General features: G+C 34.4%; 5 protein-coding genes across 6 annotated transcripts; all 5 read right to left on the reverse strand.

The window, feature by feature from the left end:
• Positions 1-10,287: 10,287 nt before the first annotated feature.
• LOC11419540 (zinc finger CCCH domain-containing protein 18) lies at positions 10,288-14,691 on the reverse strand. 2 transcript variants are annotated; one of them, XM_024778431.2, is made up of 7 exons: positions 14,345-14,691; positions 12,845-13,703; positions 12,587-12,739; positions 12,300-12,479; positions 11,855-12,102; positions 11,402-11,492; positions 10,288-11,148 (listed from the first exon to the last, which is right to left on the reverse strand). In XM_024778431.2, the coding sequence occupies exons 2-7, from the start codon at positions 13,687-13,689 to the stop codon at positions 11,079-11,081; spliced, it is 1,587 nt and encodes a 528-aa protein (XP_024634199.1). In that variant the 5' UTR covers positions 13,690-13,703; positions 14,345-14,691; the 3' UTR covers positions 10,288-11,078. The 2 variants fall into 2 exon arrangements, with proteins under 2 accessions (XP_024634199.1, XP_003600264.2); XM_003600216.4 differs by having other exon boundaries at positions 10,288-11,151; positions 14,345-14,690.
• Positions 14,692-23,417: 8,726 nt separating this feature from the next.
• Positions 23,418-28,233, reverse strand: LOC11444834 (disease resistance protein RPM1). Its single transcript, XM_003600218.4, has 2 exons — positions 24,296-28,233; positions 23,418-23,693 (listed from the first exon to the last, which is right to left on the reverse strand). Exon 1 carries the CDS (start codon positions 27,087-27,089, stop codon positions 24,303-24,305), a length of 2,787 nt encoding a protein of 928 aa, XP_003600266.1. The 5' UTR covers positions 27,090-28,233; the 3' UTR covers positions 23,418-23,693; positions 24,296-24,302.
• Positions 28,234-28,779: 546 nt separating this feature from the next.
• On the reverse strand, positions 28,780-37,316 carry LOC11444835 (disease resistance protein RPM1). The gene is made up of 2 exons (XM_003600219.4): positions 34,215-37,316; positions 28,780-29,039 (listed from the first exon to the last, which is right to left on the reverse strand). The coding sequence occupies exon 1, from the start codon at positions 36,991-36,993 to the stop codon at positions 34,228-34,230; it is 2,766 nt and encodes a 921-aa protein (XP_003600267.2). The 5' UTR covers positions 36,994-37,316; the 3' UTR covers positions 28,780-29,039; positions 34,215-34,227.
• Positions 37,317-42,535: 5,219 nt separating this feature from the next.
• Positions 42,536-44,640, reverse strand: LOC120579399 (uncharacterized). The gene is made up of 7 exons (XM_039831458.1): positions 44,599-44,640; positions 44,343-44,472; positions 44,074-44,228; positions 43,854-43,968; positions 43,553-43,756; positions 43,298-43,375; positions 42,536-43,175 (listed from the first exon to the last, which is right to left on the reverse strand). Exons 2-7 carry the CDS (start codon positions 44,469-44,471, stop codon positions 42,897-42,899), a joined length of 960 nt encoding a protein of 319 aa, XP_039687392.1. The 5' UTR covers position 44,472; positions 44,599-44,640; the 3' UTR covers positions 42,536-42,896.
• Positions 44,641-61,542: 16,902 nt separating this feature from the next.
• LOC120579567 (uncharacterized) lies at positions 61,543-64,595 on the reverse strand. Its single transcript, XM_039832000.1, has 5 exons — positions 64,303-64,595; positions 63,255-63,522; positions 63,061-63,157; positions 62,851-62,972; positions 61,543-61,760 (listed from the first exon to the last, which is right to left on the reverse strand). Exons 2-5 carry the CDS (start codon positions 63,430-63,432, stop codon positions 61,543-61,545), a joined length of 615 nt encoding a protein of 204 aa, XP_039687934.1. The 5' UTR covers positions 63,433-63,522; positions 64,303-64,595.
• Positions 64,596-72,089: the final 7,494 nt, after the last annotated feature.

Consider the following 72,089-nt stretch of genomic DNA (forward strand, 5'->3'; position numbering starts at 1 on the left):
TTTTGAGCCACTTAATCTTTCGTAATGGGCCGATTAGCCTTTTTAACCCAACACTTGTTCAAGCCCCATTCCCCCCCCCCGCTATATTAGGTTAAACTCTCGAGGCTATAAATAGGTCGTTCACAACCTAAAACAAGGATCTTCTAGCTGTTTTATACATTTTCAAATTTGCAAAACTCTTTAATGGAAGCTTAATTTTGTCGATAAATCCACCCATTATGTTTTATGTCGAGGTTCTAATTCAAATGTCAATTTCGTTTTATATGATTTAATATCTTTTCCTTTCGACTTTTGCAATGATCATTACAATTTATAATTTTTGTTATTGTTTGAACGCTTGTTTCGTTTCAAATTCATTCCTGTTAAATTGTAATTGTGGACCTGCTTAGGTTACTCGAATTGGTTTAGGTGTATAATGCTTCATTATATAATGGTTTAGGTGTTTTATTATTTATTGTGCTTCATAATCGTTGAAGATGTTAGCAAATGAGATATCTTTTCCAAGCAGAAGGGGTGAGATTTCACAAAACAATAATATCAAGCATATAATTCAATAATTATATTTAACAACACAAATAACTTCATATATTAGTAATAATAATTCTTCATGTAATAATTCTTAATAACTCAACCAACTTCTAATTATCATTTAACACATATTAACCAAATCGTAACAAACATAGATCATCACATTTATGCGTTGTCAAACTAAGGAACACAACAACAACTTTTATGTTGAACCCGAAGTCCAATTAATACGTCCTACTTATTAAAATTGCAAATGTCTGAATCATTGAAGGTGACTAAGGTTTTTGAGCCACTTAATCTTTCGTAATGGGCCGATTAGCCTTTTTAACCCAACACTTGTTCAAGCCCCATTCCCCCCCCCCGCTATATTAGGTTAAACTCTCGAGGCTATAAATAGGTCGTTCACAACCTAAAACAAGGATCTTCTAGCTGTTTTATACATTTTCAAATTTGCAAAACTCTTTAATGGAAGCTTAATTTTGTCGATAAATCCACCCATTATGTTTTATGTCGAGGTTCTAATTCAAATGTCAATTTCGTTTTATATGATTTAATATCTTTTCCTTTCGACTTTTGCAATGATCATTACAATTTATAATTTTTGTTATTGTTTGAACGCTTGTTTCGTTTCAAATTCATTCCTGTTAAATTGTAATTGTGGACCTGCTTAGGTTACTCGAATTGGTTTAGGTGTATAATGCTTCATTATATAATGGTTTAGGTGTTTTATTATTTATTGTGCTTCATAATCGTTGAAGATGTTAGCAAATGAGATATCTTTTCCAAGCAGAAGGGGTGAGATTTCACAAAACAATAATATCAAGCATATAATTCAATAATTATATTTAACAACACAAATAACTTCATCTATTAGTAATAATAATTCTTCATGTAATAATTCTTAATAACTCAACCAACTTCTAATTATCATTTAACACATATGAACCAAATCGTAACAAACATAGATCATCACATTTATGCGTTGTCAAACTAAGGAACACAACAACAACTTTTATGTTGAACCCGAAGTCCAATTAATACGTCCTACTTATTAAAATTGCAAATGTCTGAATCATTGAAGGTGACTAAGGTTTTTGAGCCACTTAATCTTTCGTAATGGGCCGATTAGCCTTTTTAACCCAACACTTGTTCAAGCCCCATTCCCCCCCCCCCGCTATATTAGGTTAAACTCTCGAGGCTATAAATAGGTCGTTCACAACCTAAAACAAGGATCTTCTAGCTGTTTTATACATTTTCAAATTTGCAAAACTCTTTAATGGAAGCTTAATTTTGTCGATAAATCCACCCATTATGTTTTATGTCGAGGTTCTAATTCAAATGTCAATTTCGTTTTATATGATTTAATATCTTTTCCTTTCGACTTTTGCAATGATCATTACAATTTATAATTTTTGTTATTGTTTGAACGCTTGTTTCGTTTCAAATTCATTCCTGTTAAATTGTAATTGTGGACCTGCTTAGGTTACTCGAATTGGTTTAGGTGTATAATGCTTCATTATATAATGGTTTAGGTGTTTTATTATTTATTGTGCTTCATAATCGTTGAAGATGTTAGCAAATGAGATATCTTTTCCAAGCAGAAGGGGTGAGATTTCACAAAACAATAATATCAAGCATATAATTCAATAATTATATTTAACAACACAAATAACTTCATCTATTAGTAATAATAATTCTTCATGTAATAATTCTTAATAACTCAACCAACTTCTAATTATCATTTAACACATATGAACCAAATCGTAACAAACATAGATCATCACATTTATGCGTTGTCAAACTAAGGAACACAACAACAACTTTTATGTTGAACCCGAAGTCCAATTAATACGTCCTACTTATTAAAATTGCAAATGTCTGAATCATTGAAGGTGACTAAGGTTTTTGAGCCACTTAATCTTTCGTAATGGGCCGATTAGCCTTTTTAACCCAACACTTGTTCAAGCCCCATTCCCCCCCCCCGCTATATTAGGTTAAACTCTCGAGGCTATAAATAGGTCGTTCACAACCTAAAACAAGGATCTTCTAGCTGTTTTATACATTTTCAAATTTGCAAAACTCTTTAATGGAAGCTTAATTTTGTCGATAAATCCACCCATTATGTTTTATGTCGAGGTTCTAATTCAAATGTCAATTTCGTTTTATATGATTTAATATCTTTTCCTTTCGACTTTTGCAATGATCATTACAATTTATAATTTTTGTTATTGTTTAAACGCTTGTTTCGTTTCAAATTCATTCCTGTTAAATTGTAATTGTGGACCTGCTTAGGTTACTCGAATTGGTTTAGGTGTATAATGCTTCATTATATAATGGTTTAGGTGTTTTATTATTTATTGTGCTTCATAATCGTTGAAGATGTTAGCAAATGAGATATCTTTTCCAAGCAGAAGGGGTGAGATTTCACAAAACAATAATATCAAGCATATAATTCAATAATTATATTTAACAACACAAATAACTTCATCTATTAGTAATAATAATTCTTCATGTAATAATTCTTAATAACTCAACCAACTTCTAATTATCATTTAACACATATTAACCAAATCGTAACAAACATAGATCATCACATCATAGTCATAGTTCATATATAGCATAACAACATCTTAATCCTAATTCATATACAACATAACAACATCATTAATTCATAATAATAATTATTCATCAAACATCTCATTATCAATTCATTAATAAAACACAACTTATCAATTTAACATAAACATCATCAAGTACACTTAACAACTCATAGATATCATCATGTAATCATCATCACTAATAACTTTAAAACAACACAATATAATCATCTCTTATTAATAGTAATAATTATCTACATCATAACATAAACATCTTCTTATAATAATATAACAACAACGTAACATGATATTCACTTAATAATAATAATAATAATTATATATACATCATCTCGTCATAAAATAATAATATAACAACAACATAGCATGATATTCATTTAATAATAATAATAATTATATATACATCATCTCGTCATAATATAATAATATAACAACAACATAGCATGATATTCACTTAATAATAATAATAATTATATATACATCATCTCGTCATAATATAATAATATAACAACAACATATTCATCTTCTTGTATTAATATAACAACAACGTATTCATCATCTTATGAAAATATAATCAACACATACTAACACCAAAATCAACATCATAAATCTTCAACATAAACATCTTAAACAATATCATCTTAAACATCATAGCATCTTTGATAAACAATTACCAAGTAATCACAACATTCGATCATCATCAATAACATAACATAATATTCACTTAATAATATTAATCATATATAGAACAACATATTCATCACTTAATAGTAACAATTATACACAACATCATAACAACTTAACAATATCATAATCATTATCTTAAACAACATAGCAACGTAACAATATCATAATCAATATCTTAAACAACGTAGCAACATAACAGTATCATAATCAACATGTTAAACAACATAGCAACATAACAATATCATAATCAATATCTTAAACAACGTAGCAACATAACAATATCATAATCAACATGTTAAACAACATAGCAATATTTTAGTCAACATCATATAATTCACATCGTATAATCTTCGTAGGTACTTCTTTAACAACACATGGGTAGAACACAACTCGACAAACTCATGGATGATAATTCATCGACAACTTAACAACTCATGGATGATAATTCATCAACAACGACCTTGACTCGACATATGCGACAATGCAACTTAGACACTTATATGCATGTGGTACCAATCGTCATCATAAGTATTAATATATTTTTATCGTGCGGAGGACAAAGCTCCCAAAACGTGCGGAGGACAAAGCTCCTAATCGTGGTGAGGACAAAGCTCAATGAAATGCTATGCATGGACTCTTAACAACAAAACACCGTAATCATCGTAATCAACATATCATCATGCATCCAATAATTTGGAGCTAAACGTCATCATTTCATAATATATATATAGACATCATGCACTTAGTTAAATAACAGCAGTAGCACAGTCAATTCACACAACAATAGAGAGATATCAATATATCAATTGCAATTCACAACATAACAATATTAATGTGAAGCATCAACAACTTAAACATCAAACATCTTCCACATAAGGCATATAAATATTTCACATAACCAACAACAGCAACATAGGCGACACATAAACATCTCAGGATATAACAATATCAAATGATAATCAACAACAACTCATGTAACTTAGTTAAATAACAATAGCAGCATAATCAGATTATATCAACAGCTTAATACCAATTCATTTTCAACAACTTCCTGATCATTCAATAATAATTCAAGTAATGCAATCAATCAATAAATCACATTATAAACACTTAGCATTTCAATATAGCTTCACAATTCACAATCATTATCTTTAATAGGTCACACTATGTACCTAAAGTTCATTTCTAACCAATCCAAACAACTCAAGTCTCACAATGCACTAAAAACACTCAATTCTGGAAGTGCTCGCGAGGCGAGAGCATCTGCTCGCCGTGGCGAGTACAAGCCAACTTTCCAACTAAGGTTGTTCTAGGTTCAATCTCGTTCTAAATCATTCTCTAATCAATAGTAGGCACCTAAAGGTACTCAAAGACATCTAAGGTTCAACTCAAAAGGTCAAAACACAAAATCTAACATGCTCTCTGCCTTAGCTCGCTATGGCGAGTAAGGTTGCTCGCAATGGCGAGCAATACCAAAACACTCGCGAGGCGAAGGGGAAGGCTCGCGTGGCGAGCGATGAAGATCATCACTCGCGAGGCGAGGATCATAGCTCGCCGTGGCGAGCGATGAATCTAAGCTCGGACATGATGCACTTTCTACACGAAAATCATCATCTAACAAGGTTATAAGCCTAATTTCAATTCCAGAATTCATCTAAATCATTATCTAAGGTCTAAGGACAGTTTCTACATCTTTTTAACAAGTTTCCACCGTTTAATCATCAATTCTATCAATTTGACCTAATTTCTGATTCTTCTTAAACTCATCCTAATTCATGTTAAACTTAACCATTGATTGACATACTTAATAGAATTGCAAAGTTAGTCTCACCCTTACCTTATAATCAAGAAATCGCAGCCCCTCTAGGTCTCTCCCTCTTCTCTTGGCTTTTCTCCCTTTTCTCCAAAAGCAGTCGTACGCACGTTATGTTTTTCTAAACTAGGTCTCTCCTATTTATATAAATCTTTAACCTACTTATTTTTCTCTTAAATCCAAATATTAATATTCTATCCCAATATATATATATATATATATATAAAATGTTTCTATAACAATAATAAATAACAATTATATCTCTATAACATATATATATTTCCATAACAAATCATTTATATTTCCATAGCAAATGACATATATTTCTACAACAAATCATGTATATATTTTTATAACAAATGACATATATTTCTACAACAAATCATACATATTTCTATAACAGATTATATATATTTCTACAACAAATCATACATATTTCTATGATAAATAACATTTATTTCTATAACAAATCACATTTATTTCTAAATCAAATAACATATATATATTTCTAAATCAAATACCATTTATATTTCTAAACCAAATAACATATATTCATTTTCTATATCAAATAACATTTATATTTCTAAACCAAATGACATATATTATATTCCTAAATCAAATAACATATATATTATACTAATAAATATCAACATATAACATAACAAAATATCACTCATCAAAATAAATCATATAAATCACACAAATCATATAAGTATATTCTAAACTCATTAAAATAATCAAATAATTAGATAGGGCGTTACAAATACCATAAGATTTTATTCATGATTGTCATGTTCCTTGAAGCCTAGAATGTGATAATTTCTTGCAACTTTAAACCCTTGGCATTCTTTGGAATTAATCATGGTTTATTTTGGTCCTTTTGAATCTGGCTTTGAGTCTTGAACTTATGTTTTGCTCGGAGTGCAAAAATTTAAGCGTGGAGGAATTTGATAAGTGCATTTTGTCACATCACATCCCTTATAGATTTGAATTTTGAAGTTTCAAAAACTTTTTGTATCTAATACATACTTTTAGCATGTTTCTACTTTCTAGGTCTGATTAGAGCGTTAATGTAACTTTTTGATTAATTTTTAGATTTAATGTGTAATGACCCTTGTTAATCGTGTAGGCCATAATTTTGGACGCGGTTATCAGATTGAAGTGTGCAAATATGCGTTGTCAAGCTAAGGAACACAACAACAACTTTTATGTTGAACCCGAAGTCCAATTAATACGTCCTACTTATTAAAATTGCAAATGTCTGAATCATTGAAGGTGACTAAGGTTTTTGAGCCACTTAATCTTTCGTAATGGGCCGATTAGCCTTTTTAACCCAACACTTGTTCAAGCCCCATTCCCCCCCCCCCCCCCCGCTATATTAGGTTAAACTCTCGAGGCTATAAATAGGTCGTTCACAACCTAAAACAAGGATCTTCTAGCTGTTTTATACATTTTCAAATTTGCAAAACTCTTTGATGGAAGCTTAATTTTGTCGATAAATCCACCCATTATGTTTTATGTCGAGGTTCTAATTCAAATGTCAATTTCGTTTTATATGATTTAATATCTTTTCCTTTCGACTTTTGCAATGATCATTACAATTTATAATTTTTGTTATTGTTTGAACGCTTGTTTCGTTTCAAATTCATTCCTGTTAAATTGTAATTGTGGACCTGCTTAGGTTACTCGAATTGATTTAGGTGTATAATGCTTCATTATATAATGGTTTAGGTGTTTTATTATTTATTGTGCTTCATAATCGTTGAAGATGTTAGCAAATGAGATATCTTTTCCAACTCTATGTCTTCATCATCATTCAACTCACTAACTCATGCCTGAAGAGGTAAAATATTAACTGTCTCCCCAAATCTTTACTTGTTAACCATTGAGAACAGTTCATCTAGCTCCAAGACTAAAGTATTTGGCCTCCATGAAATTTGTCCTAGGGTTGTATCTTCTCTTGAATACATTTGACATCAAGGAATTATCCCTTATAATTATTTTCTAGTATTGTTTGCCTAGTAAACCATTGTTGAAATCAATGAATCATCTAAATCCCAACCCACATTTATTCTTTGTTTATCCTAGCTAACCTAATGAACTTTCTTATTTTTCTTAGAAGCTCCCCATTAGAGTTTGACCTATTGGGAAAAATCCAAGTCCCACATCGGATAGACAAGACTCTTGAGAAGAGTTTATAAAGAGGAGGCAATCCTCACCTTACAAGTCGGTTTTGTAAGGATGAGTTAGGCCCCCAATTTCAACACGACTAACATTGCCTCGATTTCTTTACATCATCCCTCACGGACACTGATGATGTAGTTAGGAATAACTTGGGTTACAAGTTTGATGTGTCTCATTATCGTCTATCGATAGATACTTCTCTTTCCACCCTATGTTTCCCATCGCTTAAAGCCCTCCATCTTCCCTTTAAAAAATTAGAGGTTGAAAATGTTTTTCATCCCTAGATGTATAAATTTTGATTTTATTAGTCCATAAAAATAAAAAAGAGACCAATTTATGATGAAGATATCTTTACATTATGTCCATATTTTTTTTAGTGATCTATTATGTCCATATTATTATGCTTAAGAAGTGTAAAAAATAAAAGTTAAAATCATGTTTAACAAGGATAAAAAATAAAACGAAAAAAAATTGTGATTAGGGTGAAGACATCCCATTTTTATTTTTAGGATCTAATAATAAAATTCGTTATATTTTTAAAAACAAAAAACATATTTAACTCTTTTCTTTAAAAGGGTATTTCAATATGCGAAAAGGTTACTTCAATGTCTAAGTATCAACAAGGACTAACAATGGTGATATTCAAAGATGACCTCCTAGTAAACAAGGACTTCTAAAAAGTCCATCAGAAGATTTAATTCAAGAAAATTAATCGAAACCACCAAAGAATGCTAAAGTTCCAAAGTTGAAGAGAGACAATTGTCAAAAACACATGGTGCATGTTTGACATTATGGTGGGTTTCTTAGAATAATCATGGTCAACCACTATTATACCAAACATGCATCTATTGATAATCATGTATGAGGTATTTTTTGTTCGTTTTTTTGTAGGTTTTTCTATTTGAGGTAATCTTATTTGAGATACTATTAAATACCAAATATATAATCTCCCTCAATCAAAATTTGAATCCTAATTCACCATGTTATGAAAGTCTAGCTCCTTATGCGAAATCTAACCAAATAGTACCATATATGAAGTATTAATTTCGCTGTTATACTAAAAATGTAAGCTAGGACCTAAATAATATGCTTGTCATAGCCCAAACAGGCTTGGAGACTTTTGAAAGGCTAAATTCAAATTCATGTTTAGGCTTCGGAATGAATCCTCTTATATGAAAACACGTTAATCTAAAATGCGATCTCTCACCATTTAAACTTATCATATCTAAATATTTTATGCATTTTTCTCTCATTTTAAATGGTGAAAAAAGATTACACTTTATTCTTTCGTATGAAAATTACACATGAGGGAAGTTACTCTCCTATCTCTCCCTTTCACCGTCTCTGACAGAGAGATTTGATGTAGAGGATGCATTATTCAATGCAGTCAAATTACAAGTACAATATATTAATCTAATAAAAGAAACTATAGTCTCTCCTCAATATAAAAAATTATGGCTAAAATGCACTTTTGACCCCCTATATTTGGCTCCATAGCAATTTTGGTCTTCTATTAAAAAAAATCACTTTCCAGCCCCCTAACTTCACCCCTTTTTGCAATTCATAAGCCCCCTATAATTTTGACCCGGTCAAAGGCCACTTGTTAATTAAATTTAAATGGAAAAAATGATAGGAATAATTAATAGCCTTAGGATTAAATTAGTGGTCAAGATTATTAACATTCTTGGTAAAATGAAGCGTTTTGAATAGTTACACCAAGTGCTCGACGAAATGTCGCAAAGAAAAGAATTTATCAATGAAGAAACATTTTCCATTTTACCATTGGTCTCATGAAACAAAGAATGAAGAATGAAGGAGGGTGTGAGAGAGTTGCTGATGTTGTTCTTCCGGAGAACGTAAGAGAAAATGAATGGAGGAGGGAAAATTAGCTAAGAGAGGGAGCATGTGAATACTTTTAATCTTGACCACTAATTTTTAATCATAAGGCTATTAATTATTTCTAATTTCTTTTTTTGTTATTTTAAATTACAAGTGGCCTTTGACCGGATCAAAATTAGGGGGGCTTATGAGTTGCAAAAGGGGGTGAAGTTAGGGGCTGAAAAGTGATTTTTTTTAATAGGAGGTCAAAATTGCTACAGAGTCAAACATAGGGGAACAAAAATGCATTTTAGCCAAAAATTATAGTCCATCCCAGAAGCTACCTATTAATTAATAGACTCTTTCATAATCATTTTACATTTTTAATATTTTTCTAAATTCAGAATACAATACTTTTAGAAGTCTCTATTTTCTTATATGAATGTCACTTTCCAGCAATCACACATATATTCATATAACAAGACCTCAAATTCTATATATAATAATTAATCTAAGATATTCTGTCTATAGAGAAAACGGTTCTGCCTTTTCAGATATCAATAAGACATTCCAATACAAGATATTTTTCTTATTTATTCTGCATAATAACCCCTAGCATCTTATAAAGATAGTGACATAGAATTAACCATCAAAAAACATTTAAATAATAAAAAACATACATAACTATCTAAGTATAGATTATTGTTATCTTACTGAAAAAATCAAAGAGTAATTGGTTACCCCTTTCACTCCATAGTCCATAGGCACAAATTGCCAAAATATCCTAAAATATCTAATGAAATCTATAGTAGATAGAAATAATAACATACCACCTAGTTCCTTTCATCCAAAGATGAAACTTGTAATGCAAGCTACTACTAAAAATTGCATAATCTCCTAGAAACCAAACCTTTTGCTTTTGTAACTAAAAACTATAACATGTAAGAAGATCTTACATCAATAAGTTGTTAATTCCAACGATTCAGTTGCGCGAAAAAACCGTTCTTTGAGTAAACTGAATAGCTTGTTGAGAAAAGAGGTCAGCTGTTATGTCTGAAACTGAGTCAGCTATATGGGACTGTTTGTTTAAGATTTTTTAAAAAATCGTTTCAGTATTTAGTTATGTTTGTGTGTAAGCTTTCTTTAAAAATGATTCTTATCATGAAAAATGAAAAGTTATTTGGATTAGCTTTTGAGGAAAGTAATTTTTTAACCGAAGAAAGAAATACGATTTTTTTTATATATAATTTTAAACAAACACAAATTTGTATACTTTTCTTAAAAATCTATGAAAAATAATATCTAAATTATATATATTAAAATGATTTTTTAAAAAAAAGCCTACACATGAGCATAACTAAAACATCATAAATGATTTTTTTAAGAATCTTAAACAAACAGACCGTAGATGTCTATTGCTGGTGTTTCTGAAACTACATCATTGCTGAAATTCCGGTGTCTATTCGAAACGAAAACGGGCTGTCCGGGAGATTCAGTCCTTCACTGCTGCAGAAAATAAGTTAAAATAAAATAAGTAGATGTGAAAAATTAAGAAATTTCATTTTTCTAATGCGAGAAAAGCGACCACTGCGGTCCAATGCATGGTCTGAGGAGGGTGGATGTGGATCTATGCAGTCTTATCCCCTCAAGCGGAGAGGTTGTGAATCAAATGTCAGATATGTAATCTATACATTGAAGATTGGTTGGTAAGAGATTAATGTGAATCAAGAGAAAGTTATTAGGAATGGATTCAAACCTGTCCTTATCGGAGTTATTGGCATCTGTGTACTCGGCTTGCTCGTTTTGTAGATAACTAAAAGATTCAGTAGCCTGGACATTGAAATGATCTGTAGGAAAAATCATCTTGATCAGTACAAAGAAACACAGACTTAGACATTGTTTGGATAAATAACTTAATTAAGCTCTTATAGCATACATGTGTATCATGTAAGTTCTTATGTTTGAGCTATTTCCATAACAAAAGAGGCAAAAAGATAAACTGTTTTCATATAAGTTATAAGCTGTTTCCATAAGCTATACTGAAGAGATTATGCAAATGAGCTGAAAAAAGTTTATGGACACGTCATAAACTATTTCCGTTAGTTCTACTAAATAGTCGCGTATGCCAATAGGTAATTCAAATAAATCGTTCCAAACATTGCCGGAGAAAATGTAATATGATTCTAGTTATGCAATACACAATACATACCGTCTGAAACTCTTGATGCATTCATGTTGATGCCAAAATGGGGTGGACTAGACAAAGATTTTTGGGCTATTTGCAACAGTGCAAGACGCCTTCTCTGCAATTCAAAGATTCGGTCTTGTTCTTCGAGGAGAAGCCTTGTCAGATACCGCGGATTGCCACAGCTTCTTGGACTTGAAGCGATTTCAGCGTCGATGTCTGCATAGCGCGGTGAATAACAGACATGATGCTCAACTCTATATGGATACTTCCTGCATCCAAATTGAAATGCACTTGAAATTCATTAAAACAGCATTAATAGTGAATGCGACTTAGTAGGCTCCATGCCACACAAACACGCATACGAAGTATTAGATAAAATAAAACGTGAATTCGTCCATTCAACATTAACGCTGCTTTATACACAGATTCACACAAACATGCTATTGAATGAGAATAAATGAATCACCTGTCAATAAGTTTTGGCTTCTCCTTGTATGGTTTCACAAGAACCCGAGATCCTCGAACATAATGAGGATTTCCCTTATCCAAAATCATTTTAACAGTTTCTGGTTCAACAAATGTCACAAATCCAAACATCCTTCTCTGCTGGCATGGAATCCTTACATCTTCAACAGATCCAAAAGTACTACAAAAGGTAAACATGTTCAAGCATTTCAAATTTTCTAACATAAAACTGATAATAAGCGCGATAAATGCTACATGCTACGTTACAGCCAAAATACAACAATTTACCCAAAGTAGTTTGATACATCCTCCTCTGAGAAAGTGCTATCAGCTGGAAATGTCAAGTAAATTTGTTGTGATGCACTGATATTTTGACAATCTGCCTTTCCCATGAATTTCGGCGCATCTTCCGCCAAAACCACCGCATGCTGCCCATGAGGCCTATCAGTCACATCATAACAAAAATCAGATTAAAGTAACAAAAAAAACTCAAATCAATTTATTACGTAACAATGCATATTGAAACTTCTAAATCTAAATCTTCACCTGTCAATTAGCCGAATACTATTTCGCAATCGGATAAGAAGCTTGGTCAAATTGTAGCCGGACTTGCCATGTCGTTGGCTCTCAGCTAGGTAACCTTCTGCTTGTAACACCTTTTTATACTTATCATAGTATGCCATTGGAAGTGAAGCAATTGATATAGGATTTCCTCTTTGTTTTAAGAGATCGACGATTTCCGACTCTAGTTGCGCCAGTGATCCTGGCGAAATCGCTTGTTCGTCGTTAGCAGCAGCGTCGTTTCCATACATATGAGAGACTATGTCAGAAACAGCTTGTCCATGATGATAGAACCTACAACTATTTCCATGCCTGCAATATCCTTTGCTGAAATAGTGACATGTTTTGAATGGAAATTCAGTCATGTTTGAAAACCTTTTACTGATTTTTCCATTCAAATTAGCTACGGCTGAAGCATATTCTAAGTAGTAATTATAGCAATCATAGTTATCAGTAGTAGAATTTACACTATCTACGTGATGATGATTCTCTGAACCGAACAATGCAGTATGGGTTTGATGTTCAGTGGTGCCTATTGTCATAAATTCTGGACTAGTATTACCATGATTGTAATAGGGAGAGTGAACCTGAAAACTTGCCGGTGAAGAATTTCCGGACGAGATTACCGATCTGGTAGCCATCTTTTGAAGCTCAGTTCTGGCCTTAAGGGCAACTTCACGGATCAAATTATCCGGAAATGAAGCTAATTTAGCAATCTCTTGCTCGCCGTTATCTTGCATAAGGAGATATCCAATGATCTTCGTAGCATGTTCTGGCTCAAATCTTTGAATTTTATCTAAAACAATCCTTGTACATTCAGAAATATCCATACTTTTTCTTGTTACTGCACATGGTCCCAAAAACAAACACAAGTGAGACAGATGAGAAAATAATCTTAGAGAAATTACACAACAACGTGTCTGGATTGACAGCGAGTTTGACAGAATCACCATATGCCACTGTGGTTTTGACAAAAATTACACTTCGAAGCTTCAACAAAATCACGGTGTCACAGTGATTTAGTCAAACTCACGGTGAATCCAAACACCAAATATAAAAATTGACCAAAAAATACAAACAACTAGAAAAAGATTTTCAATTCAACAAACCGTGTAAAACAAAAAGTTATGATCTTCAACCAAAATAAACCCTAGTCTATGAACCTAGTATATAGGCAAGTGACAACATAACAAGACACAGAAACATCCTTTTATAGAGAAAAACATTCTACACACTACCACTAGGTTTTTCTCAAAATGGAAGTATTTTTAATGCAAAATAGAAATTGGGTATACTTGAAATAAAATCAAATACAAGAAAACCAAGCCATTTTTCCAATTAAAATCCATTACTACCATTTCAAATTTTGATCTCAAAATAGAAAAAAATGTTATAAAAATTCAACAATCTAAACAACACATACTCAAAACATAAAAATAAATAAAAAAATAAAACATTTTTTTTTGCAAGGTTCATAGTTCATACCTATCAAACAGAAGAAGAGAAACAGTATGCAAGTGCTTCAAGCACAAAACATTTCAACACTCAAAGACACATCATCATTGTTCAATATAAAAAATGTAAAGAGATGAATTAATGTTTATGAAAGAGTGAGAATTTATTAATAAGAGAGATACAATGCAATCTATGTCACTATTTAAGTGCAATCTAAGCATTAACACACTCAGTTTATCTCTGACTCTTTCTCACTCTGTGCTGTGCTGTCTTATCTATATTTGGTTTCCTTAAAATCTGTTTTCAAAAATCACTTCCACCTGTTCAAATATCACATATTTTAGGCAATATTTTTTGCTTCATCGTTGAGGACCATTACTCATTCTTTCTACTGTGTCAGTCACCAATGACACCCTTTAATTATTATTATTATTTATTTATTTATAAAAATGTCTCTTTTGGCAAATTTAATATACTATTTATTTTTTATTTTTTTTAAATAAACTAATAAGGCACTAACCACTGAATGATTCATTGTTTACCATAATTGTCTCAATTTTTAGTTGGTTACAACCACAAATAAAAAACTAGTTGTGTATAAACACATAAAATTAAACATTATTTAATTAGTGAAATAAATAAATATCATTTGAATATTTTTTATTTCTACCTTTTTACCTTTTGTCCGTTTCTAAATATTGTATCTAAGGTACCGTTTGGCCAGGTTTTTTTCGGTCTAAAAGCTACTTTAAAACAAAGTTAAAATAAAGCTCTTTAAGAAAAAGGCTAAAGCTGTTTGGTTTCTTTATTTTTTTTTAGTTCTAAAGTTATTTTTGAGTTAAAAGCTGTTTAGCAAAAATATTGTACAAAACTTTGAATTTATTATTTTTTGGTGGTGTCTGGGGTTCGAACCCGGGACCTTGCATATATTTATGCATTGTCTATATATAAAAAAACTTTGAATTCATTATGAATTAACATAATAAATAAAAAAATGTCTAAAATATTTTTTGAAGGGAAAAAATGTTTAAAATATAAAAGATATATTTTTACCAATACATTTACTCAATGACGTTTATTTTGTGTAACATGAATACAAATTTGTACAATATCTTTTCCAATTATACTCTATAACAAATTTTGTTATAAGAATACCATATTTTTAGTGTTGGTTAAAAAGATAAGAATTTATATTATATAATATTATATTTGTTACGTGTCATTGAAAATGATATGTTTAGTTTTTTTAATAAGAAAAAAATATGCATAGTTTGTTACAATACAAATGTGTAAATTATATATAAGTATAATTTTTTTAGGCAACTACACTTGTACTTTTAATTAAAATCAAAATTTTATAAAAATAATTATACGCATTACACAACACTAACAAAAATTATACGCATTAGCATAACAAAAAAAAAAACAGAAAGAGGAACATAAAGTATTACTCTAAACGCTAACGTGTGTGTGTATTTCCGTGGTTGAAGAAAGGGAATAAAAATATCCGGTTTCATTCATTGACAGCGTGAATACAAATATTTGCGAGGTTGTGATGATCAAAAGATATTGAAATTAATATATAAGTGATAAAAAGATAATAAAAATCCTTAAAAAAATAGATAATAAACTTAAATGGAACCTCATTAAAAAATTAAATGGACCGGTTAAAAAAATAAAATAAAATAAAATGGAAGAAAAAAGCATATTGAAAAAATAAAACAAAAGGTTGCCGGCGGGAGTTGAAGAGAGGTGCTTGTGAAATAAATTGGGGAGAAATAGTTTTTTGAAGTAGCATTCAACAACTTTTGGTTAAAGCTCATTCCATTCAATTTTATGCATTCTAAAAAAAGTACTTTTTCTTGAAGGTATTTTATTGATATTGTATTTGGCCTAACTTCTCCTTAAAAACGTAGAAAAGCTGAAAAAAAGTCAGGCCAAACAGTACCTTAAATCTTGTAATCATACATGACTTTTTTCTAATTAACTAATTTTCTTCCCAAAGGGGGCAATGAGCAATGAAGAGAATCACATAAAATCAATAATATAGTGACAGAAAGAAACACATCCAAAATAATTAGCATGTAGGCAAGTGTTATTACACCATCAATTCAATTTTTTCGAATAAAATAATGAAAAATAAAATAAAATTTATGCAATTACTTAAAGAAAAATAGGTACTTTTTTTTGTTGTTGCAAGGTTAAATCAAAAGACAAACCGTAAAATAGAAATCAAAAAGACTACAATATATTTTTTTTTAAAAAAGTTCATGTTGCATCTGCTCTAAGGATGTCCTTAAACATCAGAAGATCGAAGAAGCATGAATCAAGAAAATACATAAATAAAATCAAATATCCAGCACAATGAACATCATTAGAGTTTTGAATGAGACCATCAAAATCAATTTGAGAAGGATTGTCAAGAGTAACTTCTGCAAATATCAATGATTAGCTCAGAGAGATTCAAATATTCCAAACATATACATAAAATAATTTAAATCAAGAGGGCATTCAAACGATAAATTCGACACCAAATTTGGTATCAGTTTTTTATATGGATAGATAAATGTTTTTTTTGTTTATTTTTTATTTTTATAAAAAGTTATTTAATTAGATAATGAATATAAAAGTATAAATAAAATAATGATACGGATACGGTAGAATTTAAAAGGGATACATCAAAATTAGAAATATCTAAATATTATAATAATGTCGTTGCACCAAAAAGTTAATGATATTGTAAATAATTTTTTGGGCATATTCCAAATAAATATGATATTATTTTTTGGAATAAATAATAAAAACAATTCGGAAAACCCAATGTGGTAAACCAACCATAGACTTGATCAAAAGCAGGGGTCGGCAACATGTGTATAGCACGAATGTAGATTTTTGTGAGAAAATACATTAAATAGGGAAATGGGGTGTGGCTGAATATGCACCGTTGGATTGGATTCTTGAGATTCTAAGATTTCAATCCTTATTGGATAAATTTGAGAAAGAGAGGTCAAGCTCGTTTTTTATAAATATTTATACAAAAATATATAAAATCATGACCATTATAATGTCGAAGTCATTATGATTAAGCAAAACATTGAAGATTACAAAAAGTATATGAATGTATATTGATGCACGGTTTCGGTTCTGCCAAGTGTACCAAATCGTTTACCAAATAATAAAGTGATAAGTAGAGTATCGTATCCACATAAATTGTCGTTTCGTCCAAACAATTCACATTACTTATTTTTGTAAGTTGACAGTATAAAAGTTAGGTTGCAATTTTTATCTGTTTGCAGCAAATTTATCTATTTTAGTTGCAGAAAAATAAACAGCGGTTAGAATTTTTCGAATCCCGTGTATATATATATATATATATATATATATATATATATATATATATATATATATATATTGTTGGATAATAAGTAATAGTAATGTTGTAACACCCCAAATTCGTAGATGAATTTTATTTATATTATGCTAAATTGTTACTATTTGTGTGCAATGATGTAGTGTGATAATTTTCAACAAGTGAAGAAGATAAAGGATGATTTAATGAAAATGAGAACTTCTCGATATCAAATCAACAAGAGGCGACGGTGGAGGAAATGAGGGTGGTAAATTTACAAGGTGAGAGATGGGGCTTTATGTGGAGGCGTCGACTATTTGGGTGGGAAGAAACCCTTCTTGCGAGCTTATTGTGTGAGATGGATGGTTTCTTGGGCTCAAATGAAGAGGATAGGTGGAGGTGGAAGTTGGGGGAGGAGGAGGTTTACACGGTTAAATCAATGTATGTGAAGTTGGAAGGAAGGTAGGTGGAGGATGGAGTTCACTCGGAGGGAGAGAAGCGTGTTTTTCGACACATTTGGAAGGATGGAGTTCCATCTAAGGTGACCGCTTTTGTGTGGAAGGCATTTTTAGACCGCATTCCAACTAGATTGAATTTGGAGATTAGACAATGTTTGCCCCCGGATATTGGTTCGAATTGTGTCTGGTGTGTGTCGTCGAACGAATTCACTTCCCATATTTTTCTTCATTGTGAGATGGCTAGGCGAATTTGGATGAAGCTTATGTCGTGGCTAGACTTGAATTTCATTATGCCCCCAAACTTGTTTATTCATTGGGAGTGTTGAAGTAGTGGTGTTATGCACAAGAAAATCCGGAAGGGGTTGAGAATGATTTGGCAAGCGGCAATTTGGAGTATTTGAAAAGCTCGGAATGATTGTATTTTTAATGGTGTGGTGACTAATTGGGATGAGGTCGTCGACGATGTAAAGGTGCTGTCATGGAGATGGTTGTTGGGCAAATTCAATGTTCTGGCTTGTTTATATTACGAGTGGGAATGGAGCCCTCGCGATTGTTTGATGAGATGACAGTTGGTTGTTAGGTGGGGCGCTGTCTAGTTTTTGGTTTGCTGGTTTTTCTGCTGCTGTCAATAGCCGTTCTGGTGTTGGGTTTTGCCTGCTGTCTTGCCCTCGAAACAGCCAGTATGTGGCTTGCTTGGTTTTTTCCTAAGTCTGTTTGTGTTGTGGAGTTGGTGCAGTTTCAGCCGGAAGGGGTTTTGGCTTATGCTAGCAGCTGTGGTGCCTATGCAGGCCTGCTATCTTTTGGTTTTTTTCTGGTTTTTTCATTAGTGCAGCTCACTTTATCTGATTGTGAGGCAGGGGTATCCTTTTGTAGGTGCTCCTCTAGGTGTGCTTTAGTTTGTATACCTCGGCCTCATGATTTTTAGGGGTTGTAATTGTCCCTTTGCGGGTTTTTGGTGCTTTCTTTGGTTCCTTTTCCGCGAGTGTTGGTGTTTCTTTCACCCTCTCGACGAAGAATAAACTTTGCTGTTTCAAAAAAAAATAAAAAATGAAAAGGAGAACTTTTAATGTCACGCATCTTCTTCTTTTTTAATGACAAATATATATTATATAAATAAAAAAAAGAAATCTGCTATAAAGAGTACAAACATATATATAAAAGTTAGTGTACAAGAAGTACTCAAGTTAAGCGATAATAAAATCAAAGACTCCTTCCGACAGAAAAATAAGAGCAAAATATTTTTCTGTGTTGCATAATTTGTGCTATCGACTTTTAATCAATTTACAAGTTTATTGAGTAGTGGATGCATACAAATGGAGCGTTTCGGTGTTATTTGATTTTCATGTGTTTGAGTCTTGTGGAAAGGTTGCAACGAAAACAATTTCAATAACTTAGATAGGTAGCATGATGAAAGGGTTTGATTATCCGTTGTAAAAATAACAACCAAAACTACAGAAGTAGAAGAAACATGCACAACACTCAGAGCCTATCTTGTCCAAGCAAAGCTCTCATAACATATTAATGTCTTATTACAATCATTCAAAGAAAAGATCTCACAACATATTATACATCATAAACAACTCAATTTTCTTGAATCAATGGACAAAGATGGTAGAGATAACAATGAAAAACAACACATTTATTTTTTACTGAGGAAATGTGCCAAAACAAGACTAGAAAAGAAAGAAGCAACGCTGATAGAAAAGTCCACTTGAAAAATGTGAATCTCAAATTCACTGATGGCAATCACCTGCAGTTCATGACAATGACAAGACAATTTAATATAATGATTGTAAGAACCTTGTTAAAAAATGAGTGATTTCATATGTAAGCTTAAATTTAATAAATATAATATTGCAAAAAATCGAGAAATTATTTTTATTTTTTCTGCTAATAGTCAAGAAATTATTTTAAATATTATAGAATGCTTGTATTTTGATAACTAAACAATAAATATTACCGCAATTTTTTGTTTTTCCTTCAAATTGTAGGCAAGCGACAGCGTACCTTTTATTTCAAAATTTCTACAGAGGGCACTTGGTTGAAGATCCAACGTTCTTTTCCTTCATCAGGAGCAATGCTCTGTCTAAGTTCTTCACTCATATAATGAAGACGGAGAACTTGAAGCTCGTGTAAGTGTTGAATGCCAGTTGGTAACGTCATCAGTTGGGGAATGTACCATAAAGTGAGCTTTTTCAGAGAACCCAATGCACCTTCGTCAATAAGGATGTGACTCAATTCATGGAAATCAGCAAGATATAGTTTCTTCAAATTCATAAACAACCCTTCTTGAAAATGTAAACTTTCGAAATTGTCTTCATAACGGTGACCACCACCAGCAAAAGTGAGGGACAACAAATTTGGCATACTTTGGAGTAATTTCATTGCATCATTCTCTGGCTTCGGAAGATTCACTTTCAGCTTAACAAGATTCTGGAGTTTTGAAATCCACTCAGGCAACTTCGGAAGCTTAGGTGGGGGTGAATTCAAATCCAGATCAATGAATGTGTAAGGCACGACTCCAATAATATATAGTTTCTCCAATTTTTGCATCTGATTGATTGAGGAAGATAGAGCACTCATATATTTACTCCTAACACCGTACAAGACCAACTCCCTTAGCTGATTTAGCTTTCCTAGCTCTTCAATTAGCTCTACAACTCTACTGTCATTTTCATCTTCTCCTTCATCTAAATAAACATCACTTAGAGTTTTGTAGGGATGTCATGCCTCCAATACCATCTTTCAATTGAATCAAAGACATTTGGTTGCCTAAAAAATGGCGTAACTTTCTAAGCTTGCAAATCTCCTTTAACATATTACGCAATGCGAACAGTGCAACTCTTAAATCCAAAGTCTCTAGGTTCACGAGCATGCCAATGGATTTTGGAAGTCCAGTTGAATATCTTCCTCCAATCATCCAGAACTCAATATTTCAAATGGTTCAAATTTCCCAAATCATTAGGAATTTCTATTAATTCCTTATGCATCAAAGCAAGCACCTTCAACCGCCTATATTTTGTAGGGATCGTCCTTACAAAGGATTTTAGTGATGTTTTATGTCTCAGAACAAGCAGTGATCGAACATGTGAGTTTTCAATACTTTTCATTAACTTATCAGAACTAGTTGCTATTGATAGGCGTCAAATCATTCCAGTTAATGACAGTTGTTTGCTCGTAATATTCTTGCAAAAACTTAAATCCTCATATTTTCTAAGGATCATTTCATGCACTAGATCGTGAACACGACAACTTTTTACTCTTCCATCAATACTGACTGAATCTACTTGCACCAAACTTCTATGGATTAACTCTTTTAAATATCCTTCTGCAACCTCTTCCATTGTCCTTCCCCCGTATTCTTTCACAAACCCCTCAGCAATCCATTGACGAGTCAATGTATCTGAATAAACTTCGTAGTCTTCGAGATATAATCCAAAATACAAGAAACATGACTTGAGGTAGTAAAGGCAAATCATGGTAACTAAATCCTAAAATTTTTCTTATTATGGAATATTCCTCTAACTCTGCATTTATATTTTCACTAAACTTAGACCATTCAATTGGATTTCTATCTTTGCGAGATAAAATATTACCTATGACTACAATTGCGAGAGGTAATCCTTTGCATTTTTCAATAATTTCGGAAGATATATAAAAAAGATTTTTTGGACAAAATCCGTCCAAGTCACGGAACGCCTTCTTTTTAAACAAATCCAAAGATTGTTTTTCAGATAAACGTTCCAGCTCATGCACTTTACCGAAAGATTTCTTACAATCATCTGTAACATCCTTGTTTCTTGTTGTGATTAATATCTTACAACCATTTTTGTTATCAATCATAGCAAATTCAAATATCTTGCCAAAAATGTGACTCCTATACATTATCAAACACTACAACGTACCTTTTTCCTTGCAAGTTGTTTCTCACTTCATCAACTAATGGCTTTCGATCCATTTGATGGAGACTCTGAGGAGGATCTTTCCTTCGTTGTTTGTAAATCTCCAGCAAAATGTCCCTCAACACTTTTTCTATGTTGTATGGTCGAGATACCGTGATCCATATACATAACAATCAAAGTTCTTAACTACCTTTTGGTTGTCAAAAACTTTTCTGGCTAGAGTGGTTTTTCCCAGTCCTCCCATTCCAACAATGGAGACAACTGTGCGATCTTGAAGTCTTCAATGCTTTCAAGTTCCTCTTTCAATTCTGCAATTTCTTTTGGGACAACCCTAATCATATTGAATGCTTCCTTCAAGAGTGGAAGCAAATGATCATGGGCTAGCGGAAGCAAGTGATCACGGGCGCAGGAAAGTGCAGTGTCACACATTTTGTTGTATCTTTGATTTGAATTTGCTAATGTTATGAGTGAGATGAGTGGTGAGGAGAATGCTATTAATCCTTCAAGATTAAATAGCGTAAAGTCTAGCAATGAGTCATGAGTAATCATATCTTATGTCATTTTTTTCTGTCAAAATTTTGTCATTATAGCGCAAAGTCTAGCAATGAATCATGAGTAATCTTATCATGTCATTTTTTTCTTTTAAAATTTTGTCGTACAAGAGCAAATTGATCATATCATTCAATTAGTGGTAATTAGCTGTTTAAGGATATAACACTATTATATCCTTAATTGAATATAACACTATTAAGGATATAACACTATTTTTTCTTTTAACACCAACAATATAACATTATTATAATAAAATTTATTTAAGGATATAATTGAATTTAATATTGTTCCTATTGTAGTGAGTATTTTAATCAAATTTATCTTATTTTTTAATTAATTTAAATATTGTTATATAAATAAAGGCATAAGTTAAGAAATCAAATTGTAACAAAAAAAAGTTAAGCAGTCAAAGGTAGAAAAAATTGTATTTTTAGTCCCTTAACTATTTAGGTAGTATCGTTTTGGTTCTTTAATTAAAATTTGATTTATTTTGGTCCCTTAACTTTTCTGTGTTACACATTTTGGTCCTTTCCGTTAATTTTAATTCAAAAGAGGGAGTAAAAGTAAAATTGAATTTATTTGCTAACAATTGTCTATTCTGCAAAATTTTCAAAACAAATGTCTATTGGTATGCAATTAACAAAAGAGCTTCAAACTAGCTTCACTGTTTATGTTTCATTTCTTTAATTCTCTAACTGTGGATTAGCAGAGTTAATTTGAAGGGAGGTTAGTGTATTTTTTAATTTTCTGGTTTCAGGATGTTTGTGTATTTTAACAACTGGTCAATGCAATAATAATAATAATAATGGATAGTTTTTTTCAATGGCAAAGTTATCATCATATATAGAAAATAGTAGAAAGATCAGTACTCTAATTCAATACAAACAACAACCAAACCTCTAGAGGAAGAAAGGCTGGTAGAAGAAGAAAAGTTCACAGTTCACACAACATATATTATACAATCATAAACAACTCAATTTTCTTGAATAAACTCACAAATAGCTATATATATAACGCATTTATTTATATAACACATTTATTTTTATTGAGGAAGGGAAGTGCCAAATCAAAAACAGAAAGAAGCAATGTTGAATCTCAAATCCACCGACGGTCATCACCTGCAGTTCACACCAAAATTATTAATATATATAAAACACAATAATGGAATGATTAGACAATTGAATGCAAGGATTAATATAAGAATTGGAAATAGTAACAGGAGGCAATAGTCGAGAATTTGTTTTTTTGGCAAGATGTCGAGAAATTATTTTATTCCTAAAAATAACGTAATGCTTGTATTTTGATGACTAAACTAAGGTTCTCAAAATCGGAACTTTACATCAGGTCGAAATGGAATAGCAAAATCGGGACTCGTAAAATCGCAATCAAAATCAAAAGATTTTATTCAAGGACTTTTGTAAAATCGATAAAATTGTAAAACCGCAAACAAAATCGATGGATTTTACCAAAAAATAATAATAATAAATATATGTTATAAATGGTAAATGACTTAGTTTATAAGAAATCGTAAAATCGCAATCAAAATTCATGGATTTTGCTTATTTTAGGATTCTACTATGAATTCAAATTGTTGAAGCTGAAAAAAAATCTTAAAATCCTGAATTTTAGGATTTAAGTCGGAATTTTGATAACAATGGACTAAACAATAAATATTACCAAAAAAAAAATTTCTTCAAATTGTTGGGAAGCGAAAGCGTACCTTTCCATTACATAGTTTCTATAGAGAACAATTGCTCTTCTCCATCATCAATGCTCTGTATAAGTCCATCACTCGCATAAAAAACACTGAGAACTTCAAGCTTGTGTAAGTGTTGAATGCCAGTTGGTAAAGTCATCAGTTGGAAGATGGCGTCAAAAGTGAGCTTTTTCAGAGAACCCAATGCACCTTCGTCAATTAGGATGTGACTCAAATTGAAGAAATTAGCAAGATATAGTTCCTTCAAGTTCTTAAACCATCCATCTTGGAAATGTAAACTTTCCACTTCATAATTTCCTTCCTCAAAGAATTCGAGGGACAACAAATTTGGCATACTTTGGAGTAATTTCATTGCATCATTCACTTCCCTCGTAAGGCTTACATTCAGCTTGACAAGATTTTGGAGTTTTGAAATCCACTCAGGCAACTTATTTAATTTAAGGTCTTGAAGTTTAACACGTTGAAGCATAGGTGGGGGTGAATTCAAATCAAGATCAATGAATGCGCCATATCCCATTCCGATTCCGACTCCTTTAATACTTAGTTTCTCCAATTTTTGCATCTCATTGATTGAGGAAGATATACCACTCATATATTTACTCTTAAGACCGCTCAAGCTCAATTCCCTAAGCTGCTTTAGTTTTCCCAGCTCTTCTATTAACTCTACAACTCTATTATCATTTTCATCTTCATAATCATCTAAATAAACACTATTTAGAGTTTGTAGCGATGTCATGCCTCCAATACCATCCTTCAACTGAATCAAAGACATAAAGTTGCCTAATAAATGGCGTAGCTTTCTAAGCTTGCAAATCTCCTTCGGCATATTAGGATGTTCAAATTTTGGAGATCTTAAATCCAAAGTCTCTAGGTTCACGAGCATGCCAATGGATTTTGGAATTTTTGGAAATATAGGATATGTTTCTCCAATCACAAAGAACCCAAAATATTTCAAGTGGTTCAAACTTCCCAAATCCTTAGGAACTTCAAGCCGTTCACGGTTGCTCAAAGCAAGCACCTTCAACCGCCTATATTTTGTAGGGATCGTCTTTACAAAGGATTCAAGTGATCTTTGAGGTTCGAAAACAAGCAATGATCGAACATGTGAGCTTTCAATACCTTCCATTCGATTATCATAATTGGGTGCTATTGATAGGCGTCGAATCATTCCAGTTAAAGACAATTGTTTGCCCTCAGTAATATTCTCGCAAAAGCTTAAATGCTTATGTTTTTCAAGGATCATTTCATGCACTAGATCATGAACACGACAACGTTTTACTCTTCCATCAATACTGATTGAATCTACTTGCACCAAACTTCTATGTATTAACTCTTTTAAATATCCTTCTGCAACCTCTTCCATCGTTCTTTCCCCATATTGTTTCACAAACCCTTCAGCAATCCATTGTCGAGTCAATGTCTTTGAATGAACTTTATAGTCTTCAGGATATAATCCAAAATACAAGAAACATGACTTGAGGTAGTAAGGCAAATCATGGTAACTAAATCCTAAAATTTTTCTTATTATGGAATATTCCTCTAACTCTGCATTTATATTTTCACTAAACTTATACCATTCCATTGGAATTTTATCTTTGGGAGCTAAAATACCACCAATGACTACAATTGCTAGTGGTAATCCTTTGCATTTTTTAACAATTTTGGAAGATATATCAATAAGATTTTCTGGACAACGTCCATTTAAGTCATGGAATGCCTTCTTATTGAACAACTCAAAAGATTGTTCTACAGTCAAACCTTTTAGTTCATACACTTCAACAAAAGAAGATTTCTTACAAGTATTCGCAACATCCATGTTTCTTGTAGTGATTAATATCCTAGAACCCTTTTTGTTATCAATCATAGCAAATTCAATATCATGCAAAAAATGTGACTCCCATACATCATCAAACACTACAACATACCTTTTTTCTTGCAAGTAGTTTCTCACTTCATCAACTAATGACTGTCGATCCATTTGACGGAGACTCTGAGGAGGAACTTTCCTTTGTTGTTTGTAAAACTCGAGCATAATGTCCCTCAACACTTTTTCTGTATTGTATGGTCGAGACACCGTAATCCATACACGACGATCAAAGTGTTTTACGACCTTTGGGTTGTCAAAAACTTTCTTCGCTAGAGTGGTTTTTCCCAGTCCTCCCATTCCAACAATGGAGACAATTGTCCGGTCTGCTCTTCCTGCTACCAAAAAATCAATCAATTTGTCTCTTGTCTTATCAAATCCTACAACATCAGCTTCAACCATGTAAAGTGGAGCGTCTCGAAGGTTCTGAAATAATGAGGCGTTTCTGTTTGTTGCATAACTAGTTGATGCTTTATCCGAAGAAGATTGGATATAGAAGCCATGATCTTTTTCAGTTCTTGTATCATTTATTTCACTTATTCGGGATTTGATGTTCTGAATCTTGTAAGCTATTTGGAGACGGAAAGCCATAGTTTTGACACAGTTTGTAACACCAGCAGCACATCCAGGATCAGGAGCATGTTGTTCCTCAAGAAAGATATAATCATCAATGACATCTTCTATGTGAAAAGATGCTTCTATCAGCTGCTTGATCATGTCTTTGATTTTCTTGTCTTCTACATCATCAGCCCTTTTATCCGCATCGTTGATGAAGACTTCTATTCTTTCTAGTTCCTCTTGCAATTCTTCAATTTCTTTTGGGACACCCCTAATCATGTTGAATGCTTCCTTCAAGAATGGAAGCAAATGATCACGGGCTAGTGGAAGCAAATGATCACGAGCGCAGGCAAGTGCATCTTTACAGTCACACATTTTGTTGTATATTTGATTTCAATTTGCTAATATTGTGAGTGAGATTGAACTGTGAGGAAAAAGCTCATAGTCCTTCAAGATTATATAGCATAAAGATCATTGACTTCGAGTTTTCCTCTCTATCATTGTCAAATATTTTATTGAGTAACTTGACAGCATAAATATCAAATGGTGAGTTCTTAGTTAAACAAAACATGTCGATGTTAGCTGTACCAACACATTTTTATATTCGGAATAGATAAGACTTTGTTAACTCAGGTTAAAGATTGTTTCAACCATGGTTTAAGTTTAATTCTTTCTCCCAATTGATTCAACTGTCACTAGTTAAAGAGAAGACTAACTTTGTTAATTAGAGTTAATACTCTCAATCAACTAAACCTAGATCCGTGGCTGATTAGCTGTACCATTTTGAAAAAATAAGGGTTAAAAATATATATTTGTCCTTATAAATATTCTAATTTCACTACGATAAAAGTTCTAAACAATAATGGAATTCAGAGATAGGATATAATTTGTCATCAACTGAGACAGAATATTACAATTACAATTTGAGACAGTAGAATTTGATATTCTAAAATTAGAGACGAAAATTAAACACCGAAATGTCCATCACAAGTGTTTTCCATCTCTAAGTCTTTCTTTGACCAACCAAAAATAATATTTTTTTTAAAAAAATAAATGCATGTAGAGTGATGACATGTTGTCATTACGTAATTTTTTAGACTTATTTTGACATTTTGATAGAGTTTTGCGGCAACATGAGGTATCCAGGGTTGTGAAAAGCAGAAAATCAGGAAGTCTAGGAAACAAGGAATCGTGTCACGATTTTCTGTGTCATGACGTGATTTTTGGTCCAGAATGAAGGATAGGTTATGCGATAAAAATCGTGGTACGATTTTTGGTGGCGTGACACGATTTTACAGAAGGATCTCGAAGGAATCTAGGGTTAAGTAAGAAATCGTGTCACAATTTTCATAGTCGTGGCGCGATTTTCAAGTCAGTAAAAAAAAATCCTATTTAAGCTGAAACCAGTTCGTGAAACAAGGGTTACAATTTTTAGATAGAAAAGTGAGATTTTGAGACCTAAAGACTACAAGGAGTGCGATTTCATTATCTCTTTATCAATTCATGTATGTTTTAATTCTTCCATTGTTTATGCTATTTGTATACTCAATTATGAGTAGCTAAATCTCTTAGAGATTAGGTCTGAGATGATTATGTGTAACCCTAATTTAAACATGTTGATGTGAAACTCAATTTCTTGTGAATATCAATCTATTTATATTCAATTCAATTGTTCTTAATGTTTTTTATATACTGATCATATATAAACATGAATTCGTACGATTTTATATATGTTGATTGTCTTTCGTTGCAAATTTTTATGAAAACCAAGTTATGTACATTTTGAAATAATGTAGAAGTAGCATCTAAAACTCTTAAATTATTGAATTTATTGCATGCTTGTTGCTTTCAGAGTTTAAGTGTTACAACATGTATGACACGATTGATATAATTTGTTTCAGAGAAGTTTAGTTTGTTTACAGTTATGACCATATATAAATTTTACACTCCGCTAATTCAAGTGATAAAAAAATGTAAGAACCGAAACAAACAATAATATAGAACAAAATACAACAGAAAAGAGTACAAACATGAAAAATACGATAAAAACAAAATACAAAGAAAAGGATTTGAGCTCCCATGATAAGTAAAAACTACAAACAAATAAAATTTCTTTTTATTACAATCATTGAAAGGAAAGATCTCAGAACATATATCATCATAAATCATAAACAACACAATTTTCTTGAATAAAATAACAAAGTAGGTATAATAACAATGAAACACATTCTTTCTTACTGGGGAAGGGAAGTGCCAAAAGAAGCAATGCAGATATAAAAGTCCACTTGAAGAAATGTGAATCTCAAATTCACTAATGGCCATCACCTACAGTTCACACCAAATTATTAATATATGTTGACTAATTGACCTATAAAACTTTTCTGAATACTTTATTGTTTATGTTACTTTATTGCTTATGTGTGTAATTATTTTAACTTGTTTTGTTAGTAAAGCTATGCTGCACAAGTAAGGTTATCTGCACAAGTTAAGTAGGTTTATGTCATATGACATCAGCTAAGCATAGGCTGAGTCATTACTAAGTATTTGGCTATAAGTATGTAAGAAGGATGTATGGATGGTATGTATCAAATTTGCAGCATAGTAAACATTGTTATTGTCCCTTTCTCTTCCATTTCTTTTCTTCTCTAATTTCTGTTTTCTGTTTTTGAGCTTATTGCTTCTGCTGCCATTACAAAAGCTAACAGTGGTATACAGAGCAGTGTTCTTAGAGGCTGTGAGAAAAAGAAAAACACATACCCAGAAAACTTGTTAGAAATCAAATGGCTTATGGTAGTAATGCTGTAATTACTGTCCCTCAATTTTATGGGGAAAGTTATCACATATGGGTTGTCAAAATGAAATCATGTTTGAAGTCTTTTGGCTTATGGGATTATGTAGACGAAGACAAGCAGGTTCCACCACTGCAAGCTAATCCCACAGTAGCTCAAATGAAACACCGTGAGGAGGAGAAATTGAAGAAGGAGAAAGCGATTTCAGTTCTGCATTCAGCTTTGGCAGATGATGTGTTTACGGGAATCATGCATCTCAAAACAGCCAAGCAAATATGGGATGAGCTGGATGAAAGGTATGCTGGTGATGAAAGGGTAAGATCCATAAAGTTATTGACTCTTAAAAGGGAGTTTGAAAGGCTAAAAATGAAGGAACATGAATCTGTCAAAGAATACACCTCAAAACTATCTCACTTGGTGAATCAAATGAGACTTCATGGTGAGGTTGTAGATGACAGCAAAGTAGTGGAAAAGATGTTGATCAGCTTACCCGACAAATTTGAAGCCAAAGTTGCTGCTATTGAAGAGTCATGTGATCTTAAGAAACTAACTGTTTCTGAGATGGTCAGCAAATTGACAGCTCATGAACAAAGATTCTCTATGAGAATGGATGATGTTTTTCAGGCCAAACACAAGCAGTTTGGAGTTGGACAGAAGAAAAAGAACTACAAACATGGTGGTGATCAAAAAGGAAAGAACAAAGATGATGGTAGTTCAAGTGAATCTGCAGCAAAGGACAAGTTCCCTCCTTGTCTAACTTGTAAAAGAACAAATCACTTGACAAAAGATTGCTTTTATAAGGGAAAGCCCCAAATTAAATGCAATCACTGTAATCGATGGGGTCATAAAGAGAAGTTTTGTCGATTAAAACAAAACCAATCTCAACCACAACATGCACATCAGGTTAACTTCACTGATGAACAAGCCCATGAAGATCACTTGTTTATGGCCACTCATACATGTAGCTCTTCTTCTAAAGATGTATGGTATGTTGATAGTGGGTGCACAATCCACATGGCAAATGAACCAAGTCTCTTCACCTCTTTGGACAAAGCTGTACGAACCAAAGTGAAGATTGGAAATGGAAAATATGTGCAGGCCAAAGGAAAAGGTATTGTTTCTGTTCACACTAGCAAAGGTCCAAAATATATCCATGATGTTTTGTTGATTCCAGATCTGAGTCAAAATTTGCTAAGTGTTGCTCAGTTATTGAAGAAAGGATATTCAATTTCCTTTAAAAATAATGTTTGTGTCATAATGGATTCAACTGATTATGAAGTTGTGAAGGTTGAAATGTGTGGAAATAGTTTTCCATTAAGTTTGAATCAAGTGAATCAAACAGCACTTGTTTCCAAACATGATGATTCTGCACTATGGCACAAAAGATATGGTCATTTTAATTTTAATGCATTAAAATTTCAGCAATCTCATGATATGGTGAGAGACATGCCAGAAATTAATTGTATTAATGATTTATGTGATGTTTGTCAACTTGGAAAAATGCATAGAAAGTCCTTTCAGTCAACAAATGTTACACGAGCAAAGGAAAAATTGGAGCTTGTTCATACCGACTTGTGTGGTCCTATGAGTGTGCCCTCTCTTAGCCACAACAAGTACTTTCTATTGTTTATTGATGATCTGACTAGGATGACATGGGTGTATTTTCTGACAAGTAAAGCTCAAACTTTTAATGTCTTCAAAAAGTTTAGAGCTATGGTGGAATCTCAAAGTGGCTGCAAAATCAAAGCTTTGAGATCTGACAACGGAAAGGAGTATACTTCCAATGAATTTAATTTGTTTTGTGAAGATATGGGCATTGTACATCAGCTGACAGTGAGCTACACACCTCAGCAAAATGGAGTTTCTGAGAGGAAAAACAGAACAGTTATGGAGATGGCAAGATGTTTGATTGCTGAAAAGCAATTACCAAAAAGCTTTTGGGCTGAAGCTGTTTATACAGCAGTGTATCTCTTGAATAGGCTGCCAACAAGGGCTGTTCAAGGGAAAACACCAATTGAGGCATGGATAGGTGTGAAGCCTTCTGCCAAACATTTGAAGATCTTTGGATCAATATGTTATGTTCATGTTGTAGCAGCAAAAAGATCCAAATTGGATGACAAAGCTGAAATGGGGATTTTTTTGGGTTATGTAGCAAGCTCCAAAGGTTATAGAGTGTACAACTTGAAGACAAAACAAATTGTGATAAGAAGAGACATTGATGTTGATGAAAATGTATATTGGGATTGGGAAAATGATGAGGTTCAAAGAAGTACAAAATCTGCTGAAAGTGCTCATGACAAACAAGAGCACACAACAAATGAAGATGAAAATCAGATAGCTGAATCTGATTCCCCAATTCTAAAGAGCAAATCTCTGGCTGAAGTTTATGAAAATTGCAATTTTGTTGTGAATGAACCTTCTAGTTTTGAAGAAGCTTCATTGATAACAGAATGGAAAGATGCAATGAAGGAGGAGCTGCTGGCCATTAATAAAAATGGCACATGGGAACTCACTCAAAGACCTAAAGATAAAAATGTGATAGGAGTTAAATGGGTTTACAGAACCAAGTTAAATCCTGATGGATCCATTCACAAACACAAAACAAGGCTTGTTGTGAAAGGATATTCTCAAATGGCTAGAATTGATTATGGTGATACATTTGCACCGGTTGCTAGGCATGAAACAATTCGGTTGATTGTTGCTCTATCAGCACAATGTGGACGGGAGATCTTTCATTTGGATGTCAAATCGGCATTCTTAAATGGAATCCTGGAGGAGGAAATTTATGTTGAACAACCTGCTGATTTTATTGTTGCAGATCATGAAGACAGTGTTTATAGGCTTCACAAAGCCTTGTATGGGCTGAAACAGGCGCCTAGAGCCTGGTACAGCAGAATTGACTCACATTTTCTGCAAAATGATTTCAGGAGGAGTCAAAATGAGCCTACACTTTATGTTAAAGATTGTGGCAATGGGAAGAGGATTATAGTTTCTCTTTATGTTGATGACTTGTTGATTACCGGTAATGACATTGATGAGATTAACAAGTTTAAGAAGAGCATGTTGCAGGTCTTTGAAATGACGGATCTGGGATTGATGAAGTATTTTTTGGGAATGGAATTGCATCAACTTGATGATGGAATATTTCTTTCACAAAAGAAATATGCTAATGATGTGCTGAAAAAATTCAAATTGGAGAGTTGTAAATCTGTTTCAACACCTCTTGCTGTAAATGAAAAACTCTCAAAATCTGATGGAGATGCTAAGGCAGATGTTACTCAATATAGGAGTTTGATTGGTTGTCTTCTTTACTTGACTGCAACTAGACCAGATTTGATGTTCTCTGCTAGTTTGCTTTCAAGGTTCATGCATTCACCAAGTGTAACACACTTAGGTGTGGGCAAAAGAGTGTTGAGGTACATAAGAGGTACTACTGATTTTGGTATTTGGTACAACAAAGGTGATGGTAAGATTGAAGGCTTTGTTGATAGTGATTGGGCTGGATCTGTTGATGATTCTAAAAGCACAAGTGGTTATGTTTTTTCACTTGGTAGTGGTGTATTTTCATGGAATTCCAAAAAACAAGATGTGGTTGCTCAATCCTCAGCTGAAGCTGAGTATATTGCTGCTGCAGCTGCATCAAATCAAGCTATTTGGATAAAAAAGGTATTGAGTGATCTGAATCATGTACAAGAGGAACCAATTGTGCTATGGTGTGACAACAAATCAGCTATAGCAATTGCCAAAAATCCAATTCAACATGGAAGAACAAAGCATATCAATGTCAAATTTCATGCTATAAGAGAAGCTGAACAGAATGGAGATGTAAAATTGCAGCACTGCAGTTCTGAAGAACAATTGGCAGACATTTTAACAAAAGCACTTCCTAGTGCCAAGTTCATGGAGCTAAGAAGCAAGCTGGGAGTATTCCAGATAAGTTTTAAGGAGGAGTGTTGACTAATTGACCTATAAAACTTTTCTGAATACTTTATTGTTTATGTTACTTTATTGCTTATGTGTGTAATTATTTTAACTTGTTTTGTTAGTAAAACTATGCTGCATAAGTAAGGTTATCTGCACAAGTTAAGTAGGTTTATGTCATATGACATCAACTAAGCATAGGCTGAGTCATTACTAAGTATTTGGCTATAAGTATGTAAGAAGGATGTATGGATGATATGTATCAAATTTGCAGTATAGTAAACATTGTTATTGTCCCTTTCTCTTCCATTTCTTTTCTTCTCTAATTTCTGTTTTCTGTTTTTGAGCTTATTGCTTCTGCTGCCATTACAAAAGCTAATAATATAAAACTCAATAATGCAATTATGCAACGATTAGACAATTTAATGTAAGGATACCATTAAAAAAACGCTTAATATAAGGATTGGAAGAATAAAAAAAAAGGTAACCCTTGAAGATCTAGATTAAAGCCCAAAAAAAGTTATTCATAAGAAAAGTAAGAGAAGAAAAGTTGAGAATTTGTTATTTTGACTTAGATGTCGTGAAATTATGTCATCGTGAACTTAGTTCAGTTGATAAAGATAATGTATAATATATGCAAGTTCCAAGATTCAAACATTGATCACCAAAAAAAAAAGATGTGGTGAAATTATTTTACTAAAAATTACCTAAAGCTTGTATTTAGATGACAAAACAGTAAATATTATCACAACTTTTTTTTCCTTCAAATTGTAGGGAAGCGAAAGCGTACCTTTATCTCTCAATTAGTCAATTTCTACAAAGGGCACTTGCTTGAAGATCCAATGCTCTTTTCCTTTATCAGGAGCAATGCTCTGTATAAGTTCCACACTCATATCAGCAAGCCAGAGAACTTCAAGCTTTTGTAAGTGTTGAATGCCAGTTGGTAAACTCGTCAGTTGGGGGTTGCCGTATAAAGTGAGTTTTTTCAGAGAACTCAACGCACCTTCGTCAATAAGGATGTGACTCAAGTTATTGAAATGATCAATCGACAGTTCCTTTAAATTCTTAAATCCAACTTGAAAATGTAACCTTTCCAATTTGTCTTCATAATTACCACCAGAGATATGGAGGGACAACAAGTTTGGCATACTTTGGAGTAATTTCATTGCATCGTTCCCTTCCTCCTTCGTAAGTCTCACCTTCATGTCAACAAGGTTTGTGAGTTTTGGAATCCACTCAGGAAACTTCTTTAAATTCCCGTAGAGTCCAATATGTTGAAGCATAGGTGGGGGTGAATTCAAATCCAGATCAATGAATGTCTCATATTCGACTCCACTAATATTTAGTTTCTCCAGTTGTTGCATCTTATTGATTGAAGAAGATATAGCACTCATATATTTACTCCTAACACCGGCCAAGCCCAATTCCCTTAGCTGCTTTAGTTTTCCTAGCTCTTCAATTAGCTCTACGACTCTATTATCATTTTCATCTTCATGATCATATAAATAAACCTCATTTAGAGTTTGTAGGGATGTCATGCCTCCAATACCATCCTTCAACTCAATCAAAGACATACGATAGCCTAAAAAATGGCGTAGCTTTCTAAGCTTGCAAATCTCCTTCGGCATATTACGATTTTTAAACTCTGTTTCTCTTAAATCCAAAGTCTCTAGGTTCACAAGCATGCCAATGGATTTTGGAAGTTCAGAATTTCTTTCTCCATTCCCCCTGAACCAAAAATATTTCAAGTGGTTCAAACTTCCTAAATCATGAGGAATTTCATGTTGGTTTGAGCTTAAAGTAAGCACCTTCAACCACCTATATTTTGTAGGGATCGTCCTTACAAAGGATTTAAGTAATGTTTTAGGTTCGAGAACTAGCAGCGATCGAACATGTGAGCTTTCAATACCTTCCATTAGATTATCAGAACTTGATGCTATTGATAGGCGTCGAATCATTCCAGTTGAAGGCAATTGTCTGTCCTCGGTAATACTCTTGCAAAAGCTTAAATCCTCATGTTTATTAAGGATCATTGCATGCACTAGATCATGAACACGGCAACTGTCTACTCTTCCATCAATAGTGATCCCATCTACTCGCACCAAACTTCTACGGATCAACTCTATTAAATGTCCTTCTGCAACCTCTTCCAATGTCATTCCCCTTTCTTCTTTCACAAACCCTTCAGCAATCCATTGACGAGTCAATATATTTGAACGAACATTTGAGTCTTCAGGATATAATCCAAAGTACAAGAAACATGACTTGAGGTTGCAAGGCAAATCATGGTAACTAAGTCCTAGAATTTTTTTTATCATGGAATATTCCTTTGACTGATCTGCATTTATATTTTCACTAAACTTAGACCATTCAATTGGATTCCTATCTTTGCAAGCTAAAATACCACCAATGACTACAATTGCGAGTGGTAATCCATTGCATTTTTCAACAATTTTGGAAGATATATCAATAAGATTTTCTGGACAATATCCGCTCAAGTCATGGAACGCCTTCTTATTGAACAATTCTAAAGATTTTTCTTCACTTAAACCTTCAAGTTTATGCACTTCAACAAAAGAAGATTTCTTACAAGCATCTGCAACATCCTCGTTTCTTGTTGTGATTAATATCTTACAACCATTTTTGTTATCAATCATAGAAAATTCAATATCATTCCAAAAATGTGAGTCCCATACATCATCAAACACTACAACGTACCTTTTTCCTTGCAAGTAGTTTCTCACTTCATCAACTAATAACTTTCCATCCATTTGATGAAGACTTTGAGGAGGACATTTCCCTTGTTGCAGTATGTCCTTCAGCAATTTTTCTTTATTATATGGTCGAGAAACCGTGATCCATAAACGACAATCAAAGTGTTTAACGACCTTTTGGTTGTCAAAAACTTTCTTGGCTAGAGTGGTTTTTCCCAGTCCTCCCATTCCAACAATGGAGACAACTGTGCGGTGTGCTCTTCCCTCTACCAACAAATCAATCAATTTGTCTCTTGACACATCAAATCCTACCGCATCAGCATCATCCATGTAAAGTGGAGCATCTCGAAGGTTCTGAAATAATGAGGCATTTCTGTTTGTTGCAGAACTACTTGATGCTTTATCCAAAGAAGATTGGATGTCGAAGTCATGATCCTTTTCACTTGTTTCTTTTATTTCCCTAATTTGGGAATTGATGTTCTGAATCTTATAAGCAATTTGGAGACGTAGTTTTGTAGTTTTGAGCAAGTCAACAGCAGCAGCACATCCAGGTTCAGAAGATTGATGTTCCTCAAGGAAGATATAATCATCAATGACATCTTCTATGTGAAAAGATGTTTCTATCAGCTGCTTCGTCATGTCTTTGATTTTCTTGTCTTCTACATCATCAGATCTTCTATCCGCATCGTTGATGAAGTCTTCAATGCTTTCAAGTTCATCTTTCAATTCTGCAATTTCTTTTGGGACACCCCTAATCATGTTGAATGCTTCCTTCAAGAGTGGAAGCAAATGATCACGGGCTAGTGGAAGCAAGTTATCACGAGCGCAGGCAAGTGCAGCTTTACAGTCACACATTTTGTTGTATATTTGATTTCAATTTGCTAATTGTGAGTGAGATTGAATGGTGAGGAAAAAGCTCATAGTCCTTCAAGATTATATAGCATAAAGATCATTGACTTCGAGTCTTCCTCTCTATCATTGTCAAATATTTTATTGAGTAACTTGACAGCATAAATATCAAATGGTGAGTTCTTAGTTAAACAAAACATGTCGATGTTAGCTGTACCAACACATTTTTATATTCGGAATAGATAAGACTTTGTTAACTCAGGTTAAAGATTGTTTCAACCATGGTTTAAGTTTAATTCTTTCTCCCAATTGATTCAACTGTCACTAGTTAAAGAAAAGACTAACTTTGTTAATTAGAGTTAATACTCTCAATCAACTAAACCTAGATCCGTGGCTGATTAGCTGTACCATTTTGAAAAAATAAGGGTTAAAAATATATATTTGTCCTTATAAATATTCTAATTTCACTACGATAAAAGTTCTAAACAATAATGGAATTCAGAGATCGGATATAATTTGTCATCAGCTGAGACGGAATATTACAATTACAATTTGGGACAGTAGAATTTGATATTCTAAAATTAGAGACGAAAATTAAACACCGAAATGTCCATCACAAGTGTTTTCCATCTCTAAGTCTTTCTTTGACCAACCAAAAATAATATTATTTTTTAAAAAAAATAAATGCATGTAGAGTGATGACATGTTGTCATTACGTAATTTTTTAGGACTTATTTTGACATTTTGATAGAGTTTTGCGGCAACATGAGGTATCCAGGGTTGTGAAAAGCAAAAAATCAGGATGTCCAAGAAACAAGGAATTGTGTCACGATTTTATGTGTCGTTACGCGATTTTTGGTCCATAATGAAGGATAGGTTATGCTATTAAAATCGTGGTACGATTTCTGGTGGCATGACACGATTTTACAGAAAGATCTCGAAGGAATCTAGGGTTAAGTAAGAAATCGTGTCACGATTTTCATAGTCGTTGCGCGATTTTCAAGTCAGTAAAAAATTCCTATTTAAGCTGAAACCAGTTCCTGAAACAAGGGTTACGATTTTTAGATAGAAAAGTGCGATTTTGAGACCTAAAGACTGCATGGAGTGCGATTTCATCATCTCTTTATCAATTCATATATGTTTTAATTCTTCCATTGATTATACTATTTGTATACTCCATTATGAGTAGCAAAATCTCTTAGAGATTAGGTCTGAGATGATTATGTGTAACCCTAATTTAAACATGTTGTTGTGAAACTCAATTTCTCGTGAATATCAATCTATTTATATTCAATTCAATTGTTCTTAATGTTTTTTGTATAATGATCACATATAAACATGAATTCGTAAAATTTATATAATGTAGAAGTAGCATCTAAAACTCTTAATTATTGTATTTATTGCATGGTTATTGCTTTCGGAGTTTAGAGTGTTACAACATGTATGACACGATTCTGTAAAAAAAAAAAACATGTATGACACGATTAATATAATTTGTTTCGGAGAGTTTAGTTTGTCTACAGTTATGACCATATATAAATTTTACACTCCGCTAATTCAAGTGATAAAAAAATGTAAGAACCGAAACAAACAATAATACGGAACAAAATACAACAGAAAATAGTACAAACATGAAAAATACGATAAGATCAAAATACATTTAATTACACTTTTGGTCCTCGCATTTTGACCAACTCACGAAAATGGTCCTACCTTTTTTAAACCAAACAAAATCGTCCCTAAACTATATGTTTTTTTGCAGTTTTAGTCCTATCTCCTTATCTCCAACTCCAGAAACGCACAGAAATAACAGTTTTAGTTCAATCGCTTATGTTCAACCATAAAATAAACAAGGAATAAATCATGTTGGTACAAGGAATCTACTTTGTTCAGCATACAAACAAAAATAAAACCTTATTTTTTAAGACATGTTTCAGGTATATAACATCCAGGATCACAAGACTCATGGAAGATATATTCATCAATGACATCTTCTATGTAAAAAGATATTTCTTTCAGCTCTTTTGATTTTGTTTTTGTCTTCAACAGCATCATCTGCGATTTTTATCTTCTTTGTTGATGATATCTTTAATACTTTCTAGTTTCTCTTTCAGTTCTGCAATTTCTTTTGGGATAGCGCTAATCATGTCAACTGTTTTATTTAAGAATGGAAAGAAATGATCACGAGCGAAGGAAAGTACAGTGTCACACATTTTGTTGTATCTTCGATTTGAATTTGCTAATATTTTAAGGAGAAATGATATTTGAACATCCATTTAGTGATAACTTTTGTAATAATTTTCTCTCTCATACTTACATTATTTTTTACTTTATCTCTCTATTGCTATGGTTTCTTTGCCAATACCAATTTTTTCTTTGTAGAGTATGATTGTCAAATAAATTGTCACCAAATTAGTTGTTCAAATAACACTCCTCATTTTAAGTGAGATGAATGATGAGGAAAGCTATTAGTCCTTCATGATTTATATAGCATAAAGTCCAATGGTGTGATCCAGAAGTCCTACCTCAACTGGCAAAATGCCGAAATTGTTAGGCCGGATGCCATGACCGGGGTTCGAACCACAGTCCTCCATTTGTGTGTGTAAGTTTATAATGGCTTTGCCATTTCGTCTATCTACCAAAAAAAAAAAAAAGTCCAATGGTGTGAACACTTTGAATTTGAGTTTTCCTCTCGGTCATTGTTTAATAATTATTGAGTACCTTGACATCATTTGTAATTATTTTTTAATTGTCGTACAAGAGCAGGTAGTTTTTTTTTTTGGTAAGGTAAATTTTAGGGTGAGGGGATGGTGCCCCAGTCTAAAGCAGGGAAGATCTTCGGGTTCAAAGAGCACTTACAAAGGTAATTACATTTACCTCCCTCCAAAGGCACAAGAGCAAGTAGTTGATCATGTGTGATTTAATTAGTGGTAATTAGCTGTACAATTACCAACTAATTTATTGAGTAAGGTTTATGCTTATGCGTCACTCTCACATTCACATTCACTCTAAGCTAGTTTATTTTATCTAGAAAAAATATATAAACAAATTATACATATTCCTAAACATTTAATATATTTATTTTTATTTTCTTTCAGTTTTTAAGAAAACAAATTAAAATAAAGTGCAAAGGATTCACACGTTATACCATAATATCTCAATAATGTTGGCACCTCTTAATCGTCACCAATAATTTGTAGCACTTTAGAATTTTTATTGTTTTATTATTTTATAATATATATGAAAGATAGAACCTAGTGAGATAAAACCTAACAAAGGAAAAAGAGTTCAGAGCAATCAAAAAAATCATAAGAAAAAAGATCCAATTAATATTGATATTATGAAAGATGAACTAGAAAGAATTGAAGTCTTCATCAACGATACGGATGGTTATAATTGTATCATATACTTTCTCTCACTATATTTTACCTTATTAATTATTTAAATTAATTTTGATCAGTAACCATACGTTAAGTTAATTATCATAAATAAAACGAAAGATTCTTTTTTTTTTTAAATTGGTCAATATGACAAAACACAATACAAACCTGCTTTTCTTATGTTTTTCTTTGGGAAAAGGGGCTGTGTTTGTGTTTTTTTTTTTCCCTCCGTAAGAAAGCAGCTGAGGATATACCAAGCATATTTTCTTTGATTGTCCCTCTAATAATATTTTTTTTGGTGACCCTTTCATAAACTTCTTTGAAAGGGGTTGTGCCCAAGTGAGACAAGCCATGCACCTAATTTTCACAATTTAAACAATAAACCCCACTATTAAATTAACAGCTATATGTCCCGAATAATGTTTCCGGAAATTTCACAAGTGTATATTTTCTAGTTTTATAAGCATTAGTTTTGTAGAAAACATGTGGGCCAAGGGTGAATAATTGTAGGCCAGGGGTGATAATCAGCCAATCAAAATTATTCGCAAGCAATTCTTGATGGGATGTTTCGCTTTACATAGCATTACTTTTAAATTAAATATGACATGATATGGCTTATTGAAAAAGACACTTGTACATGATGTAATACCATTTTACATGTTAGACACACACATATAATGGATTAAATTACACCGATGCAATGTTACACCGTTCAAATATTGTTTTACTTGATACATATTTGTCAAATTTGATCGTTGGATTGTAAGATTACTAGTTTTAACACCCGTGCAACGCACGGGGAGAAAAATGATTATAAATTACACTCATATATAGTTGACATAAAATCCTCTATGCATATGGGGTAGGAGTGGTAGGAGTTACAATAATTGGTTAAGTTATACAATCAACGTTTAATAGTGGAGTAATCATAATTCTAAATTTTCATATAGAAGGTTAACTTTGTATCCTTCGAACCATAGCTCAAGACCACGTACAGGCTTACAGACTATCAAAATAACCTCAAGGCCATGTACATCAAAATGACAACATTCAATAATATATGTAGTTTAAAGTAAAAACAGGCTTCAAAGTTGATACTCCTAAGAAAGCAAAAAATCAGCAAAATTGCAGACAATATCAGGCCTGTAATGAGAAAAAGTAAGTTGGTTAAGTTTGGTGTGTTTTTTCATCAAAAAATAAATAAATTTGGTGTGTTTGTCTTGTTAAATATGCAAGCATTAATACACATAATCATGTTATCTTGTGTTCTGAATTTTCTGTTTGTATTTGATGTCCCTACAAATTTTCGAACACTTCCGGATATACAACATTCAAAGTTGTAGTGCAAGTGTTCCCATCTTCATCTAAGATTAACATCTTCAAACCTTTTTTTGTTGTAACTCTAGAGATTGCTACATATAGTTGGCCATGCGTAAAAACTGGTCGAGGTAAATACATCCCAACCTTGGAAAGAGATTGTCCTTGACTTTTGTTTATTGTCATTGCAAAGCATAAGCAAATAGGAAATTGTCGGCGAGAGAACTTGAAAGGTAGACCGGAATCAGTAGGTACCAAATCCATCCTTGGAATATATACACTTTCACCAATATTTTTTCCAGTGATAACTGTGGCAGTTATAATATTCTACCTTAGGAAAAAAAAAATATACTCCCAACACAAAAAATCAGAGGATATAGAAAGGATACACATGCGTGTAATGGGTAAAGGCTTAAATGAATCTTTTTTAATTTTTGGAACAAAACCATGAAAACTAAAGTTTTATGCTGGCTGTAGAAAAATAACACTACATATTTTCCTTACAAAAGAACTATCTGAAAAAAGTTTCTTAATAAGTTTTTTTTTTTTTTCTGAAGGAAGATTTTCTAATAAGTTGTTATCGAAAAAAAGTTTGAATGTCATCTGGTCAAGTTGTAGATTCAGATTTTTTGTTTTTGAGAGAAAGTTGTTGTAGATTCATTGCAAATATGACTTTCTTCATATTTAAATATTTAACTATGAAGTTCATTTTTTTTAGTTCGGTTACTTTTAAATATTATTTAAAGGAATACCATGAAAATGTGATGCAAAGTGAATGACAACAAAGTGACTTGATTAAAAAATCAATTTGCTGAATAAAAAAGAAACTGATAATTACTTAAACATACCACTCTATTGCCAAATCTGCCACATGGGCATTAGAGTTACAAAATAACAGGCCCACTGCCACTGGGATTAAACAGTACTTAAATAAGACTACTACTAACTTAAATAAACCACAAATGAAAAGGTCCACTGCAACTGGGATTACAGCTGACTTAAACAGATTACTACTAATTGGCCCACTGCCACTGGACTCAAATTGTACTTAGAAATTACAACCAAAATGAAGAAACTAACAGAGGGTCAATATCTTTGACCTTTTGAATTGCATAGCAAAACACATAAACTTAATCAAACATTTCCAGCCATGATGACACGGGTATCTAAAAAAACCAAACTACAACCAGCCAAGTACAGTCAATCATGTGACTAAATTTTTTCAATCTTAATGTTCCTCTTGAGCAATTTGATGGGAAGGTTGATTTCCTCAACTTCATTAATTTCAGGTTGAGGTAAAACTCTTTTGACAATTTTGCGTGTAGTTGACTTGACCAAACAGCAGTTAGATACTTTCTTTGATGCACCAACATCAAGGTCAACCGCAACAGAAGAAAATTTAGGCAACAGATCTTCAGATATTCCAATAGGTGTTCCCTCAACAATGATGTTTTTGTCTTTATCAATGGTTTCGCTCAAACTTCCAAGGTCCTATAAAAATTCAATGATGAAAGTGAAGTCAACAATGTATGCAATAAAAGGCTGAATTAATAATAATTTAAATAATAAATATAAATAATCATAACATAAATTATAACAATAAGAAAGTATACATGTGATTGGACACTTGATGAACCAACCACTAACATATCCTTCCCCTTGTCCAACAGAGAACTCAAAGACCCCATCTCCTAATAAAATCAATCACACAATGAAGTTGATGTTAAATACTGTTAATTGATAATTATGATTGATATAGTGAAAAAAATGCACGCTTTATAATTAAAGTGCAATAATAATAATAATAATAATAATAATAATAACAACAACAACATGATGGCATAAATAAAATACAAACAAACACATACATTGGTATTTTTTATAAAGGTTGCTTCTTCCTTAGCCCACTTTGCCTTAAACTGGTTGATAATCACCCCATCAGTGCACACTTTCTTCACCCTAAATGATTGCTCAAATCTAGGACTGATAGCAGTTTTGAATTCAACCTTGAACAGGTATGTGCAGTTGACCAATGCACCAATCTCAGTTGGAAGCACACCCTCGTCAGCCCTCTAAATTCATCCAAGAACCAGAAATGAAATGTTAAAGCCTATGATATAAAGAAATCTGAATGTAACACATATAAGTGAAAGTTATTTTTTTTTTTACATGTGTTTCCAAAATGTCAGCACAACTTTTATTGAACAACATTGTTGCATCACGGTCAAACAAAACAAAGGTTGCACAATCACTATCATCCACAACTCGCACCTTTATAGAATACCTACATTTCCAGCAATTATATATGAGTTAGTGATTTAATTTTAATATTGCAGTTACAATACATACTTAATCATGTAAAGCATTAACAATGTGGTTTGGTCTTGACCTTGGAAACACTTTGACCACATGCCTATTACACTTCTCGCAGAAGTGCATCCCCTCAGCAGGATATACAGATTTGTTGCACATACAGGCCGTGTAGTACCAATTCTCAGGGTTCACAATCTGTTTGACAGTTCCAAGCACAACATACATCCCCTCCTACAATGATACAAAAAACAAAGCTTTTGGTTAAAATTGAATATTAGTAGATAGACAATAATATGTGCTTATTTTAAAAAATGAAGTAGTTATGAAATGATGATTATGGTAAACCTGCTGAGAATCCTTCAATCCCTGAATAGTTATTCTTGGAGTGTTGAATAAAAAATCTTGCAAAGGGTCAATACTTGGTTCCACAGCTAGCTGAGTAAGAGGGGATGGTGTATCATCATTTTCAATCATCCTATAAATCATGCCATAGAAAATATAATTTTAGCCATTAGTACCGCAACATAAGAGTGATGAAAACTTTATAATAGTATGTACATATGAATGGAAAATTCAAGTTAAAAAAATGATATTATAGTACCTGTTCTTAAAGGCAGTACCCTCACGTCAAATGAAAGTAAACAAAATATTCACATGTATAAATAAAGTAAAACATAAGCAAAAAGAAAACTAGGTGTGACCCGCTCTAAAAAAAAAATTCCCCAGCGAAGTCGCCATTTCTGTTATCTTGATTTTAGGGTGTCAAGCCATTGATTGGACTTGAACCTTTCAATCCTCGATGTTCTCTGTTTTTTTTTGGGGAAGGGTAAATGGAGAGAAACCCTTAAAAAGTTCTAGGTTCGGGGGTCGATTTCGTTACGGGAAGGTGTTAGGCACCCGTCGCGACTATAGTATCCTATAGGAACCGTTTTCTAATTTTGCCTATGCTTTACCTTTTATATTTATGAAAGGAATGTTGTTTATCAAGAATGGAGGGAGAGATAGTTGAGTTTGATTTTATTTGAAAAATGATTTTTGAAGAGGAGGAGAGAAGCCGTAAGGCATAGAAGAAAAATGTCGAATTTGATCTTTATTTTTATTTCACAAAAGGGCATTGGAGTATTGACTCCAAAGTTTGTTTGAAAAATTTAGCCTATTTCGAAGAAGAAATTTCGCTAGGCGTCGAATTCCTAAACATACACCTAAATCGATAATCATGCAACGTGTGTGCGAGTGTTGGTGCTTGTGTCGGTGTACATTATTAGAGATAGTCCATAGTCCGTTACATTTTGTCCTAGTATACATTCTATGGTCTTGCGAAAATTAAAATGGAAACTAAACTATCTAAAATGTTACACCATTTATCATATGAATAAAAGTAAAAAAAATGGCTAAACTAGTGGAAATAGAAATGGAATGGTGAAATGCTCATGAGATGAATGAAACAAAGGGTGAGATGATTAGTAAAACAAAGCATAGAATAATAGAAGTGCACAAGAAATAATATTGAAAGGAAAGACATAAAAGAAGCAAATAAAGTGGCAAAATGTGTGTGAAAATGGACATAAAACTCTAGCACATGTATGACCCATAATCCCTTTATTTTGGCGTTTTTAGAGGTCTTGCTTTGTGTAAAAAAAAATGAAAAAGATGGGACATATTTTATGCTAGAATTTATGGCGCACTTTCAAAACATTTTGACCCTTTATTCACTAATGAAAATGCATACAAATTGCAAGGTGAAGAGGGAATTAAAATTGATATACAAAAGCAGCAAATTGCACATATAATCAGCAGCAAAATCATCATAAAATTGCACTCCAAGAAGTCATATCACATGTCAACGCTTCATGAGGAATATTGCACTAAAAAATGCACATACATGGACCAAAAATACACTAATTGAACAAAAACATCACATGTGATCTTTATCATTTTTTTTTAGTTGAAAAGCATCACAAAGATATGAGAATCCACCAAGAATCATGTGATATTTTTTGTGCAATTTTTAGAGTATTTTTCAAACATGCAGAGGTTCAATTAGTAAAGAAACGGGGTGCAGATAGCAAAAAAATAACAAAAAAACAAAAAAAAAACTAGGCCCAAACCCATGCTGCTGGAAACGGATCAGGTGGAGAGCACAGGGACCGTTGGATCGATCCAGGAATCAAAATCTAGATCCAACGGATGAGAAAGAAAGGAAAGAACCAAGAATAAACCGGTTCGGTTCAGCAGCCTATATATAGGTGTGAAAACCGGTTTTTCTCATTTTTTTCTCCTCTTTCTCTTTCTTCCCTCAATCTAGTGAGAGAAGCTCTCACTTCTCTCTAGGATTTCCGGTCACCTTCTCCGATTCACATGGCTTTTCCGGCGCGGCGGACGGCGGTGGCGCCTCCGCGCCGGAGTTCGAAACTTCTTCGATTCAAAAAACTTTTTACGTTTTTGAACATCCTTTTTTGTATACTACTCGAATCCGAGCTTAGATTTTTCAAAAGAGTTTTGAATCGGAGTAGATCTAAACTTGAACCTTGATGAAAAAGAAAAAAAAAATTTAAGAAAACGGAAAAGAAGAGAGGGAGAACGACGGCGGTTACCTCTTTGGCACTTCGAACTCACGATTGCAGCGGCTCTTGGCTTGGCGTTGTTGCTTCGTGTTCTTCGCGTGTGCGCTTTGTTGCAGTTGCTTCGGCTTCGATTGCTGTTGCTTCGGCTTCGATTGCTGTTGCTTCAGCTTCGTGTGCTTGCGTTTCTGTTGCTGGCTTCGATTGCTTGCGTTTTTTCGATTCTGTCCTCTTCTCCTTCCTCTGTACAGATTCGATTTTCCCTTCTTCTTCTCCCACCGTGATCGGTGCTTGAGTTCTTCACTTCCGGTGAGGAATTCGCACCTTGTATTGCGGTGGAATCGATTCAATGATGAAGATTCGTACACGAATCTCTGAGAATTGATGATGAATTTCGGTTAGGGTTCTTTGTGTTCTTGAGAAAATTTTTTGTTTTGATCTAACAGAAAAGAGAGAGAAAGTGAGAATCTGTTTTTTCTTTTTGGTGATGTGTATTGCAATCTTTTTTGGATCTGTGCAGAAAAAGTCTATTTATAGACTGCCATGTGTGATTCTGGACCAATGAGAAAAGGACATCTGTTTTGGGACCTTTCTGCAAAAAAAATGAAATTAAAGGACTGGACAGCAAATAAGAAAAAAGGACTAAGAATGCAATTTTTAAAGAGTAGTGGACTGAAATGCAATTCTGGAAATTGTTTGATGGACTAAAATGTAATTAAAAAATAAAATTGAATTAAAATTGGTAAATTGGGCAAAACGTAAAGTGAAACCAAAAATAAAATCAACAAAAGGACTAAAATGAACCAGTTCCAAAAATGAGGTATTTTAAAATACCTCTCTGCCGAAATTTTGACAGGAAAAGACCAAAATGCCCCTAGGGACTAAACTGACTCAAACTGACTCAGATGCAATTTTTGAAATGATTTTTAAACAAAGACTCAACAAAGATTTGTACAAACAAATTGAAAAGACTCAGAGACAAACACAGGGATTAAAATGGGTTCCACTGCAGGAAATGACCAAAATACCCTTTTGTATGATTTTTGAAATAAAATGCAAGAAAATGTAATGCGACGTTTCAGAGAGTTCTTAAATGACTTGTAATGCAAGAAAAGACAGACAGAGGCAGTAAAATATGTTTTAAAAAGAGAGTAAAGATTCAGAGAAAAATAACAGAGAATTGACAAACATCAATGTTAAAAAAGAAATTTGAACGAGTATTTTTAGGTCCAAAATCAGGGTATAACAGCTGCCCCTATTTAAGTTTCTTTGTCTGGAGGGTCAAGAGACGGAGTCTTTGGCTTGACGGGACGAAGATACTTAAATATTAACATTTGCACTGTGTTTGGACGTAAAAATACGCTTGTACATTTTCGAATATCATGAATGCCATGCAACATTTGGATTATGAGTGCAAGACAAACGAAAACTGGAACTAACAAAAGATGTCGTATCCATTGCGGGATTGGTAGACATTGACAAGATAACAGATAACAGGGTAGATAGGAGACTAGGAACAAATTGACGGGTACAAGCTGCTCTTGGATTGAGCTGGGCACTTGACCGGGAATAAAAGCAGACAAACAGGTGCGAGTTGTTCTTGGATTCGAACTGGTCACTCGACCGGAGACATAGAAAAGTTAGACAGGTACGAGTTGTTCTTGATTCGAACTAGTTTACTCGATTGAAAGCAAGGTAAATAGACGGGTGCGAGCTTGTTCTTGGATGCGAACTGGTTACTCCACCGGAGACAAAGACAAAATAGACAGGTGCAAGCTGCTCTTGGATTGAGCTAGCTTACTTGACCGAACAGAAACAGATAGACAGGTACAAGCTGTTCTTGGACTTGAACTAGCCACTTGACCAAAATCATAAACACATAGACAGGTACGAGCTGTTCTTGATTCGAACTGGTAACTCGACCGGGGTCATGGAAAAGTAGACAGGTACGAGTTGTTCTTGGATTCGAACTGGTCACTCGACCGAAAGCAAAGGCAAATAAACAGGTGTGAGCTTGTTCTTGGATGCGAACTGGTTACTCCACCGGACGGAAACATATAGACAGGTACAAGCTGCTCTTGGATTGAGCTAGCCACTTGACCAATCGGAAACATATTGATAGGTACAAGCTGCTCTTGAATTGAGCTGGGCACTCGACCGATAACATAAGCAAATTGATAGGTACAAGCTGTTCTTGGACTTGAACTAGCCACTTGACCGAACAGAAACAAATTCACAGGGGGTTAGTTTTTTGACAAAGTATAGATTGAGATTGACTTGACGTCGATTTGATTTGAAAGGTAGAAATTGACCGATATTATTGGCTCACAAGGTTTTGACAGAGAACCCGACATGAGTATTGAGTTGAGACTGATGTTGACATTGGAAATGCAATATGCATGGATGATACAACAGTTTCATTAAATGCATGGGCACGTAATATGCATGATTATGCATGTATGAATGCTCGTAATGCATGACTGTTGGCGATTTGTAGACATAGTTTCGCAGAGACAGACAGGACATTGGAGTATTGGGCACGTAGTGGCTCGTGCTATATTATACTTTCCTGGAAATCCTCTTTGGAGATGACGTCGTTGGGAGACGTGTCGGAACCATGGCTGAGGGCAGGTAGCTATGCAACTTGCTGGGGATAGAATCTCGGGAGACTCTACTGGGAATAATGCCGGATGTATCGTGGACGTCGCATCTGTGGTCAATGCTTTTTGCATGTTATTTTTTTTCAATTTTCAATCATTTTTTTTGTATCCCATTTTTGCCTGGATCGCCCTTTTGGGTTTTCGATCCACCGGGGAGATAAATTCTTTTCATTGCCCCATTTTTGCCTGAACTGCCCTTTCGGGTTGTCAATCCAACGGGGTGCTCATTTTTGCCTAAGCCGCCCTTTCGGGTTTTCAACTTAGCGAGCCTATTCATTTTCATGCATTTTCATTCTGTTTTTTCATTCTTGCCATTGACCACAGACTATCCTGGAGGAGAACCTGCTTGTAACATATATTGAAATAGACACCAACACACACTCGCTCATGCATGTTCATTTGAATGTACACTGTCGCTCAGGTTTGCTTTTCAAAATAGACAAAAAGTTTTCAATTTTCAAAAATGTTTGTTTCAAGCATTGTCATTATCAAAATAGAAAGAAAATGTTTTGTATATAGCTTTGAAAGTAGAAGAAAAATAGAGTTTCAAACAAAAGCACAAGCTCAAATTGATGTATAAGAGTGGTGGTCAGCCGAAGGCGTGACTCCACGGATTCACAAAGCTTGGAAAATGGTAATTTTATTGGTTGGTGGTACATTGAACACAGTAATCATGACATTTCCTAGAAACTTTGAATTCGCAAGCATAGGAGCTTTGATGAAGATGGTCATTAACAGCTGCAGATGCCCCAAGGGGGACGGTGGTTGGCCAGATATAGTTACTTGCCTTTTGTTTCAATCTCATTTTTGCATGAACCGCCCTTCCGGGTTTTCGGCTCATCGAGACGCTCATTCTTGCCTGAGTTGCGTACAATCTCAGCGAGCTTTTCATATATATTTTTTTGTGTCCCTTATTTTTGCCTGGACCGCCCTTTCGGGTTTTCGATCCACCGGGAAGCGCATTTTTGCCTAGGCCGCCCTTTCGGGTTTTCGACCTACCACGTTGTTCTTTTCATATTTCTAGGCAAAGTATTTCTTGACTATATCGGCATTCACTGGATTTGGAAGTTCTACACCATCCATGTGTGTAAGGATTAAAGCACCACCGGAGAAGGCCTTCTTGACAACATAAGGACCTTCATAGTTAGGCGTCCACTTGCCCCTTGGGTCGGGTTGCTGGCTTATCCTTCTTTTCAATACAAGTTCCCCTACCTTGAATTCTCGAGGATGAACTTTCTTGTCAAAAGCAGTCTTCATTCTTGCTTGATATGACTGTCCACGAGCCATGGCATCCATACGTTTTTCCTCAATCAAATTCAACTGATCATACCGGCTTTGGCACCATTCAGCCTCAGATAACTTTGCTTCCATAATCACACGGAGAGATGGGATCTCCACTTCCAAAGGAAGAACTGCTTCCATACCATATACAAGAGAGAAAGGGGTTGCCCCGGTTGAACTGCGCACGGTAGTACGGTAGCCATGCAGAGCATAGGGTAACATCTCATGCCAGTCCTTGTAAGTGGTTACCATCTTCTGGACAATTCTCTTGATATTCTTGTTGGCGGCCTCAACTGCACCATTCATCTGAGGTCTATAAGGAGAAGAGTTATGATGCTCAATTTTGAATTTTTCACAAAGAGCTTGCACCACATTGTTGTTCAGGTTGGTACCATTGTCGGTAATAATCTTGCTGGGAACACCATATCGACAGATGATGTTGTTCTTGATGAACTTAGCTACCACTTGCTTGGTCACATTGGTATAAGATGCTGCTTCAACCCACTTGGTGAAGTAGTCAATTGCCACTAAGATGAAACGATGACCATTTGAAGCCTTCGGTTCAATTCTTCCAATCATGTCGATGCCCCACATTGAGAACGGCCATGGGGATGAAATAACATTGAGAGCGTGCGGAGGCACATGAATCTTATCAGCATAGATTTGACATTTGTGGCACTTTCTGGCGTGCTGGTAGCAATCATGCTCCATGGTCATCCAGTAGTAACCTGCTCGTAACAATTTCCTTGACATAGTATGCCCTGTAGCATGGGTTCCGAAGGTACCGTCATGTACATCATGCATTAACTGTTCTGCTTCATGTTCATCAACACATCTTAACAATACCATGTCATAGTTTCTCTTGTACAGAATATCTCCATCTAACAGGAATCTACTGGCCAATCTTCTCAAGGTCTTCTTGTCTTGTTTGGAAGCACCTGGCGGATACTCACGGCTCAGCAAGAACTGTTTGATGTCGTAGTACCAGGGTTTATAGTCAACCACATTTTCGCCAGCCTGATCGATCACATCCCCAATAGCAAACACATGTGAAGGTCTTTCAAGGCGTTGCACTTTGATTATTGGCACATCATTCCAATGGTTCACTCGAAACATGGAAGATAGAGTAGCAAGAGCATCAGCCATTTGGTTCTCATCACGAGGAATATGGTGCAGCTCAACCTTTGTAAAATATGTCAGCAAACGCCTCGCATAATCCCGATAAGGAATCAACTTAGCATGGTGGGTCTCCCATTCACCCTTTATCTGATTGATGACGAGCGCAGAATCTCCATAGATGTCGAGGTGTTTGATTCTCATGTCAATTGCTTCCTCGATCCCGAAGATACATGCTTCATACTCAGCCATATTGTTTGTACATTCGAACAGAATTCGGGCGGTAAAAGGGATGTGATGCCCCTGTGGGGATACAATGACTGCCCCAATTCCTTTACCATAAGCATTGACAGCACCATCAAAGACTAAACCCCACTTGCTATTGGGATCTGGACCTTCATCAATCAACGGTTCTTCGCAGTCTTTGGATTTCAAATACATGATCTCTTCATCGGGGAAATCGAACTCAATTGGTTGATAATCATCAAGAGGTTGGTAAGCAAGATGATCGGCAAGAATGCTACCTTTGATTGCCTTTTGAGTTTTGAACACAATATCATATTCAGACAAAAGCATCTGCCAGCGTGCAATCTTTCCAGTAACAGCAGCTTTCTCAAAGATATACTTTATCGGATCCATTCTGGATATCAACCAAGTTGTATGATTCACCAAATAATGACGCAGGCGTTTAGCGGCCCAGGCCAAAGCACAACAAGTCTTCTCAAGCATTGTATACCGAGTTTCACAATCGGTGAACTTCTTGCTTAGATAGTAGATAGCATGTTCTTTCTTTCCAGTCTCATCTTGTTGACCAAGTACGCATCCCATGGATTCATCAAATACTGCCAAATACATAATCAAAGGCCTTCCTTCCACGGGTGGGACAAGGATAGGTGGTTCCAGCAGGTAATTCTTGATGCTATCAAAAGCTTCTTGACATTCATCATTCCATACAATAGGTTGATTCTTTCTGAGTAGCTTGAAGATCGGCCCGCAGGTTGCGGTCATGTGAGATATGAATCGGGAGATGTAATTCAAACGTTCGAGGAAACCTCTGACTTGCTTCTCGGTCTGTGGAGCTGGCATTTCTCGGATGGCCCGGACTTTATCAGGATCGACTTCAATGCCCTTTTGGCTGACAATGAAGCCTAATAACTTCCCGGATCTGACGCCGAATGTACATTTGTTGGGATTCAATCGAAGCTTGTATTTTCTCAACCTTTCAAACATCTTTGTCAAATATTCAACATGTTGCTCCTCATCTGTTGACTTCACAATCATGTCGTCCACATATACTTCGACTTCTTTGTGAATCATGTCATGAAACAGAGTAGTCATCCCTCTTTGGTAGGTGGCACCAGCATTTATTAAGCCGAATGGCATCACTTTATAGCAGAAAATACCCCATGGAGTGATAAAAGACGTCTTTTCTCTATCTTCAGGAGACATTTTGATCTGATTGTAACCGGAGAAACCGTCGATGAAGGAGAACACCTTAGACTGAGCAGTATTATCAACAAGCACATCAATATGAGGTAATGGAAAGTTGTCTTTTGGACTAGCTTTGTTCAGGTCTCTGAAGTCAACACACATCCGGACTTTACCATCCTTTTTTGGCACAGGTACAATATTGGCAACCCATTCAGGGTACTCAACTGTCATGAGGAAACCCGCATCAATCTGTTTTTGAACCTCGCTCTTAATCTTGAGAGCCATATCTGGATGAGTCCTTCTCAATTTCTGCCTGACGGGAGGACATTCAGGCTTGGTGGGGATCCGATGCTCCACAATCATAGGATCTAGACCTGGCATATCTTCATACGACCATGCAAAAATATCCGGATATTCCCGGAGGAGTTGGATGATCTTCTTTTTAACCCCTTCCTCTAGAGCAGCACCGATCTTGATTTCTCGCTTGTTCTCCTCGGTACCTATGTTGATAAGCTCAATTTCTTCCTGGTGAGGCTGAATGGCTTTCTTTTCTTGCTCAAGTAACCGAGTGATCTCATATGGTATGTCATCACCTTCCTCATCTTCGGCCTCATACACTGGGAACTCAAAATTCGGAGGGAATGCAGGGTTACTGTGCCCAACGGGTTTATTATAGTTCAATCTGCGTAAAATGGTTGGATGATTTTAGAAAGAGGGGTTTTATGCATATTTTTGAAATTAATAAGAAAATACAGATGTTTTGGTTTTTTCTGGCATTACCATTATTTCCAAGGGAAAAAGCACTAAAAAAAACAGTCATGGAAGAAACGACAAAATTTTCATTAATCAACGGCAATGTCGAAACAAACATGCCCTTACAGAAAATATCACTCTCGCTTTGGGCAGAGCGAGATGATTGTTATTTTGAAAAAAACAAGATACTTAAGCAACAAGGTATATTACTCAGAAACATGCATGATTGAGGGAATGTCAATGGCATCCCAATCTCTCGCAAAGCCTCCTGGTGTAACAAATACAGGCCTTGGGCCAAATCCAGTTGCTTCTTCTGTGATTGCGTTGACAAACCCAGCACTACAGAATGCCCCGGTGGAAACTCCTGAAGTTGGGGAGAAGCCAAGACCTTCCTTATGCTTGTTCTCACGAAGCTGTATTAACCTGCCCCAGCCGGCAGCTTGACCCTCTTGGACGGCTCTCTGTGTATCCTTTAAAGAAGCCATCGCAGTTCCATCCCTCTTGGGCTCCGTACCTTCGACAGTTAATCCTTGAAAAGCGGTCCCCTCTGCGGACCCTGCTTCTATGCAAGAGAAAGATGATAGCTGGCTAACCAGGTATGCCTCCTCTCCATGAATGGTAACAAGCTTTCCACTTTTTGCAAATTTCAACTTTTGGTGCAAAGTAGAGGTCACTGCTCCCGCATCGTGTATCCATGGTCTCCCCAAGAGACAGCTGTAAGAGGCATTAATATCCATGACCTGAAAGGTGATTAGAAAGGTTTCGGGGCCGATAGTTATTGGCAAGTCTATCTCCCCGAGAACGCTCTTGCGGGTTCCATCAAAGGCTTTGACCAGAAAAGTGCTCTTCCTCAAAGGAGTTCCCCGGTAACTCAGCTGATCCAGCGTTGACTTGGGCATCACGTTCAAAGATGAGCCAGTGTCTACTAACACATTTGAGATCATGTCAGACTTGCAATTTACGGAGATATGCAAGGCCAGATTATGATACTTTCCTGCTTCGGGCAATTCATCTTCACTGAACCACAGATTGCTGCAGGCGGTAATGTTCCCCACTATGCTACCAAAGTGATCTACAGTTACTTCATGATCCACATAAGCCTGCTCCAATACTTTCAAAAGGGTATCTCTGTGGGCAGCGGAACTCAGGAGTAGAGACAAAATGGATATCTTCGACGGAGTTTGCAACAGCTGATCTACAATCTTATAATCACTTCTTTTGATCAACCTCAAAATCTCGTCCAGATTAGAATCCTCTATAGACCGGCCTGGTTGGCTCGCATCTCTGTTAACGGGGGAAACATCAGTCGGGGTTGGCTTGTCAATGGGTGGCACGGTAGGCGTAGCTGCCTTCATTTGAAACAACGGTGGACGGACTCTTCCGCTTCTTAGGGCTGCTGAAGTTCCTTCGGCAGTATTGTTCACCACAGCCAAGGACACCAGAGGCACTTCTACTCCGTTTTCGATTATGGTAGCATTATATTTGTACGGGATAGCCCTATCTGAAGTATACGGTACCGGTCCGGGCAACCTTATCACCAAAGGCTCAGCATTCTTCTTCAAAGGTATACTCTTGACAGGCGGATCGTGAAAAACTGGCACAATCACGCAGACGTCACTAACAGTCAAAAAATTATCATTCATCAAGCTTTGGATGTCATCTTGAACAGTATAGCAACCCAAAGAATTACGAAGGCATCCTAGACACTTGGCATGATCATGGCTGAACAGAGAAGCTTTGCACAGCTTGTTGTGTATAAGCACCAGAGGAGTTGCGACGTTGCGGACATCAAGTCTAGGAGCTTCCTCACATACTTCGATCATATTCACAGCGGCATGATTTGGAAGAGGATTGTCGAGGACATGTGGGACATTATTCTCAAAAGTCAGCTTTCCTTGATCAATGAGCTTCTTCACGATATACTTCAAAGCATAGCACCCCTCGACATCATGACCCAGGGCGCCTTGATGAAAATCACATTTGAGATCAGACCTGAACCTTGGAGGCAACGGATCAGGTGGGGGCTTGCCCTGTCTGGTTGTACAATGCCCTCTATGGAGTAAAGTTGGAAGCAACTCTGCATACAACATTGGTATAGGAGGAAAAGTCGGTCTAGCATATTGTTGCTGCTGCTGTTGAACTGGCGGTTGATGTTGCACCTGTTGAGCGATGGCATTGACAGGGACCTGAGGTTGGCCCGGTGGCAAAGGGTACTGATGATAAAACGATGGGAAGAACGGATGCTGAGAGTATGGTGCATAAGGGTAGGACGGGGGAAACTGAGCAGCATTGATAGGAGCAACAGTAGCCATGGATGGATTAGTTCCAGCGGCTATCATTCCCACCTCCGTATCTTTCTTCTTGTGATGTCCATTACCATATCTCTTCACAGCATTCGCAGATGACTCAATCTTCTCAAACACGATGATGCCTTCCCGAACAGCTTCTTCCAGACGTGTTCCCATGGTAACCATCTCTGAGAAATTGTTTGGGGCTGCGATAATCATCCTTTCAACATAATCCTTCTTGAGAGTCTTCAGAAATGTCTGAGTCATTTCCTCTTCATCTAAAGCAGGAGTGATACGGGCAGCTGCCCCTCTCCACCTTTGCGCATATTCACGGAAACTTTCCTCCTTCTTCTGAGATAGGGACCTGAGAAACTCCCTATTTGGCTTCAGTCTTGTATTGAACCCATACTGGCTTTTGAAAGCGGCTGCTAGCTCATCAAAAGTGTGGACATCATCTTTGCTTAGACTAGTATACCACTCTGCAGCATCTTCCATCAGACTGTCTTGGAAGCAATGAATCATAGGGGAATCATTATCCTTGTAGTTGCTCATCTTCCGGACATACTTGACAATATGATTTTGAGGACAAGTCAGCCCGTTATACTTGTCGAACTCCGGGACTTTGAACTTTTTGGGAACATCTACCTTCGATACTAAGCAGAGATCCTGGGTTTTAATGGAGTCTCTGTTTCCCCTGTTGGCCTTAATTTCCCGTCGGAGCTCTTTGGCAAGCTCTTCCATCCTCTCTTCCATAGTTCCGGTTGTGGCAATACTCCCGCGGTGCGCATTAGCATGGACAAATTGAGGCACCGTATTCATAATGGGCTCGGTAACAGTTGTTGCGGCTTGAGTCAAGGCGGTACTAACAGGAGTCAAGTTTGCCCCTGAGATTGGGCCATTGCTGGTAGTACCAGAGGTGCCTGCACCTGTATTAGCAGTATAGTACGGTGGAAGTCCGTAAGGATACCCAGGTGGCATGGTGAAGCGGGGATCAGTTGTTGCAGTAGGAATCACATTTGCAGCTGCAGAAACTACAGGAGCTGGTTGTTCTTGAGCAGCCAACAGAGCAGTCATAGCATCATGAGCTTTAGCCAATTCCTCCCTTAGAGATGCCAATTCGGTACGGAGCTGCGTGTTCTCTTCTTCCATAGCCTTTTTCCTTCTTCTGTATTCTCTGGTTCGATCGATTCTGTCAGGTTCGTAGACCTTCTGAGCACGAGCCACTTTTCAAACTGTGGCAGAGGAACCAGGAGGTAGTGAGCACTTGGAAGCCTTTGTGACCAATGCATGATGCATGATATGCAAATGCAAATGCAAAAGACTTCTTTTTTCATCGAAGGATTTTTAAACAAATTAGAAATCTTGCAAATAATCAAAACTACATAGTATTTTCAAAAGGAAGACTTTGAAATTTCAGCAAGATAAACAAATGAAGCCCTCAAGCATAGGAAGTAGTCGGAGAATCATCGGACTCGGAATCTAAATCACAGTATCTGGCAAAGAAGTCTCGTCGTCCTCTGGCTCTCTTGGAATCCCTCATAAGCAGCTCGTCTTTCTCTTCCAATTCCCTCCGGACCTTAGCTAGTTCCTTCTTCAACATCAGGTTCTCATGAGTTTTCTGCTCATCTCTACCATCCAAAGTCATGATTAGATTCTCAGCTTGATTGTACCGAGCTTTCCACACTTGCTTCTCACGACTCTCCATAGCTAGATGCTCCTGATACATATCCTGAGTCGTGGGGAGTAGAGGTAGAGGCATAGATGGAGCAGATGAAGACACATATCTCATAGCTGGATAAGGCATACCAATCTCCTCAGCTCGATCTATCACCCACTGAGTATAGGCCTCATGAGCAACACCGGATCTCACACCTAGATGCTTCACACTCTTCCTTCGAACCTTGGACCAAGCATCCATGAAAGCTTTCCTTTGTCCGGTAGGAGCATTCGTGTAGAAGAAGAACTCTGGAGATGTAGCAAGATTGATGGGCTTCGACTTCATAGGGAAACCAAACTGTCTCATAGCAAGCTCGGGGTTGTAGTTAATTCCTCCACGAGTACCAAGAAGAGGTATATTGAGAAAGTCCCCACAACCCATAATGATTTCCTTCACCTGAGCGGCAGGAGTGAGCCAGACGACCTCATTAGGAGTGAGGGCCATAATCCGCTGCGAGTAGGACCAGTTCTCCGAGTTGTCATGGAAGGAACTCGGAAGGTGCGAAATAAACCACCTATACAAAAGAGATATGCAGCAAAGAATATACCCACGGCCCTTGAGAGTCCTGTCATGAATGGCGTGGTAGGTATCCGCTAGCAAAGTAGGAACCGGGTTCTTGGAATGGAAGACCTCGATAGCATTCATGTCCACGAAGTTGTCGAGGTTCGGAAATAGAATGAGCCCGTAGATAAGCAAAGCAAGAATAGCCTCGAGTGTATCCTGACAAGTAGTACTGAGATTAGCCTGCTCAAGAAGATACTTCGAAGTGAACCCCCGGATGTGAGACTTGGTAATAAGATGGTTGGAGACGTCGGAAGTCTTGAGGTAGAGATCCTTAGCAATAACCAGAGGAGTAAGAGAAGTCCCGGGACCGGTGAAAGGCGTCTTCTCGGCTATAGGTAAACCCACTAGATTGGAGTAAGCCTCGAGAGTAGGAACCAACTGGAAGTCCGGGAAAGTGAAGCAACGGAAGCTCGGATCATAAAATTGCACTAGAGTGTGCACTAGCTTCTCTTCCACATCGGTTCGGAGCAAAGTAAGCAATCCCCCATACCGGAGTCGGAACCCTGTTTGATTCTTGACCTTGAGTGCCAACTCTCTTAAACTGACCAAATCCACTTCCTTGAACTTGTAGCACTTAGTCTTCTTCATACTTGTGATTATTTACAAAAATTTCCATTTGTTTAAGCCCTTCGATGAATGCATGAAAAATGTTTATGCATGAATGCATGTATGCATGATTGTGTTGTTTAGTTACAAAGAACAAGGTGGGTTGAGATTCAAAGTAACAGGGCCACGGATGGACACGACGTCCGGTGAACTAAGGCTTTGGATAGTAGTAACCAAGGTTCTAACACAGTTCCCAAACTGCAACCTCTCTCACATATATCATGGTAGTACAGGACGACACCCGTTCCATGATTATTTGTGAGAAGGTCTAGTTTGAGTGTAGTATCGCGTGACGACTAAAGTTTGAGACAACACTCAATTTAGCCACCGCACTACGTCCTAAAAAGGCTAGGATGGGTTTGGTAACTACGGTTCATAGCTTCGTCGAACAATTGAAAGTGAAGTGCCTAAGCATGACAACACACGCCGACAATATCACCTTCAAAATGCCTCAGCTATGTGAGATTGATCGCATAATCCAATACACGAGGCAACCCTCGGATCGAATTGTCGATTATATCTCTACCTAAACATAAGTTCACTCAGCCCGGGTATAGGACTTTTGATATTCTCACCCCACACGTCAAATGAAAGTAAACAAAATATTCACATGTATAAATAAAGTAAAACATAAGCAAAAAGAAAACTAGGTGTGACCCGCTCTAAAAAAAAAATTCCCCAGCGAAGTCGCCATTTCTGTTATCTTGATTTTAGGGTGTCAAGCCATTGATTGGACTTGAACCTTTCAATCCTCGATGTTCTCTGTTTTTTTTTGGGGAAGGGTAAATGGAGAGAAACCCTTAAAAAGTTCTAGGTTCGGGGGTCGATTTCGTTACGGGAAGGTGTTAGGCACCCGTCGCGACTATAGTATCCTATAGGAACCGTTTTCTAATTTTGCCTATGCTTTACCTTTTATATTTATGAAAGGAATGTTGTTTATCAAGAATGGAGGGAGAGATAGTTGAGTTTGATTTTATTTGAAAAATGATTTTTGAAGAGGAGGAGAGAAGCCGTAAGGCATAGAAGAAAAATGTCGAATTTGATCTTTATTTTTATTTCACAAAAGGGCATTGGAGTATTGACTCCAAAGTTTGTTTGAAAAATTTAGCCTATTTCGAAGAAGAAATTTCGCTAGGCGTCGAATTCCTAAACATACACCTAAATCGATAATCATGCAACGTGTGTGCGAGTGTCGGTGCTTGTGTCGGTGTACATTATTAGAGATAGTCCATAGTCCGTTACATTTTGTCCTAGTATACATTCTATGGTCTTGCGAAAATTAAAATGGAAACTAAACTATCTAAAATGTTACACCATTTATCATATGAATAAAAGTAAAAAAAATGGCTAAACTAGTGGAAATAGAAATGGAATGGTGAAATGCTCATGAGATGAATGAAACAAAGGGTGAGATGATTAGTAAAACAAAGCATAGAATAATAGAAGTGCACAAGAAATAAAATTGAAAGGAAAGACATAAAAGAAGCAAATAAAGTGGCAAAATGTGTGTGAAAATGGACATAAAACTCTAGCACATGTATGACCCATAATCCCTTTATTTTGGCGTTTTTAGAGGTCTTGCTTTGTGTAAAAAAAAATGAAAAAGATGGGACATATTTTATGCTAGAATTTATGGCGCACTTTCAAAACATTTTGACACTTTATTCACTAATGAAAATGCATACAAATTGCAAGGTGAAGAGGGAATTAAAATTGATATACAAAAGCAGCAAATTGCACATATAATTAGCAGCAAAATCATTACAAAATTGCACTCCAAGAAGTCATATCACATGTCAACGCTTCATGAGGAATATTGCACTAAAAAATGCACATACATGGACCAAAAATACACTAATTGAACAAAAACATCACATGTGATCTTTATCATTTTTTTTTAGTTGAAAAGCATCACAAAGATATGAGAATCCACCAAGAATCATGTGATATTTTTTGTGCAATTTTTAGAGTATTTTTCAAACATGCAGAGGTTCAATTAGTAAAGAAACGGGGTGCAGATAGCAAAAAAATAACAAAAAAACAAAAAAAAACTAGGCCCAAACCCATGCTGCTGGAAACGGATCAGGTGGAGAGCACAGGGACCGTTGGATCGATCCAGGAATCAAAATCTAGATCCAACGGATGAGAAAGAAAGGAAAGAACCAAGAATAAACCAGTTCGGTTCAGCAGCCTATATATAGGTGTGAAAACCGGTTTTTCTCATTTTTTTTCTCCTCTTTCTCTTTCTTCCCTCAATCTAGTGAGAGAAGCTCTCACTTCTCTCTAGGATTTCCGGTCACCTTCTCCGATTCACATGGCTTTTCCGGCGCGGCGGACGGCGGTGGCGCCTCCGCGCCGGAGTTCGAAACTTCTTCGATTCAAAAAACTTTTTACGTTTTTGAACATCCTTTTTTGTATACTACTCGAATCCGAGCTTAGATTTTTCAAAAGAGTTTTGAATCGGAGTAGATCTAAACTTGAACCTTGATGAAAAAGAAAAAAAAAATTTAAGAAAACGGAAAAGAAGAGAGGGAGAACGACGGCGGTTACCTCTTTGGCACTTCGAACTCACGATTGCAGCGGCTCTTGGCTTGGCGTTGTTGCTTCGTGTTCTTCGCGTGTGCGCTTCGTTGCAGTTGCTTCGGCTTCGATTGCTGTTGCTTCGGCTTCGATTGCTGTTGCTTCAGCTTCGTGTGCTTGCGTTTCTGTTGCTGGCTTCGATTGCTTGCGTTTTTTCGATTCTGTCCTCTTCTCCTTCCTCTGTACAGATTCGATTTTCCCTTCTTCTTCTCCCACCGTGATCGGTGCTTGAGTTCTTCACTTCCGGTGAGGAATTCGCACCTTGTATTGCGGTGGAATCGATTCAATGATGAAGATTCGTACACGAATCTCTGAGAATTGATGATGAATTTCGGTTAGGGTTCTTTGTGTTCTTGAGAAATTTTTTTGTTTTGATCTAACAGAAAAGAGAGAGAAAGTGAGAATCTGTTTTTTCTTTTTGGTGATGTGTATTGCAATCTTTTTTGGATCTGTGCAGAAAAAGTCTATTTATAGACTGCCATGTGTGATTCTGGACCAATGAGAAAAGGACATCTGTTTTGGGACCTTTCTGCAAAAAAAATGAAATTAAAGGACTGGACAGCAAATAAGAAAAAAGGACTAAGAATGCAATTTTTAAAGAGTAGTGGACTGAAATGCAATTCTGGAAATTGTTTGATGGACTAAAATGTAATTAAAAAATAAAATTGAATTAAAATTGGTAAATTGGGCAAAACGTAAAGTGAAACCAAAAATAAAATCAACAAAAGGACTAAAATGAACCAGTTCCAAAAATGAGGTATTTTAAAATACCTCTCTGCCGAAATTTTGACAGGAAAAGACCAAAATGCCCCTAGGGACTAAACTGACTCAAACTGACTCAGATGCAATTTTTGAAATGATTTTTAAACAAAGACTCAACAAAGATTTGTACAAACAAATTGAAAAGACTCAGAGACAAACACATGGATTAAAATGGGTTCCACTGCAGGAAATGACCAAAATACCCTTTTGTATGATTTTTGAAATAAAATGCAAGAAAATGTAATGCGACGTTTCAGAGAGTTCTTAAATGACTTGTAATGCAAGAAAAGACAGACAGAGGCAGTAAAATATGTTTTAAAAAGAGAGTAAAGATTCAGAGAAAAATAACAGAGAATTGACAAACATCAATGTTAAAAAAGAAATTTGAACGAGTATTTTTAGGTCCAAAATCAGGGTATAACACTATGTTATTATTAAGTTTACATATTAGTAACTATAAGTTCACATAATAAAAGATAAAAGATAATATTTCAACAAAAACAAAAACATTATTAATGTGATAAGTTATAATACCTTGAAAAACCTTCACCTTAGCTAGTTGAATAGACACTACAACATTAGCAGTTTCACCAGTTGCCAAAAACGTGTTCAACTCATCTACATAAGTCCCAAACAAAGTGCACTGAAGCTTGTATCTATAAGATGGGTAAAAAAAATATAAGAATGTAAGATATATAAAATATTGCTTAGTCAGAATCATAAGAAAACTTTAAACTTCCCTACCCATCAGCTTCCATGGCAATGACATTGAGTTTGGTAGCACTGCCATTGCGTTCATATTCTCTCTCTGTGCCAACACCCGTCAACATTCCAATAACATCTAATTTGACATACATAAAAAAAATAATTAAATGCTAAGAATGTAAGATAAAGACAATACTCTTCAAAAACTTCAGAAAATTTGCATATATACTCACCAACCAAGTAGTCACAATCATAAGAACCACCTACTATGTCAGAAATTGGAACAAACTTAAAATCAGAACCACTCACTAATGCACCACACAATGGCAAACATTTTGTTCCAAATTGGAAGTTCAGCTTATATGGATGATGGGTGGTCTTATAGCTCCCCCCATTAGCAGCAACACCCATGTTTTCAAATGAATAAACTTTGCCTTCGCGAATTTCAGATTGAAACTTATACCATAGAGTTTTTTTGATTGAGGCATGAATCCTACTCCCCTATATAAAGTTCAAAAATTTAGAATTAGTTTTCAAGATATAGCTAAAACCATAATCTAACATTCACCATTCTTCATAATACAATAGCTTTCTGATTCATTATAAAAATTACTAATTCTTTAACTTTAATCATCATCTTTATAATATAAGCACAAAACATATAACACACCTTTTTAAAGTGACAATGTTATATATCAACAACATAAGTAAAACCAAATCATTACTTATAAGGTTCAAAATTAGTGAAAATGTAAAATTAAAAAGAAGAACCTCATAATCCTTAACTATATCTCAACAAATATTAGCACTAAACATAAAACAAAACTTAATTTTTGATAGCTTATAAAATTAAAACTAATAACATTTAGCTTATTCAAAAACAACAGTTTTAAAAAAACATCATAATTTGAATGTAAAATGGTAAGTGAAAAATAAAAACCTCAGAATCCATTAACACCATTTCAATAGAAAATGGTAAAGTGTTTCTGTTGAAATCAGAAAGTTTCCATAATCTAACAACTCTAGCCTTAATGTTTCCAGCTGGTTTTGATGAAGAAATTTGTGAAATTGGTTCAAAAGTTAAAGCCATTGCAGAAAATTGAAAGTGAAATTGCAAGAATAAAGCTTAGGATTGAGAAAGATTGAGATTGCAATTGTAATTGCGGTGTGGTTATCACAAATCCTAAAGCCCTCTTTATATAGACCCCATGAAACCCTAAAGTTGAATTTTTAATTACAGAAAAAAAGATTGAAATTTGAATAGTTCCCCCCAATTTTTACCTTGAACCAATTGCAGTAGAAACTCCCTCCAAAGTTGCGATATCAATGGCAAGTGATTGGACCTTAATTGTGCTTCAGGTTTCAATATGAGAAATAGAGGAAGGAATGGAAATTTATTGAGCCGTGAGCAATTGGGTGTTGTGCAGTTTTAGCGTAATAGCATGTATTGGGATCGATCTAGTAGAATAGGGAATAAAGCAAATGTCTTCTTTGATCTAATATACAAAAAAATTGCAGAAGCATTTATGATGAAGAGATGTTTTGAGTGGCTTAACACTGTATATGAACGTGAGAAAGAGAGAGAGATGGTCAGACACAAAATATTGACTATTATTTTATAAATAATATTGTTGTTTAGTCATGCGGTCCTGTTTTTTTTTTTTTTTTTGTTGATCATTATAAGATTGGGCCATTGTTAATTGGGCTTGTGATTCCCGCCAAGTTAATTTGAATGAAACATTATTATTGGTTGATCATCATTCAAGCTATATTAAGTATGCTTTTTGTATTTTAGTGAAAGCTTGATTCCTTTGTGACATGATTAAAAGATTGACACCTGTTTTTTTATACCCTAAAAGTGTTTTTCATTTGTGTAGTTTAAAGATATCATATAGATCTTCTATGTAAAAGTTTACTTAAATCTTAAATCATTTGATATGTTATTGAGACCCATTAAAAATAATGGTTTGTGTGTCTTTATTGAACATTGTCCATTTGAATGACTCTCAATAACATGTCAAATGATATTAGATGTGTAAAGTTTTACATAAATGATCTATATAATATAAATTTACAAACAGTTCCGATAATTGTTCATTACCAACTTTGGTTACTCTTGTTTTAAAGAAAAGCTTGTTGCACTTTTTAATACTTTTTTTTTCTAAGAACATTGAAGGAACACTTTTTAATACTTATTATTATTATTAATAATCATTGATAATCAGGTTTTTTTTTTCTATTTCATTGTATCATATTATATTTACGAGAAGTGAAAAGGCATATTCTCTCTGTTAACTGCTATGTTGCATCTGATTATCAAAGATTGCCTTGTTTCATTTGGGTACCTATGGAAACAAAATCAATACTTGCTCCTCAATGAAATCGTAATTGACTTTGTGTACCTACGAAAACAACATCAATCCTTGTCTTGTTTCATTTGTTATCATAATTATAATTATATATTTTGTAATCATTTTAGTAGAAAATATATGCTTTAATTTTATACTCAGGTTTATTTTTAAAGAAGGGTAAAATTGGAATAAATAGTTATAACTCATTCTATTATGTCAACAATTCAAACAATGGGACGGTAAATTTATTCTGATCCATCATAAAATGGAATGTACTATCTGTTCCTCTCCATTCTGTTATATTTCATTCCGCTCTATTTTATTATGTTTCATCAATTCAAACAAAGCTTTATATATTGGTGAAAAACACATTTTACCATCTTTAAAAAAAAGTCAGACAATCAGCAAGAGACAGTCAACAAATAACTCACTTGCATGTATTGATTATATTCTCTGTTGTTTAATTCACCTTCATAGACTAGCATAAATCTTTATACTAACAATTTAGAGTTTTTAGAAATAGCTTATTTCAAAATCCTTTCCTCTAAAGATGTCCACATCATCATAATCCTACTTGGCATTTGTTCCAAAAATTTCTCCTAATTTTTAATACAAGCTTAATAATTATTATTATTATTAAAAACCGTTTTTTTATTAATCATTAAATTGTACATAAAATACATAGTTGGTTACAATCAAATAATTATTAATATAGTAATTATTTCGATTAAAATTTATATGTTACATTAAAAATTTGTATGTTAGAATCAAATGATTATTAATATAATTATTATTCAATTAACATTTATATGCTACATTAAAAATTTGGTAGGTTACAAAATTATAATAAATAACTTGAATAAATTATATTTTGAATTTTGGTCGTTACACTATGACAGTAACCTATTAATTAAAAATTTAATTGTAGTAAATAGTTTTTAAGGTTATATGATTAATTTTTATTCGTTACAAAATTATAATATTAATAAGATATTATTAAATTTCAAATGTTATGAAGTTATTTTTTGTAGGTTACATGAAATATAATATAATCTTTTAATGCGCATTTTATAATATTAAATATGTTGATAATATTAATTTTAAAACGGCCAAATTAATAATTAATAGATATTAACCGTTATGGTACTATTTTTCTATATAAATAGTAGCGCTTTTGGGTACGAGTACACAACAATCACAAAATATAGCTCTTCTTTTTCTGTTATCTGGTTCTCTGATATCTATTCTAAGTAATTTTTGTAATTTTTTCTATTGCAAAGAAAAATGTCTACGAAACACTACTTCATCTCTGATGTTTCGCCAAAAAAATAATCGTGGACATTGGTTGTGAGGGGTGTTCGTTTCAAGACTACAAAAATAAAAAACTACAATTTTCTAAGGTGTTGGTTCTAATGGATCGAAAGGTACTTTTTTCATACCGTTTTTTTTTTTTTTTTTTAAGTATAGTGTTTTAATCTTTGTTATCTAGGGTGATCGAATAGGTGAGTTTATACAAAGAACATTGATCTACAAGTTCAAGGAGCAGCACTAAGAGGGAATGGTGTTCACGGTTTCCTCATTTGATTTTGCTTGCAACGGTGGTTCGTATAGACCATCACACAACGAATACAAACTGAATTTTACAATTAACACAAAATTCAAAATATCTAAATCTTCTTTGGTCCCTACAAACATGTATTCGTTTACACTGCATATGATGTTTTCAATGATTCTTAGGACATGAAATATAATTTGAATCATATTTTTAGGTTTTTTCTAGATTACCTTTGAAGAATGGTGGGTAATTTACCCACCAACCAATGAAAATGAGCAATTTGTTGGTGGGGTCAAGATAGTTCATGGAAACCACTTAAAATGTGCTTATGTAGCTAATGTGTATTGGTTGGGGTAAATTACCCACCATTCTTCCATGGGTACCCTAGTTGTCACCATATTTTTATCATCAAACTAATTTCAAACCCCCATCCATTTCTAACAATATGAAATAAATTATATATTTATGTAGTTGGTGTCTTGACTGGGGTGGATTTTGTTTGTATGAAGACCTCAAATCAATTATAATAAAAACCCTTCAAGCACAAGATGTGTCCAATAAAGGAAAATACATTTTTCAATTTCATAGATACAAAAGAACCAAATCATGAGGTAAAATAACGAAGACAAGTAGAAAGATTATTCCACCAACATTTTAACTCAAAATACATACATGATTTCTTAGCATTTTGTATCCAGTAAACGATAAATATAAATTTATCTAACAACACCATAAACTGATTCTTGTGACATAAATGCAAGAATTTTTGTCTTTCCAAATAATCCATGCAAGTCAGCAAAATTAACTAAAAACTAAAACAAACTTTTTTTTGAACAATTGAGAACTTGAAATGAAGAGTATCCTCACAATAATTAATTGGAAGATCACAATAATTTCAACCACTTTAGAGTATTATGTCATATGCTACTAAAGAATTCACACAAAAAATAAAAAAGATAATTCTCCTGTTTTTCACATCTGCCAGAACATAAAAATAAGTCCATATTTTAACTACTCCATCAAGCTAAGTTGTCATTTATTAGAATTCAGATATTCAAGAGCCTCCACGAAAAGAGAGACATTTAGAGGAGCTACTTTGTTCCTAATGAGATTTTTTAGAGCCATAGGTTCATCATGCTCCACTTGCAACTAGATGATATACCCATTTGTCAGGGTACCTTTCACCATGATCAACTTTAAAGAAACTTATCAAAAACGCTAGCCTTAAAAATAATGTTGTCCAACAAATAACAACAATATATCCCCTGCACCTCATTCCAAAAAAAATCTATGACATCGTCTCCACCCCATCCAACCCTAACCTACGTATCTCCTTAAATGGCATAGAGTTATTTTGATATAAATCAAAAGTTCTTCTAAATATATCACACAAAGGACCACTCTACAACCACGAATTATTGCAAAAAAAGGAGTATTTTTCTCATTCTCTCCACTATCATCAAGTTGTCATCAAACCAATTTTTAATCCTCATCTCCGCCCCTATTTTAACACCATGGAAGTAATTTTACCACACATATGCCTAATTGTCCCCACTCTTCACATGAACTCACCCAACCTATTCTAAGAAGCTAAAACTTTAAAATGCAAACTCATTGATCCATATTAGCCTCCAAAACTATTCACGTAACAAAGATAAGATGAAATTCTGCATTATACGAACCCTCAAGCAACAACTATATCAACCATGACACACCTTATCTCACTTAACCCAATTGACTTTCCTAGCTTCCGCACTCTCTCCACACTAAAAATAATAAGGATTCAATAAAATAATTTTTATTTAAGTAAGCCTTGAAGAATGAAAGAAATTAAACCAATTGTGGTGGATATTGAAGGAGAATACAAAGATACATTACAAGAATATTGAATTGAATTTGAATGGGTGAAATCGATTTGTTTTTATTTTTAATATATAATACATTATGATATTTAATTATTATTTTAATTATTTGTCGATTAATTTTTAAGAGATATCAATTTGAACGTACTCTTTTTTCTATCTTCCGGTAAATTTAAAAAGGCGAATCTGACAAATTTTTGTTGGCAAAAGTTAAGTTGTTCCTAGGTATGTATTTATAACTATCGACTTGATTATTTAATACCATTGAAACATTCATATTTATTCATTTACTTGAACCATTTTATTTGTTTCTTTAGAGATTGGAAAACGATGTTACAAAATTCTTTTCAATCAACTAAGATCAAATTCAACCGTTAAATTATGGAGACAAAAAGAAATAAAGAAAATGTATGCTTATTTTGAGGAAGGAGATTTTTTCCACAATCCTTTTAGTAAATACATTTTCTAATAAATGGTAAAACAATTACCTTTATTTTTAGTTGCCCGATCTATCCCACATTAGCATACCAGAAGAATTTTTTAACCTTACTCTTAGGATCGCCATTGAGGAGTTGAAGAACTTGCATGAAATTGAGTGGGTTGACATAGATCTCCTATCTTTTTCTTCCCATGTTTGATGGAGGTTTTAGTTTGTGGATTTTGGTTAGGAACATTAAGAAGGAGGAAGTGTTTGCTTGAAAAAAAGGGGAAATGATGAATTCGAAATCATAACTACACTAAAACAAAACGAAATTAGGTTAGACTCTTTTAATTTGTGACCATTGATCTCTAATTAAAAAAAAAATGAAGAGACAAGATTAAATAAAATTGTTTTCTCAAATTTTTCTCACTAGAGATAATTTGCTTCCGAGAGAAATACTCTCTCCAATATTTTTTTAGGAACTCTCTCCAATCTTAGATATAAAAAATAAACAACTACCTTATATTATCTTAAATTAAAAAAAATATATAACTTACTTTGACTCTATTTAATGTTATTTATCCTAATATACATTTTAATTCATGTAAGTTTTATTTTTTATTCTCATGAAACAAGTTCCAATAGATGGTACTTTTCATAAATTTATCTTTTTTTAGAAACATTCGAGAAAACTAATTGCATATAAGTAAATTTTTTAACTTAGATATTTTTTTTATAATTGAAATCCGAGAGACTATTTTGAGTAAATAAAAAAAGTAATAGCTTTATTCAAAGTGGTAGATTTTTTATTATATTTTTATAAGACAAGAGCAAAAAGAATAATCTCAATTAAGTTGGTACCCTACTTTAATCGATTGTCAATTGCTCATATATATTATTAAAAAAAGGAAAAAATTATATGAAATTTGGGAGGACAAAAAATCTGAAGCAGTCAATCCAAGTGGATCCACCCTAACGGGTAATACATAAAAAAAAAGATCAACAAAGTGGATTCAACCCTAATGAATTCTAACAAACGAATACCATTAACGATAGGCGTTTGTGAGGGCAAAGCGGGTCTATAATTTGGTGAATTGATCGATCTTCATCACAAAATCAGATCACGTGCCATCAACTCCCTGCAACAACGGCAACAAGCATTAACGACTCTTTCAAGTTCACACAGTCTCATGTCAATCAAGGATTAATGGGATACGAAACAAAAACATATTCTTGAGAGTGTGGAGTAGATTCAACCGCCAACACGGTAATTAACAAATCCACACGCACTAACAGTTTACTGCTATGATCAACATCAAATTAACAGTCATTTCTGGCCCAACATAGAACCGCAACCACCTCCAAAGAAATGGAGGAGACGACAGATTCTAATGACCCACAATAACCAATCCACACGGCGGCGAAAAAGGTCTAAAACGGTGGCAAAATAGAGGATAAAGAACGGACCCTTTCGGGTTTCAACCAAACCAATGCGGGGTTCTGCCATTGAGAAGCCAACACACAGAACCAAACAAGATCGCTAGTGACAACCAACAATTTATGAATACCAACAACTCAGCAACCACCACCCGTAGCAGATGCGATACTGGTTGAATCGGAAACCAACGACAGGAATTGTTGTGGGAACCGGAAAAAGGGTGGTGCGGGGGGACGACGCCACTCATCGCACCATCGTTGCATGTTGGTACATCGTAAGTGATGAAGGTATCAAAAAAAGGGGGTGAGGTGGCAGAAGATTTCTAAAGAGAGGGCAGAGCCATAATGGTAGATTATAACAGATGTAATCATACCTCTTATTAATTAGATATATTTTAAGCATAATTGTACTTTTTCTCACTATTTTAAGCAGAGTTGGCATGTCCCTGCCAACTCCATCTCAATTTTGAATATGAAGATAAAGTACTACATAATATCAAAATTCTGAATCAAATCAAACTAAAAAAATCAAATAATATCTAAAAAAACTTATTTATGTGTAAACCCTGTTAAAACATTTTAAATAAAATGTATCCCGTGCTTGGCACGGGGCGTTACACTAGTATCAAATATATTTGTGTAAATGTCTCAAAACAATTACATCACATCAAATTAAAATTATTCAATAGGTTGTCAATATATGCTTGATTTAATAAAGCACCTTTTCCAAATTGTGTATTAAACAATATTTTAGATGGAAAAGAAATACAAATTGAAATGATAATTTTCCTTAAATCTACACAAAACATACATAGGTGTCCATTATAAAATATTTTTACGTGTTACATTTTAAAATACTTATATTAATTTGTATTTTTCGTTAAAAAAAACTAATTTGTATTTCAATAAAAAAAAAAAAAAAAAAAACTCAACAACAGCGTAACGCGTGGGCCTCAATCTAGTTTAATATTATTGTTAAATAACTTGGGGGAGTTGATCAAAAGCTAAATGAGAATAACCAAGGATACTCAACATCAACCTCATTAAAATATTTAGGGGTGTAACAGTTTGATTTGGATTGGTTTTTAGTCAAAAAAATATTTGAATCGATGAAACCATCGATTTGGATTGGTTCAGTTTTGACTATTTTTTAAAAAAGAAATCGAACCAAACTAATCGGTTTGATTTGGATTGGTTTAGTTGATCGATTTATTTAAAATTATCATTAAAAAACACAATACAAATATGCTTTTCTTATGTTTTCTTTGGGAAAAGGGGCTGTTTTGTTGTGTGATTTTTTTCCCTCCGTAAGAAAGCAGCTAAGGATATACCCAAGCATATTTTCTTTGACTGTCCCTCTAATAATTTTTTTTTTGGTGTCCCTTTCATAAACTTCTTTGAAAGGGGTTGTGCCTTTGATTGTCCACTTAATAAATATTATA

This window comes from Medicago truncatula, chromosome 3 (genome assembly GCF_003473485.1).
Source record: "Medicago truncatula cultivar Jemalong A17 chromosome 3, MtrunA17r5.0-ANR, whole genome shotgun sequence".
Taxonomy (NCBI): domain Eukaryota; kingdom Viridiplantae; phylum Streptophyta; class Magnoliopsida; order Fabales; family Fabaceae; genus Medicago; species Medicago truncatula.

What these genes read in the sequence shown, in the direction of transcription:
- LOC120579567 (XM_039832000.1), bottom strand. Translation starts at nt 63,432, where the DNA reads ATGGGTGTTGCTGCTAATGGGGGGAGCTATAAGACCACCCATCATCCA. An exon ending in TGATTGTGACTACTTGGTTG is followed by an intron (nt 63,158 to 63,254) that starts GTGAGTATATAT and finishes ATGTCAAATTAG; the next exon opens with ATGTTATTGGAATGTTGACG. An exon ending in ATTGCCATGGAAGCTGATGG is followed by an intron (nt 62,973 to 63,060) that starts GTAGGGAAGTTT and finishes CCCATCTTATAG; the next exon opens with ATACAAGCTTCAGTGCACTT.
- LOC11444835 (XM_003600219.4), bottom strand. Translation starts at nt 36,993, where the DNA reads ATGTGTGACTGTAAAGCTGCACTTGCCTGCGCTCGTGATAACTTGCTT.
- LOC11419540 (XM_003600216.4), bottom strand. Translation starts at nt 13,689, where the DNA reads ATGGATATTTCTGAATGTACAAGGATTGTTTTAGATAAAATTCAAAGA. An exon ending in AAGCCAAAACTTATTGACAG is followed by an intron (nt 12,103 to 12,299) that starts GTGATTCATTTA and finishes ATTTGGATGCAG; the next exon opens with GAAGTATCCATATAGAGTTG. An exon ending in AATAACTCCGATAAGGACAG is followed by an intron (nt 11,152 to 11,401) that starts GTTTGAATCCAT and finishes TATTTTCTGCAG; the next exon opens with CAGTGAAGGACTGAATCTCC.
- LOC120579399 (XM_039831458.1), bottom strand. Translation starts at nt 44,471, where the DNA reads ATGATTGAAAATGATGATACACCATCCCCTCTTACTCAGCTAGCTGTG. An exon ending in CTGACATTTTGGAAACACAT is followed by an intron (nt 43,757 to 43,853) that starts GTAAAAAAAAAA and finishes GGATGAATTTAG; the next exon opens with AGGGCTGACGAGGGTGTGCT. An exon ending in CCTTTATAAAAAATACCAAT is followed by an intron (nt 43,376 to 43,552) that starts GTATGTGTTTGT and finishes TGATTTTATTAG; the next exon opens with GAGATGGGGTCTTTGAGTTC.
- LOC11444834 (XM_003600218.4), bottom strand. Translation starts at nt 27,089, where the DNA reads ATGTGTGACTGTAAAGATGCACTTGCCTGCGCTCGTGATCATTTGCTT.